General features: G+C 38.0%; 1 protein-coding gene across 1 annotated transcript; it reads left to right on the top strand.

Moving 5' to 3' along the window:
• The first annotated feature begins 14,215 nt into the window (after positions 1 to 14,215).
• LOC136872291 (FAST kinase domain-containing protein 5, mitochondrial) lies at positions 14,216 to 54,434 on the top strand. The gene is made up of 5 exons (XM_067146114.2): positions 14,216 to 15,742; positions 21,418 to 21,536; positions 29,877 to 30,024; positions 36,423 to 36,649; positions 53,195 to 54,434. Exons 1-5 carry the CDS (start codon positions 14,296 to 14,298, stop codon positions 53,279 to 53,281), a joined length of 2,028 nt encoding a protein of 675 aa, XP_067002215.2. The 5' UTR covers positions 14,216 to 14,295; the 3' UTR covers positions 53,282 to 54,434.
• Positions 54,435 to 72,089: the final 17,655 nt, after the last annotated feature.

A 72,089-nucleotide genomic window follows, 5' to 3' on the forward strand; every position in this document is an offset into this window, starting at 1 on the left:
AAAGTAGTAGCCTGAAAATGTAAAGTAGGGTAAACAAGAAGGTGGATGATATGCTAAATGTAACCCATTTACTCAAAATTCACTAAGATATGAATGTCACTGTATATGTCAAGTTATCAGGTGTTGGTAAAAGAAATTGCATGTTTAGCAGATGGTAAATTATCAAAGAGGTCTCAACTAAATGCATATTTATTAAACTGTATAGGAACCACTTATTGCAGTGTTAATGTTAAATGTGTATTAAAAAATCTATTAAAATGATTCACAATCTCATAGAGTATCGTGAGGTAAGCAGTGAAAGCACACTCTTTGCCTTGCTTCATGCGCTTAAGGGAACAATTCGAAATTTGCACTAAAAGGGCCGGGCTGAGTGGCTCAGACGGTTGAGGCGCTGACCTTCTGGCCCCAACTTGGCAGGTTCGATCCTGACTCAGTCCGGTGGTACTTGAAGGTTCTCAAATACGTCAGCCTTTTGTCGGTATATTTACTGACACATAAAGGAACTCCTGAGGCACTAAATTTCAGCACCTCGACGTCTCCATAAACCCGTGAAAGTAGTTAGTGGGACGTAAAGCAAATTATTATTATTATTATTATTATTATTATTATTATTATTATTATTATTATTATTATTATTATTATTATTATTTATTTGCACTAAAAGGAAGAAGAGTTAGGCCCTTTTCAAAACGTTTCGTTTGGAACTGTGAAAGCAAATTATTTACTGTCAAGAAAGCTTCAAAATTATAACTTAAAAAGAAGGTTTAGTCAGCATTTATTCTGGTTGTAACTACAATGTTACTTCCCTTCAAGTCCTAGAAAGTAAAATGAAAATTAGGATTAAGTGTGTTGCGGTGGTTGTGGTCGTGGTATGGAAAAGTGAGATTTGGCTGTAGCCAATTAGAAACGTCTGATTCCATCAGGACAGATGCTATTCAACACGGAGACTGCCTAACTCTGCATGTCAGCCACGTGAAACTACACAATAATTCTCTTCCAATAACTTCGAAACCACAACTAACAGTAACTAATAGTAACTCACTTCACCGTCAAGACCGTCTCTTTATATATATGCTGGCCAGTCTTCCATAAAGATACGATACAAATAAACTACCTTCTTGAATATTCTAGTTTGCGTAATCCATAGGTCATAATATACCGTACAGAATATTCTCAATTGCTATACCTATCTGGAAGTTACAGTGTGTTTCACAATGACGGATTACAATTTACATAGTTTGCAGATTTTTTCAGTGTCAAAGTCATGTTTTGTCACAGTGAATGGAATGCAAGTAAGTAAATATGATTTCAATATGTATAATTATTGCTGACTGTTAGTAGATGTATTAATATAACACGTGTGTCTATATTTGTTTAATTATATTCCGCGTGTTATAAAATTGCCCACGAGAGAATAACTACATAACGAATATCAATGAATAAATATGTCTCTTTTCAAGAAGGAACTCAAAGTGATTACGAGCGTGTTTTTGAAATTTTCCGATAGGGAATAATAGCTTTTTAGCTCTCAAGGACTAGCAAGGAGAAATAAGGTAAGATGTCAGCGAATAATGAAGCTAATAATAAAGATATCAAAGTCCAAGAAATGGAACGATGTGATTTATGCAGCAAAACAGTAGCAGATAATGACAAAGCTAAAGAATGTGATGCTTGTAATAAATGGCATCACTTTGAATGCAGTGGTCTCACGAAAGGAGAATTTGACTGCGTTAATAGGAAAAATAGTAGACTCACGTGGTTGTGCACCGAATGTAAGACTAGGATTCTGAAAAAAGCCAAGGCCCTACTTCGACACCTTGGACGGAATGATAAGTAAGATGCAGTAAGATAAGTAAGATACATTGGAAACCAAAATACAATATAGATTCAAAATGGAAATAAAAACTCTACAAAATGAATTAGAGATACGCACCCAATCGACAAATGTGACCCTAAGACTCCAACTCCGCCGACACCTAGGCAGCAAACACCTACAGGAAATATGGATAATCAACTTGCGACTCAGAGTCATCAAGAGATGGAGGAAGAGTATCAGGGAACAGGAGGTAATGTGATCATGGTAAAAGAACGGACTGATTCAAGAAATTATGAGAAAATTTCTACGAAAAGAATTGCTGAACATGGTAGGAAGGTACAGGACATATATCAACAAGATGAAAATAATCAGTTTCCATGGACAAATATGAGATCAACAAGAAAACGTAGGTCAGACATTAGAAGAACTAGGGAAGATCAGAATGGCAATCCTAAGGCTGCGCGAAAAATCGAGTGGCTAAATATATAGTACGCGAACCTTTTCTTGAGCCCTGAACTCCATAGTGCATAATGGGAACTAGGGCTCAAGAAGAAGTTCGCGTACTATAGGTAGAATACATCCCACAATGCATAAAGAAAATTGAGTAGATTATATGAAGTGTAATGGAATAAAGGAAATCATGGAATGCAATCAACTGGAATCCTGGAAGGCTATAGCAAATCTTTCAGAATTGGAGTTCCATTTGACAGTCTCAAACTCGTAAATAACCCTGATTTCTAGCCAAAGGTAGTATTAGTTAGACAATACAATTTTCGAGGCTCAAGGTACAATGGGGGTCATCCAAGAAAACAACCACAGGGTCTCCTACAATGGTAACGTGCGACAATATGGAAGAAATGACATCAATACTGCTCTGGAATATTGAAGGCCTAAAAACGCTAACTCAATAATGCCGATCTACATATTAACCCAAGACATCATAATATTAACAGAAAAGTTTCTTACAGAGAATATTAATACTTTTGGTTATTACAGCATACATACCCTAGCTCAACAAAATCTCCGTGGAAGACCGAGTAGGGGAATAACATGGCATGTCCAAAGCAAAACTGGCCTTCGTGAACATCATTTATAAATCGGACAATGTGATAGTTATTAAAGTTAAATATGTGACAATTATTGGTGCCTACTTCAAATCAAATCAAATCAAAATCTCTTTATTTGCAAATGAGGTGCCTACCTCGGTGGCAAATGGTACACTAAAATACATTATTGTCAAGCACTAAATATTAAATTAACAAGAGAACAAAATTTTCCTATAATACAATATTATACAATTTACGCTAACAAATTTTTCTATTAAACACACTGCTCATCCTTAGTAAATTTATATTGTTTACAAAATTCTACTAATAATATTTCCTGTACTACTTACAAATATAGTCAACTGATATACAGTATGTGGAATTACTTCAAATGATACTGTACAACTGGTATAAGATTAAAATTTACATTGCATTTATTTACTTTTTTTCTTTTTTCCTTTACCCATTCTGGAACCTAAGTAGCATAACGACCTGCTGCGTCTTAACCAGAGCCCCTTTTGCCACCACTTTTCAGAGTTTCTGAAGGTCCTTCACAGCTACCGTAGCGGTCCCAGGGCCCTCGAAGTCCCCACTGTACTTCACCCCTACAGGTAGTCCCCTACTTTGGCTGTCCAAACTCCTTAGACTAGGGGATGGAATTAATTTATTCACACACATTTTATTTACATTAACCTGCACTGGTCGAATGCCCTCTAACATTACATTTATTTTCTCTGTTGCTGTTTATTCTTTTCTTGAATATCTGTACAGATTTTGGGAAAGGATCAAACACTACCCCTGGTAAACTGTTCCACTCCTTTACACCCTTCCCAATGAATGAAAATTTACCCCAATCGCTTCTACTAAAATTTCTTCTAATTTTACATTTGTGGTTAGTCCTGCCGATATAATTATTTACCAACTGAAGCCTCTTACGGATATCTCCCCATGCTGCTTCTCCTGTATAGGCTCTATATAACCCTATACGTCTAGTTTTCTCCCTTCTCTTACTTAAAGTTTCCCACCCAAGTTCCTTTAACATTTCTGATACACTACTCTTTCTCCTGAAATCCCCTGTTACAAATCTTGCTGCTTTCCTCTGCACACTATCTATTTCTTTTATTAGGTATTCTTGGTGAGGATCCCAAATACTGTTTGCATATTCCAATAATGGACGAACCATACTTACGTAACTTTTCTCTTTTAATTCTTTGTTGCATCCTTTAAGTAGCCTCATTATGACATGTAACGATCTCTATACTTTCCCAACAATGTCATCCACATGACCCTTCCAGTGCAAATTACTTCCAAATCTTACACCTAAGTATTTGCACTTGCCATCTTTTGGTATAACTACCCCATCCAAAGTATATTCAAATTCAGTTTTAAAACTCCTGTTTGTAAATGTTTTAACAGTTGATTTGCCTCCACTAACCTTCATGTTATTCTCTTCAATCCATTGTTGGATACTCTCAAGGTCTCTTTGTAATTCTGAATGGTATTTATTTCCCTATAAACAATTATGTCATCTGCATACAATCTTATTTTTGATGTTATATTGTTCCCTAAATCATTTGTGTATATTAAGAAAAGTAACGGACCGATTATACTACCCTGTGCAATTCCCTTCCTGCGATACGTTCATTCCTACTTTGACTTTCTGAACACTTGATTTAGAAATGTTTTTACCCAACGTGTAACCCTTACGTCCAATCCTATTCCCTCCAATTTCTTTAATAATATTCCATGTTCCACTCTATCAAAGGTTTTGGAAAGATCTATGGCTATGCAATCTAACTGGCCTCCTGAATCCAATTGATCTGATATGTCCTGCTAAAATCCCACCAGTTGTGCCTCACAAGAAAATTTCTTTCTAAATCCATACTGGCTCCTCATGAACAAATTTTTATCATCACATATCCCTCTGATGTACTTTGATATTAAACTCTCCAGTATTTTACAAACTATACTGGTCAAGCTGATTGGTCTGTAGTTCTGTGGTTTCCTTTTATCACCCTTTCCTTTATAAATTGGTATTATTATAGATTCCTTCCATTCCTTTGGTATTACACTATTATTTATGACATAGTCAAAGAGAAATCTTAAATAAGGCACTATGTACCACCCCATTGTCTTTATCACCTCCCCAGTAATTTGATCACTTCCTGCTGCTTTTCCTTGCTGAAGCAGTTGGATTTCTCTGAAAATATCTTCTTTGTGAATGAGAAGCTTCTTGTTTCCCTCTGTGTCTCTCCTTCTGTATCTTCTGTTTCGGTTTCCAACTCCTGACAATCATCTACTGAATATCTGAATTCCTTACTAAAGAGGTTTGCTTTCTCAGTATCTGTTAAATAGTGTTCACCCCCTTCTCCCTCCATTGTAGGAATTTGGATTCGTTTTCCTTTTTGATTCCTTATATATGAATACAGCTTTTTCCATTTCTCTTTGTGGTCATTACGCTCTTGAAGAATGCCATTCATATAATTCTCTTTTGCTTCCTTTTTCACTCTATTCAGTTCCCTCATTAGCTGTTTTCTAGTTTCTCTACTCTCCCTACCTTCTTTGATTTTCCTGTTTACTATTCTACATTTTCTTTTTAATTTTCTTATTTCCCTTGTATAATAAACAGGGTCTGAGGTCATTTTACCCTTCTTAACAGGTACAAATCTCTTCTCTCCTTCCCAAATGATTCCTTTGAATTTAGCCCAAAGTGTATCCACATTACTCCCTTCACTTATCCAACAACTGAATTGTGATTTAAGGTAAGTCCCAAATTCATCAACTTTAGTTTTTCTGTACAATTTCTTGTCTTGTGTGACCCTCTTATTAAGCCTTTTTGGTACCATTCCTACATCCATTATTACAGCCTTATGGTCACCTATTCCTTCAATTACCTCAGTTTTATCAACAATTTCCCATGGTTTAACCAAGAATACATCTAGTAAGTTATTGAGACGAGTTGGTTCTTGTACTACTTGTGTAAATCCTCCCTCCCAAATTAACTTATTTGCCAGTTTCTGTTCATGGGCTTCACTTGTTGCTCCATTCCATTCAACTTCAGGCAAGTTTAGATCTCCCCCAATTATTACCACATCATTATTATTGTTGTTTTTATGAGTATAATCTATTATTTTCTCAAATATTTCCATGTCCCTTTCCTCTCTTCCTGGCCTGTATGTTCATATAATTCCCACCTCCTTCATATTATCACAAATTAATTTTATCCCTAATATTTCATCCCTTTCATCGGTAAACCATTCATGTGAACAATAAGTTTCCTTCACCAGAATAAACACCCCCTCCCTTTTATCTCCTCGGTCTCTACGATAGAGATACTTCGGACCAGACGTCCAACCAGTAGTCAATATAGACTCACTAAGTGAAGCTATAAACAAAATTAAGAATAACGAGGCAGTGATCTTAGGAGGAGATTTAATTTTAATTTAATCAATTCTAACCAGAGACGTCTACATTTTACAAGCCGGAGTCATGTAAGTTTGGTAACGTCCAGCGGAGGCGAAGGCGAAAGCGCGGATGCTATCTGTGTATGTTGATGTGTAGTGAACTTCGTGTTGTGTTTATTTGTATTTTTCATGGATATGTTCGAGTATATGTAACAAGGTAGGTGACTGAGTGACATACGTAGAACCTATTATCGAAATACGCGAAGGCATGCCCGAATTTGGGTTATTAATAACACGTTTCGTGTATTTGCAGATGCCCACAAAATGTTGTGTTCCTATGTGTCGTAGCAACTATGACATCAAAAAGGATGGTTATGTTACCTCATTTAGTTTTCCTTTGATGAGGAATTAAAACAAAAATGGATTCGTCAAGTTAAGCGGGATAATTGGGTACTTGGGAAGGATTCAGTCGTGTGTATAAAAAATTTCACAGATGATAGTTTTTCAAAAGGGGAAATGTTTTGTGATAGTAAAGGCAATATAACTATACAACCAACTAAACCTAATGAACTTCTTCCTAATGCATGTCCAACTATTTTCCCAAATTTGCCCAAATATTTGTCATCAAAGAGTGTAAAAAGAAAAGATCCTGTAAAGATAGGAGACTGGAAGTTAAGAGTAGGGCAAACAAGAGGAAAACAGATTTGGAGGAATCAAAGCTTCAAGATGACTTAATAGCTGACTTTAATAATTTAAAATCCCTTCTTCATACAAAAACTGACATGTCAGTATGGCAGATCAGTATCTGTAATGAATTTCTTTGCATATACAGATTAAATCTGGATGATTTGCCAAATGTAAGTAATTTACTAAAAATTCACCAGGATATGAATGTGACTGTATATGTTAATAGTTATCAGGTGTCAGTCAAAGAAATTAAATGTTTAGCTGATGGTAAAATCTCTAAGAGTTCTCAGCTAAATGAATATTTATTAAATTATACAGGAGCCACTACTAGTAGTGTTAGTGTTGAATGTATACAAAGTAATGTACTTAAAATGCTTGACAAGCTCATAGAGTTTTGTGAGGTTAGCAGTGAAAGAACAGACTTCTCCTCTAACATTGTTTTCTTAAGGGAACAATTCGAACTTTGTACTAAAAGGAAAAAGAGTTACTCAAAAAGTACATTGATTCTTGTCTTTATGTTGAACTGTCAATCTCATGCTGCTTATTGTTCTTTGCGTGAGAGTGGTACACTGATACTACCACATCCTAAGTACCTTGAAAAATAAGCAGCAAATTTACAAGTGTCACCTAATTCGGAAAAGGAAAACAGAAACTTTCTTTACCGAGTGACAAGGAATTTATCAGACATTGAAAAATATGTAGTTTTAAGTCTTGATGAAATTTATGTGAATCCCTCTCTTGAGTACAAGAACGGAGTACTCATTGGTCAAGCCAAGAATAGCCCTTTACAAGAAGCAAGGACAATACAAGCTTTCATGGTGCATTCTGCATTTGGATCCTTTAAGGAAGTCATCTATCTCACCCCAGTGAAAGCACAGTCCTGAGATATTTTATTTAACCTGACAATGAATGCTTCCAACGGCCTTAGCCGTGTTGAAACACCGGATCCCATGAGATCTCCGAAGTTAAACAACATTGAGCGTGGTCAGGAGTAGGATGGGTTGCCACGCGCTGTTGGTGGGGGTAAGGGAATGGAGGAGCGGAAAGGAACTGGCTACCCGACCGCACGTAAACTCCGGCTCAGGAACACCTCTGCGGAGGTTCGGACCTGCCTTCGGGTAGAATAACCCTTACCTTACTAATGAATGCTCTGACACTTGTTCAGAATACAGGACTAATTGTTATGTGCATAATATGTGACAACAATAGGATAAATACGAATATCTTTAGCAGTATGTGTTAATTGTTAGGAAGTGAAAGTCCATATTGTGTACCAAATCCCCAACCCAAGAATTTACAGATATTTCTCATGTTTGATCCTGTACAAATATTTAAGAACATCAGGAATAACTGGCTGAATCAGAAAGACAGAGACAAAACTTTTATTTTCTCTGATTTTGAAGTTGATCAGATTATCCGTAAGGCATGCTTTAATTATTTAAGGAACCTTTATGTGTACCACAGTCATGCATCCAACTTGATTGCTACAGCTTTTAAACTTAATTATAAAATGGTGTATCCCAACAATCTTGATAGGCAGAAAGTGTTACTTGTTGGTAATCTGTTCCATGACACCACTATAGCTGCTTTAAAAACCAGTCAACTAGATTCTAATGCCACAGCAAATTTTTTAGAAATTATTAGTAAGTGGTGGTGTATTGTAAACGTCAAAAGTGTAACTAAAGGAATTTGCAAGAGGGACCACCATCAAATGCCTTTTACTGAACTAGATGATGACCGCATTCAATTTCTTCAACATTTCTGTGAGTGGGTAAGCAGTTGGGATGATTTAAATTTGGTTCATGATTACTTAACAACTGACACTTCAAGAGCTTTGGTACATACCACAACTGTCCTGTTAAAAATTATCCAATTTTCATTTGAAACTGTGAAACCAAATTATTTACTGTTAGGGAAGTTTCAGAGTGACAATCTGGAAAGAAGGTTTGGTCAGTACAGACAGCTTAGTGGTTGTAACTACAATGTTACTGCACTTTAAGTTATAGAAAGTGAGAAGAAAATTAGGATTAAGAGTGTTCTGGGCTTGCACTCATCTAGGTATGGAAAAGTGCAGTTTGACTGTAGCGAGTTAGAAATGTCTGATTCCACCAAGACAGATGATATAAGGCTCAATATGGTAGTGATAAAAAAGTTCGACTCACTTTTATCATGTGACATTTTTGATGGGCATTTTGAGATGTCAGGTGTAATATACATTTCTGGGTATGCAGTATGGGCAATATCCAAAAGGATAAGCTATGACACATGTTTAGTTCTCCTGCAGTGCAATGAAACAGATGACCCCTATTTTGAAAAACTTCAGAGAGGTGGGTTAGTGGTGCCATCAGATTGTGTTGTGTGTGTCTGTGTAACAGTGAGAGGAATGTTTACCTTGTTGGTGTCTGAAGACTACAAGGAAGACTACCTGGATTGTGGAAATCACAAAGAAGTTCTCTTCTATCTATCCAGAGCTGCTTTAGGGAGAGATGAAAATCAACAGTTCTGGTTTGAACAGGCTAACTGTGGGCATGTCAATAATAGTCTAATAGACTGTTTATTGTCCACATTTTGCAACATCATGTTGAATAATTATAGAAAGCAGATTAAGAACAAGAGTTATGCCAGCAGTGATGATAAAATCAGTAAACGAAGGAAGCTGTCAACACTCCATAAATATTGAGCTTGTGAGTACTGTTCTTTAAAGGGTTTTGTTTTTATGCATGTAAAATGTGTATTTCTAACTTTATTGAGTGCATTTCTTGATGTGTGTGTTTCTTAGTATCATTTTTCACAGTGTGTATATTTTTCATAACCATCATGTTGGTCTAATTGCGCTGAATATCATTGAAGTCAATTCAAAATCGGACACGCCCCCTTTTCTCTCGGCCTCCGCTTGACCGATAGATACAGCGTTGCCAAGCGTTCCTTCCGGATTTAACTGTAGATGGCTCTGATTCTAACACAAATCCAACATACTTCTGTCACAATGGCAGCAGTACAATAGATCTGTTATTTCATAATAACCTAATTAAAGTTCACTCGTGGAAAATAGAGGACATATGCTTAATAAGGAAACACCTTCCAGTAACAGCTATATTTAAAACAATACCCGGATACAAACCTATAAAACAGAAACACCCGGCAAATTTCTCACGGAAAATTGTAATAGAGAAGCTACCAACTTTGGAAGAACAAAAGACACTTATGCAGAACATACTTCAGAAACCGTTAGATGAAGCAACCAAAGGCATAGAAGAAAAACTCAAACAAGCTGTTATACCAATCAGGAAAAGCACCAGGAGAGCTCAAAAGTGGTTTGACCAAGAGTGCTACAAGCTGAGGGAGACAGTCCTTGAATGCCTACATAAAGCAAGAGAGAAAAGTAACCCGATTGACCTGAATCTATATACAGTAGAAAGGAGAAAGAACAAACAGCTTTGAAAGAGAAGAAAAAGGCATTCATTGATAGGGAAACAATGATAATTGCTGAAACAGCTCGCAAAACCCATTCCATTCACAAACTGCTAGAAGACCTCATTTCCCAAATGATATCCCAAGGAAAACTCGGACAGATAATTTTTCACGCATCTTGAACAGAGAAAACCGACCGGTGGCTACGGAGATGAAAAAAATACGGATAAACACGTGGAGTTTCAATATTTCACGGAAGAGGAAATAAAAGCAACCATAACACTATTGGCAAATCAAAAGGCAGCGGGTCCAAATGGTATTCTAAACGAACATATAAAATTGTATGGAAGCGTTTTTAGGAATATAGGGGACTATATTCAACGCCTGCATGGAGAAAGGAAAAGTTCCCTATGAATGGAGAGAATCCAGTATTAAAATCCTACAAAGGTAAAGGGAGATACGGGATCTGCAGATTGCCACACAGGCATAGCGCTAGAGAATAACCTGTTAAAACTGTTTATCAGTTTGCTGAAAAAGAGGTTGGAGGAAGAAATCAATGACAAGATTCCTGATCAACAATTTGGTTTCCGGAAAGGAATATCAGCACTCCACGGTGTAGCAAATTTGTTGGATAATATAGATGAAACTCTACGACACCCTAAACAGAAATTCTATGCTGTCTTTGTTGACTATAACAAAGTTAAAAAATAGGGAAATTCTAATACAAAACTAGAGCCGTTGATAGGAAAAAATAAAAATTAGTGACTATTATAAATTATATTCTGACCTCAAACAGAATTTTAATAGATGATGGGACAACTAGGTCAAAAAGCATCACTCAGACAAATGGATTCCTGCAAGGAGACCCATTAAGCCCACTACTCTTTAATGTAATCACTTCAGATATTGTCACTATAATAATACCTAGAAACTTCCCAGTAGTACTATACATGTATGCTGTTGACATGGTCTTAGGACCTAGTAATAAAGAAGAATTACAGATAGTAATAGACAAACTGGAGGAATGTGCAAAGGAAAATGATTTTAATATTAACCTTAACAAGACGGTACAGATGGTCTTTAGAAAGGGTGGAAGATTAGCCTAATCAGTTAACATACTTCTCAGAAATAAGAAATTGGAAATCATTTCAAATATTTAGGAATACATCTACAAACTACCAGGACGTCACTTAGAAGACATATAAAGGAAAGGGCAATAGCAGCTATTCGTAGTATTCAAGATATCACCAATCTAGAGTTACTGGACATTAAAACAGCGTTATTCTTATTTCACACAAAAATAGCACCGATCGTAACATACGGCATGCACTTAATTTGGACACTCCTTACATCCAGATACCTCGAAACATTAGATCGTGTAAAAGCCAGTTTCTTGAAAAGGACACTAGCCGTCTCAAAGTTTACTCCTACAAGATTAGTTTACGGACTTACAAAGGAAACTTTCTTCATCGAGGATCTTAAATTAAGATTGCATCTACCAACAACCAAAGCTTCAGATAAACACCTGGATGATAGGAAGGAGAAAAGGGCAAATATCTGGGAGGAATTTTATTGTACCGACGCAATGATAAATAAGGAATGGACTCAAACGAACTACACTCTTAGGCACACAGTGACTCGGTTAGCTGTGCATGGATTTCATCATCGTACATGTAAAATAAAGTCTTTTCATTCACCGGATGAACACTGCTTTTGTGAACTTTGTGGTAAACAATGTGGGAGATATCACCTATAAGACTGCTTGAAGAGAACAATATCTATAGTGAGATATAGTGAAGAAAATTAATCTGCATATGTATTTATTGGCCATTGGCCGCGAGAAATCTATTATTATTATTGGGCTCAATGTGGAAGTAATAAGTTAGACTCACTTTTATCATGTGAATTTTTTGGTGGGCATTTTGATATGTCAGGGGTAATATGCTGTACATTTCTGGGTATACACTTAGGACAATATCCAGAAGGAAAAGCTGTGACACTTGTTTAGGTCTCCTGCAGAGTAATGAAACAGGTGGTCCCTATTTTGAAAAACTTTAGAGGTGTGGGTTAGTGGTGCCATCACATTGTGTTGTGTGTGTCTGCAGAACAGTGGTGTACGAAGACTACCTGGATTGAAAACAGTTGCGTATGCTGAGGGCTACCAAGGCTATCAGTGAAGCCCAAACCTCAAATGCGAGCGATGGAAATCTAAAGCACATTATATTGTAAGCATCTGACACATTGTTCCATTTGCAAAACTTGAAAGCAATGAGGAAACACGTCGCAGTATTTCTGAGAACAAGGCTTCGGAGACTGATATTGCAGCCCAGACTCTCGTCCCTTCCCATCGACTCGCCTCACGCGGCTTGCTGCTGTCTGCCTACAGCACGGGGACCGGCGGAGGATACCTGTGCTAGGCTTCGGTCCGTCAGATCGCCACTGCTATCACCATGCGTTACTCATCGTATATACTTCCTCACCCCATCCTTCTGCCTTAAATATAAAGATAACGGAGTGCTGGTATTTCACTCCCGTTTACTTCTACATCCTTGTAGGAAGACACTGCAGGGCTGCTGTTATAGGAGTAATATAGTTTCTTTTTATTGGTAGATCTGCTAAAATGAAATGCAATCTTTCATGTTTAGTGTTCTCTTTTGTTGGTTGGAATCGAACCCGTGATCATGGGTCGGACACCACCACTGATCTTCCGAGGAAGATAATTAACCATTGAACGATGGGTACGACTGCTGTAAAATTCAACATTGTTATTTAACGATTATGTTAATAATAATAATAATAATAATAATAATAATAATAATAATAATAATAATAATAATAATAATAATAATAATGGTGCATGGCATCTACATAGGCTTGGTGGTGACCTAATAAGGATAAAATGAATGGCGAAGACGTCATAAACACCCAGTTCCCAAGTCAGGGGAATTAACACTATGAGCGGGTTGATTCTGAAAATTGAACCGGGGCCGTCGGACCAAAGACAAGCATTCTATCCATTTAGCCTCAAAGCTGGACTTCAATTTGCTAAACCTTAGGCTACCAACTCGATTGATCAGGTGTCGAGTATTGACGGTGGAAGAGGCCAGGGCAGTAGCTTGTGAAGCAGCCTTGACAACACAGCGGGCAACTCCGTTGGCTGTTGGCTGTTGGCTGTAGTTCAAAATGGTTAAGGCTTGATGTTCCCTAAACCAACTATCGAAAAGGGGTAGCCTAAGTCTAGTGGTAGCCCACGGCTTGATACCAGCATACGCCACTGATTGAAAATTATAAAGAATTTCTGTTCTCTCTATCCTGAGCTGCTTTAGGAAGAGATGACAATCAACTGTTCTGGTTTGAACACCGTCATTGTGGGTGTGACATTAATGGTGCGATAGATTGTTTATTTTCTACATTTTCCAATGTCGTGTTAACACGAGTTATGTCAGCAGTGAGGATAAAAACACTAAGCGGAAGAAGCTGTCAACGCTCCACAATAATTGAGCTTGTGAGTACTGTTCTTCAAGTGTTTAGTTTTTATTCATGTAAAATGTGTATTTCTAACTTAAGTGAATGCATTTACTGATGTGTGTGTTTCTTTGTACCATTTTACGAAGAGTGTGCATTTATCACAATCATCGTTTTGGTCGAAAGGTAGTGAATATGGGTGAGTTCATTCAAAAGCGGCCACTCCCCCCTTTTTTCCCTTGGCCCCGCTTGACAGATAGATACAGCGTTGCCAAGCGTACCTTCTTGCTTTAACTGTAGATGGCTCTGAGAACATAAGACGTGGTTTGGCAGGTTGGCAACCCACATTTCTGTTTTTGTTATGATCAAAGAGGATAGAACTCGCACGTGTTGTGCTGTGCCGGTGCTGGAGGTTAAAGGCAGTAGCGCTTGGCTCAATTTATATGACATTTTATGTTGTTTAAAGATGTTGAGATACCATATATTTACGAAAAGTTTCATTGCGCTAAAAAATTTCCAATTTCCTGTGCAAGTAGTGGCTTGTCAGAGGCTTTGTAATGTTTCTTGGCTAAGGAATATTTTCGTTATACGCACACCTCCTGCAGTATCACAAAACTGTTTAACTGGCAAATGGAAGGATTTACCTGGTTCGAGATCCTTATATTTTAATGCAAGATGTTTGTCTAGTGCTAATGCGTTGCGTGAATCAGAAAATACGTATGCTCATAAAGTATTGGAGGAAATCCCGAAGTACAGTGAAACCCTTATGGACCCAAAATTAGGAATCGAACCAATAGACGATAAAGAATTTCGAAGACTGACCAGTGTGGAGTGGAATGATGAAAGTGCTGAAAGTGTGTGCAAAGCATTTGAGAGTATATCATATTATTGCTCACATAAATCATATTCATTATCCGATGCAATATTTACTAATATATGCCATTCGTTGACTCTGAATTGTAAAGATATGACAGACTGTGAACTCATTAGAACTCTTGCATGTCTTTCGAAATGGCCTCAGACTGACTTTTTTAATTCAGTGAACTTTTCCACTTTATGGAGTACTCTTGATAAAGAATGTGTGCAGCGTTACAAGCAGTGGGATCGCAATAAATTATTGTTAGTAGCTGATCATTGGTACATGCTTCATTTATCAAGATTTTGTGAATATATGTGGTTTAGTAATTGGAAATTAGGACGCAAGCCCAGTTCGCTTAGCCCTGCACAACTTGTCCAAACTATGTTTTACATGAATGCTTGCCGCAAAATTCATCCCAATATATCCATGTATGAATTTGAATATAGTTTTGAACAGTGTATTGACAAGTTAACTCTGGAGGAAATTAGCATTATGTCAATGGGATTTTTTAAAACTCAAACAAAAATTAAAAGTTCAAATCTTCTTTACAAAATACTTGAAAGGACAATGAGCGAAGTAGATTCCATCAAGGATATTACATTAAGTGCTATTCTTAAAATTGTTCGTTATTCCATTACTCCTTCATTGGCCGACATGTTGTATCAACTTTTGAACAAATTGGTTTTGCGTGTAAATGACCTCTCCCTGCTCTCTTGTATTCACACTGCTTTGGCTGGTTCAAATGTTCTTATCTTTCATGAAGACATTTTGAAGTCTGTATCACAACGATTTAGTCGGGCAATTAAGGATGCTCGTGTCAAGGATTTGGAGAGATTAGCATTTGTGTTAACATTGTACAACTACGACCCACATACAGATCCATGCATCTTCAGTCAGATTGCAAACGAGCTTTCCAGCCCTAATCGTAAAGAAGAATTTGCATCCTTTCCTAAATGCGTTCCACGTTGTTTGCATTACTTGACAATTAAGGACATTTTTTTAGATGATCTTATTAGTCAAGTTCTAGATCCAGAGTTCATCGCAGTGGTGTATGGTGAGTTTACTTTAGTTAAGTGATTCTGGTAGAAAATAGAAGGTGGTGCTTCTGTATCTGGCAGGCATACTTAGGATAGAGAGAAGGCACATAAAAATGTTGTGCAGTGATACCTTAAATAGTAGAAAAGAGAGATCTTTTATGCTTGCCAAGGACCTACCAACTTGTCCCTAGCACTATTTTATCTTCTGTAGAGGAGAAAAAAGAAGATTGGTAAATCAGGTGATTGCGACCATTTGCTGTATTCCTATTGGCTGGCCAAAGTTCATATTGTTTCTGACAGAGCTCGCGTTGTGTCCAGGCACAGGGGTGCCACATTTGGTAAAAGTAAGAGAACTGGAAATATGGAAATTGTCATGGCAAGTGCTCTATCCACAACGTGATTGCTTTTTGTCATTTTATGTGCGGGATCTGAGTGCTAATTAGTAGTGGTATAAATTAAGTGATTTATTCCTTGTGGAGAATGTGAAAGGATCCCAATGATCTTGTCATTAGTCGGACCTGAGCAGTCCAGATGATTGATCTTTTCACTAACCTGACCTAACGAATCCAGACCAATGGTGGTGTTGTGAGATGCTAGAGGCTTGTGAACCGCTTTGCAGCTCTAACCTGGGTACTTATGCCCTCACACCCTCCATGCTTGCATGCCCGCGTTGGCAAGCATTGTGAGCGTTTTGTAGCATCATCCAAACCACACCATGTTAGATCTGTAACCTAACTTTCGCCTGCCAGGTACGGAATTTTTCCAGATAGAAGATTTATGCTTGTTTATTAATAGTCTAGTATATTGTCATAAAGATAGAAATAATAATTATTTTGTTAGCACGTCATAAACAAAACAGAAATTGGATAATGAATTCAGTAGGCTGACTACAACTATTGAACATTTGGGAATGTTTTTCACACATAGTCTGTTATGCCTTTTAGCATTCAGTCCTCAAGACAGTGAATTGGCTAATCACCTCCACAATCCTCTATTTGCAAGTAGTTCTGTGGCTTTGCTTCTTACCGTTAAATCATTAAAAAACCAAATCTGACCATCATTGCATTAGTCTCCCTCATCTTCTGTTTCTCTTCATGGCCAAATTCATATCATATGCACAAGTTCCTTTTTTTTTTTTTGTTCATTTGTAATTTATTCTTAATTTCCTCTCTCTGTGTACCCTTCTGCCATTGTTCTCACTTGTTTGCACCAGTAATCATTCTTGATAGCATACCTGTTGCCCCAAACTTAAGACTGAGATATTCTTGAGTCCACTCAACTTTTACTCCCATACTGAGTATTAAAAGTCTCATCCAAGAACTCGCTTCTTTCGTAACAAAATGCTGTTGATCGTGTCTAGGAGTTCACTGGATTAGTTTTGCTACTCCCTGAGGTGATATGATTTATTATGCTACAGGGTGTCTCACAAATTTCGAGAATAAAATTTAATCCTTTTTAAATGATCCAAAATTTCCTTGAAGTAGGCCAAATATATGTACTCTTGCAGCACATGTCACAGTTTACCTAGCCTTTTCTTAAATGTTTTCACAGAATTTTGGAGTTTATATTGAACATTTCCCTGGATGAACCCAACTGAAACAGATGATGGTAGCTTAATACAAACAGAGGAATGGATCAGGGATGAAATGAAGAAGTACTTCAGCATGCTGTTAAATGGAGATGGGGGCAACACCACCACCATTTACTGTAGTTTAGATGAAGCCAAAAACAACAAATACCCATTAACATGGCTTGAGGTAGAAACAGCACTAAAGAGCATGCACAATGGGAAGTCCCCAGGCTTTGATAATCTCAGCTCAGACATGCTAAAGGCAGCTGGAATACCAGGCTTGAATTGGCTATATAGAGTGCCATCAGTGATTTAGGAAAGAAACAAAATCCCAGAAGATTGGAGTCATCATCCCACTGTTCAGAAAGGGCAACTGACGGAAATGTGGAAATTACAGAGGCATCACGCTGTTGTCACACTCACTGAAGCTGCTGGAAAAGATCATGGAAATGAGACTTAGGAAGATAGTGGAACCTTTGCTTGAGGAAGAACAACACAGGTTCAGGAAAGGTTGAGTCGAAGTACTGTGGATCTTATCTTTGCAGTAAAAATGCTGACAGAAAAGTACTGGGAATACGAGAGAAATTTTGTGATTGCATTTGTGGACATTGAAAAAACATATGATAGTGTTCCTCGAAACAAGATATGGGAATGTCTGGAAGACCTAAAGGTGCCAAAGTACTTAATTGACAAAGTCAAGTTGCTATACCAGAAGTGCTACAGCTGTGTCCAGATAGGCAACGGACGATCAGAATGGTTTGAAACAAAGAGAGGTGTCCAACAAGGAAGTGCTCTGTCACCACTCCTGTTCATAATAGTAATGGACAAAGTCATCAAATCTATCAAGAAAATGGACATTGTACCTAACGCCCTGGTATTTGCTGATGATGTGCTTTTATGGGGAGAGACAGATGCTGTAGTTCAGAAGAAACTTAATGAATGGAACAACACATTCAAAAATTTTGGACTGAAGATGAACAAAACAAAGACAGTGGAAGTGACCATCAACAGGGAAGGAACAATCTCAAATATATTTCTAGAAGGAGCAAAAACCGAATCAGCTTCCCACTTCAAGTACCTCGGAAGCACAATCTCGAAAGACAATACTGTTAGGCAGGAAATACTCAGTAGGACACAGAAAGCATCAAACTTCTACAGTCAAGTCAGAAATCTTCTCTGGGATTGCAAAATACCACAAAATGCGAAAACAATCATGTACCACACTTACTTCATACCAATCCTCACGTATGGTTTAGAGACATGTACCCTACTAAACAAAGACTTTAGTAGAATCCAAGCAACTGAAATGAGATTCATTAGAACCATGAACCAAACTACCAGAAAGGACAAGATCTGAAATGAAGTGAATAGGAAAGTAGCTGGTATTGAGGTTCCTATTACCATTGTCATAAAGAAATGCAGATTTCAGTGGTATGGGCAATTAATGAGAATGAACAGGGAAAGACCTGTCAGAAAATATTTTGACCTTAATCTCGTAGGAAGAAGACCACAGGGAAGACCAAGAAAACGTTGGATAGAGATTGTAAGATCAGATGTGGAGGAGAGAGGACACAAATGGGAGGATGTACAGGAAAAGAAGATGTATGAAGACAGAAGGAGATGGCGAGCGCTTGTACACCACACCCAGGAAACTGGAGTTGGAAAATGATGATAATGATGACGACGACGACGATGAAACCCAACTGAGTTGCTCACATCTGTTTTAATACCTTTCTGTAAATGGTCCACATTTCTGTGAGCAATACTGGTGAAAGATAAGAGCCTTGTCTAACTCATATAATTACTTTGAATCAAGAGTTCATTCTACCATCAATTCTAAGTGTGGCCTAATTGTCAACATTAATGCCTGGTACAACTGAAGAGGCGACTGATCGATCCACTGTTCTAGATTTCCTCAAGTAGATGGATGTGAACATCAAGAAGCTTTCCATTGTCAAATAAATTCTTACCTACACCTATTACAGATGAAATTTATGGTGGAATCTCCCAATCCATTGAGATTAACTCTGGCATTCATCAAAGCGATGAGCTTTCACCCATTCTTTTCAACAGCACCGTTGAAAAGGTCATCCATGATTGGAGAAACATGCCACTTAATAAATGGTATTAGACTGGGCACTGGATTAAAAACCGCATATGATGACTGTCTTGCTTTTTGCAGACAATTTCAATATTTTCCGTCTTAAGGTTGAAATATTACAAGTAGCTGAAACCGTAGGTCTACACATTTCCTTTGAAATAAAAGTGAAGTAGTGATGTTTGATTGCCAGTATACCAGTGTATTTCTCAATATCAGATATGGAAAATTTAAATTTCTTTTAATGTGCCAGAGAAAGACGCCCTGGAATATCGGGTCAAACATATGGAAACAGCTTTTCATTTCTGTTCACATCAATCTCATGGCAGACCAGATACCACCACTACACGATAGTATGTCGTGAAGCCCTATATGCCAAGAAATTGACCCTCACTCTCCATGGTAAGGTAGAGAGAATACTGATAAAGTAGAGGAAATCTCCAGATCCTTTGAGATTAAGTCTTGAATTCATCAAGTTGAAGGGCTGTCACCCATTCTTTTCAAAAGCATTCTTGAAAAAGTCATCCAAGAGCAGAGAAACAGGCTATCCAATATTAGATTCGGTGCTGGATTGAAAGCAGCGAAGATGGACTTCCTTGCTTTTGCACATGACTTCAAAATTCTGCGGGCGAATATCGCCTGAGGTCAAATATAGAGTTGTACTCTGAATTTGAAGATCTCTCACTTTCTTTGAGGAAATACCCATCTCATCTGGCTCAAATGCTTTTTACGAGATTAATGCATAATTCTTGATCTTTGCATGGTTTAGAAATGTACCACTCCATGGGAAACTGCAGTGAAGGAGGATATCACCAGAAAGAAGAAAGAAGCAAGTTCAGGGCCCGGGTATACCCGAGATGAAGTATCTTCTGGAAAGAGAGGAAAAAAGAAATGGCAAAATTGGTCTGAAGAACTACATTCTCCACCAAGATGAAGTAGTACTGGAAATCCAGAAAGGCTGACAAGCATTAAAATAATTATCTTCCTCTCTTTTCTCAGTTTCATATTTTCTTCTTCACTTCTTCTTTTGCAGCTTTGTTTGGAGGCTCAATATGTAGTAGATCAAGGGAGACGTGGTACACTACCCTTGACTCAGTCATAGTTCCTGAACTTCCTGGAGGTTCCTGTCCTGCTAAATGCCCCAGAACTCTGTAACAGCACTTGCCTTAAAGTTCGAGCTCTCCAAAGGTTTGACAGGCTATTGAAGGATGCGTCTCTTTTTATTTCCCACATTCCAGTGATACAAATGAATTGCACTTTCAAATTTAAACATGTATAGTTTACAGCGGGTTTAAGCTTCAGACTGAAAATAAATGGTAACAAGGGCAGATGCTGAAGGTAGACTAATTCTCAAGATGTTTCTCGCACGACCAATTGTAAGTCGTCTTTTGCCGTATCAGTGTTAGCTTTTCCCTTTTTTTTTTCTCCTGCATATCAGGGTAGAACAAAAAAAAAAAAGTGTTGTCCACCAAGAAACAGTGAATGACTTCACTCAAAAACTGCGTACCTCAATTCTGTCACTTATCTTACAGTACGATGTAACTGACCTGTGCCTTGATTATTATCAACTTGTCAACGATGGGTACAACAACTAGTTGTAAGAGAGAAATTAGGTGGAATGGGTATAGCAAACTAATGAACTCTCCTCCACAGCATAGTGGAGATAGTGGGTTCGAACCCAACTGTTGGCAGCCCTGAAGATGGTTTCCCATTTTCACATCAGGCAAATGCTGGGGCTGTGCATTAATTAAGGCCATGGCTGCTTCCTTTCTACTCCTAGCCCTTTTCTATCCCATGATTACCATAAGACCTATCTGCGTCTGTGCAACGTAAAAAAATTGTAAACAAATAATTTAGAAAAACTGAAAGTATAGAAATCCGGTGTTTCATCCCAGTGTGCAAAATAGTCCACCAACTGAGGAGCAAAACAACAATATCTGAATTTTAAATATTTGGAAAATATAACATTTTTAATATCTTGTGTAATATTTCACATATGACTTATTGATATGTTCTTTTCACAGGAAAAAACTCTTTCCACATCAATCGAGAAATATTGTCCTTGGATGCGTTTGTTGAGATTGAACGTCCGCACTACACCGGCAATAGACTACCTCCCAAGACCAGAGGCTTTCTTGCAAAGGTGTTATGAATATAAGAGTTGTTAAATGACCAAAAATGTTTTCCATTAGATAATATACTTGCTGTTTTGAGTGAAAAATCAAACAAGAACTTGGGTTTACGAGGAAGGAGCCCATCTTTCGTCATGTGGGCATCGCACACTCTGTCACTCCTTGCTCAGATAAAGTATGAATATAGTCATAGGAACACAAATAGAAATGCATAGATGAAAAACACATCTGAAGATGGAGTAACGGAAAGGAGCAATCGGGATACTCATGAAAATAGAGATCGCGAAGTGCAAATTCCACATCTTTATATAGATGGGCTCTCTCTTCATTAGTTCCAGTTCTTTTCAGCTTCCACCAAGTCTGCCACAATCTTTTTCTAGACTCTTTCTTGTAACAAATTATTCAGCTTAATTACTGTCCTTGCGATTATTTCGTTGCTGCCTTCCTGTGTTGTTTTCTAGGTTAATTTTTGCATCCTGAATCAGGATCAATTTTAATTTTTTTTGCACTTGTTATGCACATGCACGGATGCACTCGTTACACTGTTAGGAGAAGTGTTGCTTTAACACGTTCCCTGCGGCAGTGAATTATGATGACTTAATTTTACATAGTATCGGCCCACCGGTGACCTGATGCTGCCTTTAGTTATTATCGGGTCACCGGTGATCGGATGAATTTGACTGGTTAGTCCCCACTGTGAAATCCAAAACAATGCTGGAACACTTGTTGTGGTGTTATTGTTGAGGAGACATTCCGATGTATTTACCTCTACAACAATTTTTCGATTCAAGAAGTGCATGACTCAGAAATTACCCCAGAAGTAAATGTTAGTTTCTCGGTCATTGATCTGTTTTTATGAGAATATGATAGGCCTAGACTATGTTAATTATTTTCATATTATGCTTAGTAACAAACTAATATCACAAAAGACGAGGCTGTACGTAGGGTTATCATCAGATACTGGAGAGAAATCACCGTCACTGTCATCACTTTGTTCCAAATAATGAACAATTTTTCCGGGATCCAGTGTCGTCCTAAACCTCTTTTTTTTCCATGCCACCAGTGTGTCAGAATATGAAGGCTCCATGCCTAAACACAAAGGATGTGAACTTGCTTGTAAGTATTATCTACGGAAGATAATAAACATATCAATAACTACTCCAATAAATAAAAATCTGAAAACTTACATTCACTTACCTGAGAACAATGTAGATAGGAATAGGTTACACGAGATGTCAGAAGGGTGGTAATTCTCGTATTAAACAACAATCTGTCATCTAGATAAGAAACACAAAATCAAAAATCACAAAATTATTTAAGAAACACGACTGTCAAACTTCATTTTCGACTAAAAACAATAATGATCATATATTTTATAACCATAATAGTGTTAAACACAATTAGCAGTTTCCCGCTGGCTCCGCCTGCAATGTACAAAGTATGGTGTTGTTCGTTACTATTCTTACGGATGTATTTGAAAAGTTTCGCGTTAATGAAATAAAGCACATGCTCTGCTGTGGTAATAGAATGTAATATTATGTCAACAAAACACTTGAAAATACATCACACAAAGAAATTGAATTAAACGTTTCATGGAACAAACACTACGCACCAAACTGTTAAAAAGTCCTTCAAGATCTTCGTCATGGAGACAAATGTACTCAAAACTTTTCTCAGAATCTACCAATTTATGTAGTTATGACCTCAAAAGAAAGTGTTTGATCCACTGAGTGTTTTTAGACCAATACGAACTGCGTACCTCAATTAGAACGAAAGATATGATTGCTTCAATGAGAAAAAATGTTGAAGAAATGAGACATCAAATTGAATTTGCACTCATAACTTTTCTCAGAATCAACCATTTTGAATAGTTAAGAGCTGAAATGAAAGAGCTTGATCCACTGAGTGTTCTTAGGCCAAAACAAACTCGTACCTCAATTATAACCAAAGATATGATTGCTTCAAAGAGACAAAAAATTGAAAAAATCAAATAATTTGAGGAGGGTGGAAGTGATTTATAGTACCTGATGACAAATCTGTGCATGAATACCTTTCAGTTAAAGAGAAAATGAACGAAATTGACCGGATAGAATGGCCGGACTGACTGACTTTAGTTTTCATAAATTTTTTTAATATATAAATAAAGAGGATTTCTTAGATTCAGGAATCTATAAATTTAAGTGTGATCAATGCTTCGTCACGTATGTGGGGCAAACAGATAGGAGTTTTCAAACCAGATATCTCGAACATGTCAATGGCAACAGGCACAAGAAGTATTTTGCAATGAGTGTCCATATGGGTGATACTGGTCACCAATATACTGACATAAATAAAGACTTGACTATTTTAAGAAAAGTAATCAAAGGGAACCTGATGAGCAATTACAAAAATATTTATATAGGTTTAGACCAGAGTATTAACCCAAACAAAAATTTAAATGACGTACAAGAGAAAAAAAAATGTTATATGAACAAATATCGTCGCTTCTATCATTACGAAAAATTAATAATTTGAAGTCACCTACTCTAATTCAAACTTCCTACCCTCCCGCTCCTACTACAGCACTGCCATCCCCCCCCCTCCCTACCGCCACTAGCCAAGTTCTGCTGGGTGAAAGAAAAAACAACTACAACACGCGCAGTAGCGTGGCGAGAAGCAAGTCAGAGCGAGGCTCAGTCTAAACCAGCTATAGGGAGTTTCATTTATGGTAAGCTTTTTTCCTCATACATTCATGACAGAATCTCTTTTCTTAGATATCCGAGGGCTTTAAACCCTTTAACTTTTATATCTCTTTCTTTTCAGACCTTGTCTTTTTCAAAAAGGAATATTCTTAAGATTTAAGCAACGAATATGGTGGTCATGCAGCGCTGGTCTTTGCCATATGCAGGCGGTCTTATAAGGCTTCAAATTTCTTCTACCAGAATAGCTTAATTTGAAAGAAAATTCTACAAGTTTATGCTTTTAAATGTTCTGATATGGATTTAGTATCAATCCTTTTCCAAGGCCAGAATTTCAATCAACACACTGAAACTACCAGATTCCAACAATGCTTGCAATGTTTTTCAAGTAAGGTCGTTCATATTTAACTTTGCAGAAAGACTGTTTGCAAGAAGTGTTAAACCACCTCAATAAATATGTGTATATTTGTTATCCAATGTTTTCTGAACAGTTCAAAAGGAACTTCCATGTTAAATACGGACAGCAACAATGGACATTGATTCCGTATGAGACGTTATAGCAGGCTTGTTATATTTCAAGTTATATTTCATTTTTTAATATTGAAGACAACACAAGTTTTTGCAAGAAGTGAGGTCAATTTGTGTAAATAATGTATATATATCTATATCTTTTGCATTTCTCGAATAATCCTTAAAAAGGCATTGGGTTCTTCCATTTTTTTCAGTTTCTGAATTTTGAGTTTTGTAATCTACCATGTGATTTTATGGCTGATGAAGTCTCAAATAGAGATGAAACATGTCCATAAATATATTTAATATGTTTTTTAATTGTATTGTATTGTATTGTATTGTATTGTATTGATTGGGTGGACCAACACCTAACATTGTTTCTTAGAGATGTAAAAACCAATGTAGTTGGTCCATTATTGGACATTATAAATTTTCCAGCTAACTCATTCCTCATTGCCAAGGTTTCGCCCCAGTGTGCTAAGTTGGGCTCATCAGTTGGTAAATAGCACACCTACCAAGACACATGGCTAGTACATACCAAAAATTAGGTAATGAGACAGAGTGTTTCATAGTGCATTGGCACTGCCAGTGGCTCCAAGTAGCCTACGCAGTGACCTCCACGTTATGCACTATCCATGCGTCTTGGTAATTGTGCTATTTACTAACATCAGTTTTTGGTAATGAGACAGAGTCTCTTATAGTGCATTAGCACTGCCAGTGGCTCCAAGTAGCCTATGCAGTGATCTCCACGTTATGCGCTAGCCATGCGTCTTGGAAGTTGTGCTATTTACTAACATCAATTTTTGGTAATGAGACAAAAGTTTCTCATAGTGCATTGGCACTGCTAGTGGCTCCAACTAGCCTACGCGGTGACCTCCACGGTATGCACTAGCCATGCATCTTAGTAAGTGTGCTATTTACCAACATCAAATTTTGGTAACGAGACAAAGTCTCTCATTGACGTCAGAAAAGTTGGATGGCGCAGCCATGCGGTAGAATGTTGAAGCTGCAACATAGTGATTGGTGAAGCTTATTTACATGGCGAAGCATTGACGTCGTGATGGAAACAGAAAGAAAATTGTCAAATTTGAGGAGGCACTGCTCTGCATACGGTTGCAAACCGTATAAAACGGATGCGAAATCTCTTCACTACTTTCCTGTACAAAAAGTTCAGAGAAAAAGATGAGTTTCCGAGCTGTCAATTGGAAAACGCGTTACGCGATACATGACAGTGTGCAGTCTGCATTATCGTGAAGACGACTTCCTCCCACAGCGTAGGTACCGGTACTGTTTATTGTACTCATTGATAGTTATTGACCCTAATTTGTATTCACAAAGATTTAGCTACATCAAAAATACTGATAAACTTGTAGCCTAATACTTCTGTGACGCACATAGAATGTAATCCGCTCTTTATAAACTTCTTCATATGTGTAACAGCAAACAGTAAATTAACTATCTACACGTGAATAATATCTTTAATTGGTAGTAATTAAGCACTGCATTTAAATTGCTTATAAAATACTTCTATCAATGAAAGAAAATATGTAGTATTTTGCCATTATAAATTAGCCTTTCTTGCTGTTTGTTTACGTCATACCGACACAGACAGGTCTTATGGCGACGATGGGACAGGAAAGGTCTAGGAATGGGAAGGAAGCGGCCGTGGCCTTAATTAAGGTACAGTCCCAGCATTTGCCTGGTGTGAAAATGTGAAACCACGGAAAACCATCTTCAGGGCTGCCAACAGTGGGGTTCGAACCCACTATCTCCCGGATGCGATCTCACAGCTGCACGCTCCTAACCGCACGGCCAACTCGCCCGGTCATCATAAATTAGAAGCCATAACCTAATTATTTGGTAGAATTGGACAAACCAAGTATTCTTCAACGCCAAACAGCTGTGACTGTAGAGGTTATAGTACTCTAAAAATTATAATTTTCAAACTTTGCTCTGCATAGTCTGTAGGTAGTTATAATTTTTATATTTATTATGGTCGGTTCTAAGTTCTAACTTTTGTGCTGATGGTAAAAATGGAAGAACATTAAGAGTATGTGGACTGTTCCAATACAAGCCTGTATAAAGCCTAGGATTTATTTGCTTTACAACATTTACTTAGTAGAATTATTATTTCATTTCTTCCCCAAGATTATAGTTTACAAAACGGGTAACTCCCCCGTCACCTGGCTAAGGCTTTGGCATGGACCAAATCAACAAGAAATTACTCCATAACCTCTAATAGTGGAAAATTACAGTAGCTTAACTGTTAAGGTGAATTAGCGTAACAACGGTAACATTTCTCTGAAAACCCGCTTTACATGTACAGTTGCACTTCACATTTTCATCCCCTTTGTTCAAGACAACATTAACTTTGTGGGGTTTTGAATCGATGTGGGATGATTGTAAATATAACGCTACAACACCAGCTTCATCTTCTTTTTCAAATTTTTTACCTACACATATCAAGTAATTACGCTTGAATATTTCTTCCCCTTCCAATAATGGACGCGTGAAATTCCGACAACTCTCAACAGTTGCGCATACGACATCAAAGACATTTTGAACACTTAATAAATCCTACAGACGCACACCCGATCACTGTCGTGTTTACTTCCCGTCACTATCTCGCCGCCATATTGAAAACAGCTGACCGTAAGCTCCTCCCCCATTTCGGACGTCAATAGTGCAGCCAGTGGCTCCAAGTAGCCTACTTAGTGGCCTCAACAGTATGCACTAGCCATGCGTCTTGGTAAGTGTGCTATTTACCAACATCAATTTTTGGTAACTAGACAAAGTCTCTCATAGTGCATTGGCACTGCCAGTGCTCCAACTAGCCTACGCGGTGACATCCACAGTATGCACTAGCCATGCATCTTGGTAAGTGTGCTATTTATCAACATCAATTTTTGGTAATGAGACAAAGTCTCTCGTAGTGCATTGGCACTGCCAGTGGCTCCAACTAGCCTACGTGGTGACCTCCACGGTATGCACTAACCATGTGTCTTGTAGGTGCGCTATTTACCAACTGAGGAGCCCAGCTTAGCACACTGGGGCAAAACGCTGGCAACCAAGAACGAGTTAGCTGGAAAATTTATAATGTCCAATAACAGACCAACTATATTGGTATTATAAATTTACTCTTTTGGAACAAATATTTCAGGTTCCCTATGGGAATCAACATCTATATCAGAAACGTAAAGGTTGAGTTTACCAACTTAACTACGGTAATAATAGTTCTTGGAGATTTTGATTCAGAGCTATTCAATAAAACTTCCAGCAAAGAAACAATTACATTACAATTAAATAGAAGTGTGGCGTTATTATACAATAAAAAAGACATTTAGTATTTTACTGCACACTAGATAGAACTGCACAGACACATTGACTTGGTGAAATTACCAGACTGACGAATGTGCGCAGCAAGCAGGTGAATCATACCTCATTGTCCATGAATGTGGCAAAAATACACCCCTGCTTCCCTTCCTTACAGCACATGCTAGAAGTGCGATTACTATCTGATGGCACAAACCTGCACGAAGCCCCGAGTTTGGAGGGGAAAGCAGGGGAAGAATGATAGTGGAGGGGTAACTACTGCTGAGCTATTTGGAGTGAAATAAAGCCTTGTCACCCTGACGTAATCACCAGGAGACGTGAACACTTCGAAGTGTATGTTCCTCCCCTCTCATTCACTGCGGCACATGGACTCACCTGGATACGAAACTCATTTAGTAACTACAGTAAGGTCAAAGGATTTTTCCCACCGTCCAATGCTTATTTTATTTTTATAGCTAGTTTTTATGCATATACAAACATGCATCAGCTAAACATTACAAGAACACGTTTCATTCCATTTTGGAACATTTTTAGCTTGAAAAACTTATATTAAGTACAATATTTTTTTTTTTCTATTTTCTTTACGTTGCGCCGACACAGATATGTCTTATGGCGACGATGGGATAGGAAAGGCTTAGGAATTGGAAGGAAGCGGCCATGGCCTTAATTAAGGTACAGCCCCGGCATTTGCCTGGTGTGAAAATGGGAAACCTCGGAAAACCATCTTCAGGGCTGCCGACAGTGGGGCTCGTACCCACTATCTCCCGATTACTGGATACTGGCCGCACTTAAGCAACTGCAACTATCGAGCTCGGTAGTACAAATATTGGCACATATAAAATAATGAGAACACTAAAGGTGGTAATGAAGTAAAAATGCTCTTCTGTAGAGAATTATAACACTGAACACCTCGTGGCTTGTGTCAATAAAATAGGTTTGCTATGGCATTAGTCTTTAAGGGGGAAGAGGTTCTTTCTTCTAAATATAAAGGTGTGATTGATATGATGCTGGCCCTGCAGTGTAGGGGTAGCGTGCCTCTCTCTTACCCGGAGGCCCCAGGTTTGATTCCCGGCCAGGATAGGGATTTTTACCTGGATCTGAGGGCTGGTTCGAGGTCTGCTCAGCCTACGTGATTACAACTGAGCTGCTAACTGACTGTGAGATAGTGGCCCCGGTCTAATGAGCCAAGAATAACGGCCGAGAGGATTCTTCGTGCTGACCACATGACACCTCATAATCTGCTGGCCTTCAGGCTAAGCAGCGGTCGCTTCGTAGGCTATGGCCCTTCGGGGCTGTTGCCCCATGGGGGGTTGGATGAAATTACACTGTGTAAATTCCATTAACTTGTAATATATCCTGAGACTTGAATTTTAAACTATAACAACTGGGAGAATCTCCTTAAGATCAGAACCTTAGTTGATTATAATTCCTGGTTAAAAATATAGAGATGTCGGTGGGAGTCTCCCGGCCAGCCCCGTTATATTCCTTCTTCCCTTATGCCATCAGCTGACTGACAGTCCCAGCTGAGAGCTGGTCCGTCATTCATGTCTACTGGTGGGAATCTTTGCTTTTTGTGAAGACCTTGCTCCACTTCTGCAGGAGTGAACCACGACTATTCTAATACATCTTAGTAAGTTGTTTTCCTAAAGTTTGTTTTGCTTCACCCAGCATAAACCCAGGAGAATATCATGTCTATATATTTGAATTTTAAAAATATTATTCGTGAGCCATAAAAGATGATATGATTATTATTTTAAGATGCCTAACAGCTAGGTCATGGGCTCTGGTAAACAAAACTTCTCATCAATTTTTTATTTATCTTTCCTGCAGAGGTACAATGCTCCTCTTCCAAAAGAGAAGAAGAACATGACTGCGACCATGAGGATGTTCATGGAGGTGATGGAGTTGGTTAGCAACATGCTGGGAGGAGAGAAGTATTGCTATGTAGGCCACATTCTCCCCCACTTCGAGCGTTCAGGTCAGTGCATTGGAAGTAGGTCTTGTTAAAAATTATAAGAAAATGTTTTGGCAACTTCTGAAACCAGTAAACTGAATACAGTGAATCTCGATGCGATACTGCCCAAACAGGAGGGGGAAAAAATTGTTCTAGAGGGAGTTATCGTTATGAAAGGGCATTTAGGATAACATGTCCTCATGTCAATTGGTGAACACAATGACATTTGAAAATTGAATTACATTTACTACCTATCTCATCATTAAGTCGAAGAGCGGGGCTAGGAGCTCCATCCGCATTTCAAACTTAGCGCCAGGGTGGGCGATACGGCTCCAGATGCACGACCGTCTTTATTTTTTTCTTATCTTCATTATTAGACGCGAGCCTTGAAACTTTTCTCACATGCTTTGGTAGGTGCTGCCATCTCTACAAATTTTAACTATGCAGTAAGAACAGTATTATGACAGGAATATTCCTTGCTATTTGGTTCGTATTTGTTCAATGCAAAAACCGCTTAACCCTAGAACTGCAGACCGTCTTTCAGGAAGATGGTGCACTGTTTCATTAAGTGCGATTGTCTTTCTGACAGACGGTGTCGTTCTTCTGCCATAGATTTATAACTGGACACCAGATTGCACTAACATATATACCAGCTAAATACTGATACTTACATCTTCATTTTTGAAAGTCTTTGAAGAACAAGCAATGGTATGGAGAAGTTTATTTAGCTGTAGAAGTGAAAGTACTTTCATATGTTCTTAGAATCAAGATGGCAGCGCACTTTGTTGACAAATCTAAAATCGAGCGCTTCATTTTCGAAGATCTTAGTGCTTGTACTTATGGTGACAGCGATTATTGTGTTAATTCTGACGAGGAAATTATTCCTGAAAGTAGCGAAAGTGACAGCAAAGTACAAGGTGCCTCGGAAGTAATGGAAAATTCCGATAACCGGAATGATGTTCAAGTCGGTGCAGGTTATACAGTGTTATTATTGGCAGTATGTGAATATTTGAGGAAACCGGTGAAGGGATAAGTGTGAACTGTTGATATTTGTGTAGATTGTTATAAATACTTTGATCACAAACTCACAAAAAAAGGAAAATGCCCTAAGAAAACAAGCTGTAGGTTGGAAGTTTGTGAAAAGAACTCAAAATCAGTTTCGAGAAAAAAATTGCGTTTTACTTAGCTTTTGAAATGAAAAGTGAAGAATTGTCGAGGAAAATGTAAGAACATGCCCATGTGTTTCAGAATATTATGTTTCAGCTATAAATGATCTATCAGAAATTCTTTTCTTATAGCAAATAATTTCAACAATTCCCTTTGTTCAAAAAAATTATAATTGTGTTTTTTGATAGTTTAGAAATCGTGACAATTTTTAAAATTATTTCCAACATCTTCATGTAGTGAGTCTTTCAGCTTTCTATTGATGTATAATATTGATTTATTGGGATTAATATGAGTTTACAGACATGATTTTATTTTCAAAGTGTATATTGAGGAAAATAACTGCAGCATATGACAGATAAACCTGCAGCAGTTCCAGGGTTAAACGCTGCATCACATTCAGCTCATACATTCGTCAGTAGTTGCATGGCTTGTTCCTTCGCTGTACTAATGTTGCGAGAAATAGAAGCTTCGATGTGTTTCTTTTGTGTTTTTTAAATTTTTATTTTGTTTTATATTGTATTACAGTATGTTTAAAAGAGCGAGAGATATTCCAAGTAACTGTACTATTGGTGATATGCTTGAACATAGCGAAGATGATAGCTGTAGTGACTTCAGTTCAAAAAGTGACAGTGAATCTCCATTAAGAGTAAATACTCAAGGGACTAGCTTTTCTAGTAGAATTCCAATATGGTGAATCAATACAGAGTTTAAGTGAAAGCAGTGAAACTGAAACTGCGAATGATGGTAATCCTGCTGCTGTACAGGGTGAATGGGATGTGTGAGGTTGTAGGTGAGGAAGATTTCTGACAAATTACAGTGCTGGAATTCAGGGTGAACTTTTAGATAAGAAAGAGCCAGAAGAAACTTTTGAAATGGAATTTAAAAAATTTTCCAAAAAAGTGGAGGGGGCTACCTCCTAGTCGCCTCCCCCTCTATTATCACTGCAACTGCATGTGGATATATAATTAAAAATCTCCAACTGAAATTAGTGACTCAGCATTTCCAGAATAAGAGAAGAAAGTAGATATTCGGAGATTACATTTTTCTCTGGACATTATCTTACTCTTCAATAGTGTAATAATATTTTTATAGTGCTGGATTCACAAGATCTTCAAGCTTTCCAGAAACCAAGCTGGATTTGTGAAGAATTGTGACACAACTGAGCAATCCAAACTGCACGGCTCTTGGTTAAGAAACATCATGAGAAGAACAAGGTGATCCATTTCGCCTTTGAGGACTTTGATAAGGTCTTTGATTGCGTATCACATTTACCTTAATATGTGAGAGCATGGCATACCAGAATACCTTGTCAACTGAGTGCAGTTGCTTTATGTAGCCATAAGGAGCTACGTTCAGGCCACCACAGGAGCATCCAGTGAATTTCCCATCACCGGTGGTCTACACCAAGGTTCAGCGCTGTCGCTGCTCCTGTTCATTCTAGTGATGGACACTGTAACAGCAGACCTGCACCATCCTTTATCATGGACGCTTCTCTACACTGACAATGTCATGTTGGCCTCTAGAGATCCAGGCTGATCTGCCAGAGCAGACCCAAGAAACATGCAATCGGTTGGCGCAGTATGGCCTGCACCTTAACAAAAGGAAGAAGAAGAAGACTGAATCTATGAAATAAGATCCACAAGCAATCAGAACCATTCATGTAGACTATGAGGACCTGCCACGAGTGACAAGATTAAAATATCTTCACTCCGCAATTGCTGACGGTAGCCAGCTTGTTGAAGAAATCAGTGCAAGGATAACAGCAGCATGGATGAAAATGCGAACAACAGCTGGCATCACCTGCGACCGGAGGATGAAAGATATTCTCAAATCAAAAGTCTATCATACTGTCATCCGACCTGTTGCACTGTATGGTTGCGAATTTTGGCCGACTATGACTGAGGTGGACACCTGGTGTCACTGAACTGGATCTCATCTCCAACAAAACCATCAGGCAAGGATTTGGCATTGCACTGATTCAAGACAAAATGCACGAGAGCCATCTATGATGATTTAGATATGTACTGAGGACAGGGGCCGGTACTGTTGCAAAGACAGGTTACACATGTGAAATCATCAGTAGGAGACCAAAAAGATGACCTAAACAGTGGTGGGCCGATACTCTTCACAGAGATCTGGAGGGCATCAGTCTCCACCCTGGTGTGGCTCAGGTAAATACTAACCGGAGACAACAAATCCCTTTAGCAAACCCTGACACCAGGAGGGACAAACGCTGAAGAGAAAGAAGAGCAGTGGTAGTAACTTAAGCAACAGTCACAACTGCAGACTTTCTGACTCCCATTCACCACGTTTACCAGCTAGAACCGATGAGCCGTTACATGTAGAACAGTCCAACTAATCGCCCTGTATTACCCCTATAATTTTGCTGATTTTATAATAGTTTAGGTAGTATATTCACTTGCTTGCTAGCAAAACTAGATATAACCTATAATGGTCTAGAAATAAGATTTTTAATAGTGAAAAAAAAAAAAAAGGTACCAAAATTGGTAGAGTGGTTCCCGAGATTGCTCCTCACATACAAACAAACTCAGCATCTCTCTTTATAATATTAGTATGGATTTCAAATTCAAATATTACAGAATAATTATGATTTTTTGGGGGGGGGGGCACTTTAATCAGTCATATACATTAAAGTCTAATAGTATTAAATAGAGACAGCTTTTCAGCTTCTTCTTCTGCTCCTAAAACTTCTTCATCCTGTTGGACCTGGCTGCCCTTTGGTTGTCAGTAATGGTGTACTTCCTTTGTTCAAATGTTATGAGTGTGAATCGCAAGTGTTTATTCCTTAGAATTCTCTTCTCTGCTTTCAGTTTGGAGCATTGATAAGTTTAATTCTTCTAAATCATTTATGATCTATGTGAATCAAGTGTTTTTTGTTTTTCCAAATGTAACTAAATATCTGCTTCACTAGTTGGGTTTCTGGCAGTCTGAATATATGACCAAAAAAAAGCAAGTCTCCTTTTCCGCATTGTATCTATTATTGATTCACTTTCACTATATACCACTACATTAGGTAATAATCTCCATTGGCCATCAACTTGGTGTTTCTTACTGATGATTGTCCTGATGATTCTTCTATCTACTTTCTGCAATTTATCGGTTGTTGATTTAGTGTTCAACTTGAAGAGTGTTTCACTGGCATAAGTTGCTTCGGGTTTTACAACTGTATTGTAATGTCGAAATTTAACATTCATGGAGAGAGATTTTTTTTTATATAAGTCGGCCAGGTGATTCGCTATGCTGTTTTCAGTTTAGATGTTCTGCTGTCGATCGATGTTTTCTCTTTTGTGTTCCAGGTTATAATTTCTCCAAGATGTTTGAACTTATTCACAATCTTAATTTGTTTGCCATTGTCGAGGTGAATGGCTGGTGTTTCATTTCTGAAGGTCGGCATCATTTCAGTCCTTTCAAACAAGATTTGCAGTCCGATTTTTGCAGCAATTTTCTCAAGTTCTTCAATTAGAAATTTAGCTTCTTCCACACTACTTGCTAGTAATGCAAGGTCTCTGCGAATGCTAGGAAATTTTTAATATTTCTGCCTATCTTGATATTTGAATGACATTTCTTTACCCATTCTCGCATGACTTTCTGCTGGGCACAGTTAAATAATAATGATAAGAGTCCATCTCCCTGTCGAAGTCCAGTGTGGATTTCAAATGGCTTAGACAGTTGACCTCTAAAGTTGACTTTTGACTTAGTACATATTCTTAAGAATGATTCCAGTAAGATCGATGAGTTTTTGGTGTAAACCAAATTCCTTAAGGACTTTCAGTAGTGACTCATGATGAATACTGTCATAAGCTTTTTCAAAATCAACAAAAGTGATTAATCTTTTGTTCCGAACTCTATGGCGTTTCATGATCCACTTAAGACTGATGATTTGATCAGGACAGCTTTGCCCTGGTCGAAATCCTCCCTGATATTCTCCCAGTTCCTGGTCAAGTTGTTCCTGAATTCTTGCAATTTTAGATAAAATCTTATAAGTAACATCAAGCAGTGATATACCCCAATAATTACTGGGATAGGCTGGGAAACTAGGGACTGATTGAGCTGAAATTTGGTGAGAATATAGCTTGAAATCCTGAGTCACGCAAGGGATAGTTTTCATTTTGATAAATTTCACCATCAAGAAGTTAATATAAAGAACCACCTAATCGATACTTTATTTTTTGCCTTAGGCAAAATTGAATATATATTAACACTTACAGAAATGTTTCATCTTAGTTTTCTCTTTATACAGCTGAAGATGACCACTAAGTGGTCGAAACATGTTCTGTAAGTGTTAATATATATTCAGTTTTGCCTGAGGCAAGAAATAAAGTATCGATTAGGTGGTTCTTTATATTAACTTCTTGATTATACTCATCGATACGGTCATGAAATGGACGACTTGTAACTTTCACCATTTCAGACTTGTTTATTTTGTTTCTTTTTACAAGGGGTAGATCCCAAATTTGGGCAATTTTTGTCCTACATCAACTAAAATAACACGTTAACAGTTGGCCCTATCAAAAAATGAAGTGCACGTTTTGCCTTGAAATTAATTTTTCTACAAGAAATGCCATATGCATTTTTTTAATAACTCTTACAGTTTCCAAGACAGCAATATAAGTTTCAAAGGTCCTTCAAAATCAGATTGTCCCCTACTTAATCAAGTATTCCATAGCAATACTTCAGCATCATTAATGTATTATACATAGCGCTTAAAAAGCCTGTGTTTTGAGGTAATCTTGTGCCATTTAGCATACCTAAAATGTTTGGTTAGGTAATTAAATAAATACAAATTTAAAGCCCTTTTTGTTTTTTGCTCACCGGGCGAGTTAGCCGTGCGCGTAGAGGCGCGCGGCTGAGAGCTTGCATCCGGGAGATAGTAGGTTCGAATCCCACTATCGGCAGCCCTGAAGATGGTTTTCCGTGGTTTCCCATTTTCACACCAGGCAAATGCTGGGGCTGTACCTTAATTAAGGCCACAGCCGCTTCTTTCCAACTCCTAGGCCTTTCCCATCCCATCGTCGCCATAAGACCTATCTGTGTCGGTGCGACGTAAAGCCCATAGCAAAAAAAAAAAAATAAAAAAAAATAAATTGTTTTTGCTCTGAAATTCTCAGTGAAATTCTCAATTACCAAATCCTAAATCACATCTAGACATTCTGTCTCTAGTGGGAGTGTTCAGTAAGAATTGTACATTAAGGAAAGCCAGGAAAAATAAATTCATTTTGTTTTTGCCTTTTCAGATATTGCCTTCTTTGTGTCGCGTGGGAGGGCTGTGGAGATCCCTATGTCGCTTCGCGAGAGTGAGCTGTCTGCTGTGAAATATGCCCCTTCACTTCCAGAGACTGGCTCTTGGTGTTGCATAGTGGTGGGAGGATGGAACTCGTATATTTCAAATACCAGGAAGATGCTTGGCACCACTGAATGCAAGATTCACCAGCTGAAAACTATTGGATATTCCCCTATATATGTAAGTATTGATTCTTCTGTAGAGCCGGCCCCGTGGTGTAGGGGTAGCATGCCTGCCTCTCAACCGGAGGCCCCGGGTTTGATTCCCGGTCAGGTCAGGGATGTTTACCTGGACCTGAGGGCTGGTTTGAGGTCCACTCAGCCTACATGATTAGAATTGAGGAGCTATCTGACGGTAAGATAGCGGTCCCGGTCTAGAAAGCCAAGAATAATGGCCGAGAGGATTCGTCGTGCTGACCGCACGACACCTAGTAATCTGCAGGCCTTCGGACTGAGCAGCGGTCACTTGGTAGGCCAAGGCCCTTCAAGGGCTGTAGTGCGGGATTTGGGTTTGATTCTTCTGTAGTAGACCTAGTATTTCATCTCCTGAAGATCTAATTCACACATAGTTAGTTGTAGGTTATTTTATCTTTGTGTTGCCTGTAAGTGAGGACCAAGAGTAAATACAGTAAAACCTCATTAAGACATTTCTGCAGGAGGCAAGGAAAGAGAAAACATACTATTGAATATACAAATAAAAACAATTGAATAGGGTTATGGGAACACTTGATTTTTTCAACATGAGTGCATTTTATGTCTTGTATGTGTGGGTACAGTGAAAGCTATACAGTATAACCCTGATTTTGCATGACCTTAATTTAATGTAAACCCGCATTTAACGGAAGAAATTTTCAGTCCCGAAAATTATTCCATAAGAGCAATGCTATTTTGTATTCGATTTAACTTAATTCACAATAGGGCCAAACCTGCATTTAGCGTTAAGAAAATGTTAAAAATCTCAAATATTTACTTCTATTCGTTTTGGTTATGGGACATTAAGAACCTAAGAATGATACAAGGCAGAAGAGGAAATTAAGAGCTTGGGCACTTAGGGCTAAAGTGAGATGTCGGACTCAGATGCACATCTGACCGCGGCCGCTGTACCAGAAGAGAACCCCCCCCCCCCCCGTTTTAATGACAATGTTATTATAACCTTCGAAAATTCCTATGTTCATCTGTGCAATATCCTTTGGTTACAATGAGAACCCTTTTACTGATTCATCCATTATTACGGGCAAATTCAGGTGCATTAATTTGTTTTACAAGATATTAGAATCATTCTGTATTGACGGTTTTCACTTTACAAAGGAGAAAAATTAAATTTATCCTCCTAATTCAATACAAAACATGATTCTATCATTAGATGGAGCAATAAAATTCAAACATGTTTTGACTCGTTTGAGCCATCTTCAGTGAAATAAGGGCAGAGAGGGTTAAAGTAGTCTACATAATACAAGCTAAAAATGTGCTAAAAACTTAATACAGGAACAAATGAAAAGCAAAGGAGACATGACAGAAATAAAAACAATAACAATATTTACTCACCAGAAGGAGTAGTAAATAAATCGTTGAGACAAATTCAGTTTGAGTCCAATTCAGATTGAGTCCAAAAAGTGTGCTAGCCTAAAAAGAAAAGACAACAAATGATACAGACGGAAACGAACAATAAGTGCTTGTAGTGAGGTTGCGGATCTCTTAGTCTAAACATTTTTTAGTTTGATAACAATTCAAAAAACAGGACAGAAACACTGTGTTGAAAATTCAGGCTGACATTCTGCTTTTGTAGAAACACCATCACCACGAGTGGCTAAGAGGGGAGCGAAAAAACTTGAGAAACCAAGTTTGAGAGGAGACAATGTGCCAGGTGAAGAAATAGAAAACAAATATGTCAGCCTCGTGTTGGTAGATTTACAGGCATGTAAAATATTGTATATTGTTATTGTTTTTATTTCTGTCATGTCTCCTTTGCTTTTCATTTGTTCCTGTATTATGTTTTTAGCACACTTTTAGCTTGTATTATGCAGATTACTTTAATCCCCCCCACCCTTATTTCACTGAAGATGGCTCAAATGAGTCAATACATGTTTGAATTTTATTGCTTCATCTAATGATGGAATTAATTATGTTTTGTATTGAATTAGGAGGATACACTTAATTTTTTCCTTTCTAAAGCATTAATTTGTATCCATTATCAATATTCATGCACTGTATCAAATACAGTATATGACTCTAATCCAGCGTTTATATTGAATGTGATCGATCATCTTCTGTATCGATTCCTCGCTACGCGCGAGCAAGTCGATCTTGAGCGAGTCTAAGGTCTCCTCTTAACTGTGAGTCTCCAACTCGTGTAAACAGACATCGGGATAATACGTTTTCGCAATAAGTGAAATGCCAGAAGTTGTTACCTCCTTTGAAATAAAAGCTGAAGTAAATGATTGCTTAATTTTAATTCTATGTACTGCACCCGCTCAATGCCTGACCAACCAGCATTCATCTCACATGTGTTACAGTTCAAATCTAACCCAAATAATAAACACCAAAAAAAAAAATTAATATGAAGATCCGGAATCTCCAAGTAAATATATGGGTACCATCTAATTAGTACTACAGGGTTGAACGGGGCACTCAAATTATTACCTTTTTAAGGCTCATCATAAAAACAAACAAAAATACATTTAAACAGATCAAGGGGAAAAATTGGAGGCTTCGTCCTAGGAAAGATGATGGATATTTTAAACGGTCACCAAGAGTTTACTTTTCTACAAGAACAAGAACTTGGAACTGTTCCTTGCAAATGCTTAACCTTTTGCTGTTCCCCCTTTAAAGGCGGATGCCCAGCCGTAATTACCGTGTTTTCTGAAAGAGTCCTTCAAATCCAAATAGGCACAGCACCATAAATATCACCTTTAAAATAAAATAACTAGAAGTCATATGAATAAAGATATAAATGTAATTCCTTTTGCATTTCATTCCTAAATGATTTGTGCATATAAATGTGTACTCACCCTAATTTTGAATATCCACATTTCGCTCCTGATAGTATTCCAAAAAGCACCCCGTCCTGCACAGTGGTAGATTGCACTGCTTACATTTGAATGTTGTTTGTTTGCCTCTCCCAAAAGCTGCTCTATTTTTAATTTGTAAACACAAAGCACACACTTTGGCACGACCAGGTGTCTTCACAAGAGAATGAAATAATTTAAGGGATGGACAGCCGATGGGTAAACTTCTTTTCTTGCCTGTACGTTTGCGAGACGTAAAGTTCCTGATGAACTGTTGCACCAAGTTGTGCCGGAAGTTCAGCTGTCTGTTTCCATGCGCTGTGAGAGCTGGTTAGTTACTCATATTTTAAAGAATGAAACCGTTCACAATGCACATATTGATCACAAAATGAAACATAAATTTCCACCATTTTTTAGACGATCACCCAACCACATAGTATTCTCTTTTCTGATCACTGATGTCCATGCCACACATATGTTTTGTGTAATTTATGACGGCAAAAGGACACGCAATTTCTATTTCTTCATTGCCTTTACCGGTTTTTCGTTACAATGTACCATCATTCACAGAATCTGGATTTGTTGACAGCACAAGAACCTTTCGACACAACTCCGCGATTAGACGATATGATATGAATTTGAACAAGAATAATCTCTAACTAAAGACGATGTTTATAAAGCAGGTCTGCTTGGGAAATATACACAGGGAACGCTGTCAACAATGTCCTGACAGCTTGCTGAGTCAAGGGAATACAGTATGGTTTCATAGGACACTTCAGTATTTCTGTCAACACACTTCTAATGAATGTGAGTAGGACAAGTGCTTTGGAGCGTTAAGAATGACAGGCAGGTGACAATATTCAAGAACTCTGGAGCGTTAGGGACGGCAGAGAGTTGAGGAGCATTTTATTTGAATTATCTTTTGGAACACACACACAAATTTGTTGACCCTTATTTTGCCTATTATTTGGCAAATCATTCTTGAAAATTTACATAATAAATTTGAAACTGTAGACCACCCATCCACTTGGGTGATTGAACCATTGATTGCCGAGGGTTGAAACATGACCCTCGTGACAACACCACGACCAATTCTGGTCGAGACCGTTTACCTGTTGGCAAGGTGGGCGCAATCACATGAATTATGTCATTGCCTCCACCTTTATTGAAATGAGACCAACCCGGGATTGTACAATATCGTCCCTGGGTTCCTAACCCTAGATATGCTATCGTTAACGGAAAGAACCGACAAAGGGACTCTAACCTAAACCTCCAGATGTAGGGATTTGCCATCACATTTAACATCACAAACTTAGCTTATTATTTACAACAACTTGACATTATTACGTCATTTCGGCAGCTGACTTCCCTAGTCTCCGTCAACATCATCATCCGAAATAATTCATTTAAAAAAATAATTTCATTATTATTATCATCATCAGTGGAGATCATCATCGTAACACTTAATCATCATCAATTTAATATTTTAATTTCATTTTCACCATTATTATTCTGCTCAGAAATAATATAGTAAATTCTTCTTCTTGTGCTTCTTCAAATTATTATTATTATTATTATTATTATTATTATTATTATTATTATTATTATTATTATTATTATTATTATAAATTAATTTCACATCTTACACAGCAGTTAACTATTATTATTTTTAATGCATAACCCTTTACGGTCCCTGTCTTGTTTGGCACTAAGCAATCAGTTAAGACATTATTTACTTGGAATATTATTATTATTATTATTATTATTATTATTATTATTATTATTATTATTATTATTAATTTGAAATTTTAATTTCCAATCTTTAGAATTTAGTCACATATGTTAAATCCCATATGAACAACCAAGATCCTATTTCACATCGGTCGGGACATAATAATGGTATTCGAACCGCAACCTTACTTCATTTCGTACTGTCATTAATTTATGGGGACACCATGTCCTCCCAAGACAAATCTCAAATCCCATGACACCCCGCGGCTGGGAATCTCCATCCAGTCCCTGCGAGTGCTAAATTATTCTTTCCTTCTCATTTGAAGTCCATTTATTCCACTGGAACTCCTCAAAACATTTTATTTATATATTATTCTTTGGTGTGTGTACTCTTCTGCCACTCATAACACCGGAATCAGCATATAACACCGGCATAGGCCTCGGGATTCATATATTTTATCATCAACATCAGTACAACTCAATTTTATCTAATGCCGGAATTTTGTCCCACTCAACTTCCTAAATCAAAAATGGACTTAACCCACTCTGAGCCTTCAACATAGCGTGACCGTCATATATGAGGGTAATCCCAAAAATAAGGTCTCCTATTTTTTTATAAATACAGAACTCTGCTCGTGTGGCTGTTGGTGAAGAGTGTTTCCCGTGCTCGCATATAAAAATGCGCATGCCGCACTGAGGCACTCTGTCTTGGCTTGGCAGCTGTTGAGAATGGAGTTCCCGTTTGATGTTGCTGCCAAGTGTGAAGTGCGTGCAGTTATTCGGTTTTTGAACGCAAAAGGTACTGAACCGATTGAAATCCATCACCAATTGACGGAAGTGTATGGTGATATAGATGTTGATTTCTATAGGGAACCTGAAATATTTGTCCTGAATGAGTAAATTTATAATACCAATATAAATGGTCCGTTTTTGGACATTATAAATTTTTCAGCTAACTCATTCCTGGTTGCCAGTGTTTCGCCCCCTGTGTGCTAAGTTGGGCTCATCAGTTGGTACATAGAACACCCACCAAGACACATGGCTAGTGCATACCATGGAGGCCACTGTGTAGGCTACTTAGAGCCTCCGGCAGTGCCATTGCAGTATGAGAGACTTTGTCTCATTGCCGTGGATTTCAGGTTCCCTATGGGAATCAACATCGATATCATCTGATGGCCAAGCAGGCATCAATTTTTGGTAATGAGACAAAGTCTCTCATAGTGCATTGGCACTGCCGGTGGCTCCAAGTAGCCTACACAGTGGCCTTCACGGTATGCACTAGCCATGCGTCTTAGTGGGTGTGCTATCTACCAACTGATGAACCCAACTTAGCACACGGGGGCGAAATGCTGGCAACCAGGAATAAGTTAGCTGGAAAATTTATAATGTCCAATAACGGACCATTTATATTGGTATTAGTGTATGATGAGTCGTGCATGGATGTCAAAAATGTTCGTAAATGGTTTAGAGAGTTTGCAGCTGGTCGGACTGAAATTCACGACGAACATAGGAGCGGGAGACCGTTAATTTCCGTCAAGACAGTCGTGAAGTTTGAGCAAATCGTGTGTAAAGATCGGCAGATCACCCTGGATGATCTCTGCACTTTGGTTTCTGAGGTTTCCCGAAACACCACTCACAGAATTTTAACGGAAATGTTGAAATATCGGAAGGTGTGCAGAAGATGGGTGCCACCGACGACGAAATGAAAGATGAGGTTCACAACTTTCTGAATAGCATAGTGGCGAACTGGTATGACATGAGCATAGAAAAACTGTCACAGCATCTACAAAAATGCATTGACCGAAATGGTGATTATGTAGAAAAATAGCTAAATGTTCAAGCTGTAAAATGATGTAAACCATTGTAAAAATAAACAGGTCTGTGTATTTAAAAAAAATAGGAGATCTTATTTTTGGGATTACCAAGTGCCTCTAACGCTTCTAAACAAATGATTATGATTATTATGGTGTCGAAAAATGTTAAATCAACAATTAATATAAAAATCAAATTTACTGCTCGAATTAAAGGCTTCCACGTGCCACATGTTATCTCCACATTTAACTTGCAGTCATTCTATAAATTCAGGCCTGTGCCTTATTCACAAAGTATTATTAAACACTCATTTAGACATAATCCATCCATTTATCACTCCGACACTTCTAGCGATTATTATACTTGCTGTCTACTGGCGAAACTTCACGGCACACATGGTCGTTGATATTTACACACCAAACAATCGGACTTCAATCCAGTCCCACAATATTGAAATTCACTGACAAGCCTGTACCTCTGGATAATCTTACAACATGCCTTAACATCTATAAAATTTATGAGAAACTGACCTAAGTCAGACAAACATCTCTGGAGCAATTCTAATATGAATCTCAATTTATCTTTAAGTGAAACATGCTCCTTTACAATCAGTCATGAACACTTCAAGCACTTGAACAAAACAAAATCAACCCTAATTTACTCTACTAAAATAATCAAGAATATTATGAGTGCTTGATATAATTATTTACATATTAATTTGTCCCTTTGTCTATCTATCTGAATTATACGAGCCGTGAAGCTTGACGTTCAATTTACATATTAAAGGATATGATCTTCTTCCTGCTGGGCTGAGTGGCTCAGACGGTTAAGGCGCTGGCCTTCTAACCCCAACTTGGCAGGTTCGATCCTGGCTCAGTCCGGTGGTATTTGAAGGTGCTCAAATACGACAGCCTCGTGTCGGTAGATTTACTGGCACGTAAAAGAACTCCTGCGGGACTAAATTCCGGCACCTCGGCGTCTCCGAAGACCGTAAAAGTAGTTAGTGGAACGTAAAACAAATAACATTATTATTATTATTATGATCTTCTTCCGTTAATGTTTAGCATATCTACGTAATATAATAGGTATTTGTACTCATCTTAGCCTGTAGTCTGTTAGACCGGACGAAAAACCTCATGGCCTTCCGCGGTTTAGCACTGCATTCTGTTAGCTGTCATGTCAGCTTGAAGAAGTATTCCAATGCACTTTGGAACTTTACACAAATTATGTATTAAAATTTTAACATATGACAATTTTACACTCAAAACTTATTTAAATGAAATAATACACTTCTGGCCTGATGTCTGACCCACCTAATTTACACATACATATCTTCGTTCCTTCGCGAGAATTATGAACTGGTGATATTAACGCAATCACCTTGACAGTCCGTCGCACACTCGGTTTCCGAACTCGGCACTCCCGTAATATTGGCGTCCTTGTCTACTAATGTCCGCAAGAGCAACCAGGTCTTGTTCCAGATTTGCAAGTCTTCGCAAAAATTTATGAATTGCTAAAAATTTGCTGGAAGGCAATTACTGCTAGTGACTCTAAACTTTATGGAGTTGATTGGTTACACTACCCTAAAGACATAGTAACAGCTCGAACAAATGTTACAGAGTGTATTGGTTACACGCACTGACATCGTAGTCGCTCAACCAAAATTTTACGAGTGTGTACATGTACTGACATAGCGTCGACTCTAATAACTTTCACAGAGTGTTTACACGTACTGACGTAGTGACGGTTCTAATAACTTTCATAGAGTGTGTCTTATCAGTTGCCCGAACTGGTATTTATGTGAGTTTCATCCCCCCTCCGAGTTCACGAGAGGTCACGTTAGAGTGAGCAGCTCCAGTTTCCCTATTTTACTATATGCAGACCTCCTGGTGGCTTGAACTCGGGGTCAACTAATGTGATTATATGATTCTTGCCTCTATGTCAAATCTCAACTCATTTCAATCCCTGGTAATTATAGTAATTAAGATTTTTGCTCCTGTATATTTGACGGGCACATTCGCACCATTTTCCATGTTCCTTGCCTTCAACCAATCAGCGCATAGCGTCACTAATTTCTAAGAATTATGACAGTAAATCTTCATTAATTAATAACTTTTAATATTGGGTCATGTTTCTAAAATATTCCTGATTACGAATCTGTATTCAGTTTTCCTTTATAAATTTAATCCACGAAGTTACTCTTTATATTGCTTCCCATAATCTGATGTTGGCTTGACTGCTTCTCCCTGGCAAATTTTACTATTGATCCATGGCTAAGTGGGAGTTTGACATCTCATGGTATTCCTTTAAGTAACAACTGCAAGCTTCGACATTGGCTTGGCGTAGAATTTCCCATGGCGTCATTTCTTCCAAGAATCTTGCGCACCGCATTTTCCTTGTTCTTAGTATCGCCTGGCCCTCAGGCTTTGGATTTTCCGTTGACTCGGAAATAATCATCCCGGTCTCTTTCCAACTTGGCAATGGTTCTTGGAATACTAATTTTTCTGGCCATTGTGTTTCATAATCTCTAGTGGGGACAGAAGTCTGTGTAGGTTTCACAATACATTCCAAACTGGTCGGTAGGCCTACAATATATAATGTTTGATATTCTGGCACAGTGAATACGAAATATATTCCTTTAATAAATAATTCTAACTGAATGACGCAGCTGACACTCCACCAGGCTACAGTACTGAAATAAAATAAGAATGTGATACTTCTCCTTCTCAAGATACAGCATTGTGCATAACTAATTTCAGAGGGCTGAGTGGCTCAGACGGTTGAGGCGCTGGCCTTCTGACCCCAACTTGGCAGGTTCGATTCTGGCTCGGTCCGGGAATATTTGAAGGTGCTCAAATATGTCAGCCTCGTGTCGGTAGATTTACTGGCAGGTAAAAGATCTCCTGCAGGACAAAATTCCGGCACCTCGGCGTCTCTGAAAACCGTAAAAGTAGTTAGCGGGACGTAAAATAAGTAGCATTATTATTAGAGGTTAGGTTATGTACTTTCGCGTCTGGAGTATGTGTGTTCAGTCTATTGGAATTAGAAAATACGTGCTAATGAGTACGCCGCTGCTTGGAAAACTTCTGCGAAAATGTTTAAACAAACCAATTGCTGTTTCATACTGATTTTAATGTGTTCTTGTGCAAGTTTGGTAGGAAATTGTACAAGTATTGGAAGGTGGGAATCTCCTTGTAACATAACCTTAGTTGTGTTGAGGCAATAGGGACAAAATATGAGATTTATAAGCTGAGATTCAGACTGGCGACTGCTAGTTCGAACACGTGCACGCTCCTTGCGTGTGCCTCCCGTACTGCTGCTTAACCTTTCAAGTGGCACATTTCTTTTGAGTAGCTACTAACACAGTGGCACATTTTCCATAATATACTGGGAAGTAACATGTAATGAGATACTCTTTTGTAGTATAGTATTTTTATCAAGTTCAAAAAGTACAGAATATGTATCAAGCTGTCAGAAATGATCATAGTATGAAGGGCAAGGCGTCTGGCTCACTGAGGAAAGCAATGGGAACTTGAGGTGAGATACTTTATTGGTCAGGTATTTTTATCAGGTTTAGAAAAAACAAAGTCTCACTATCAAGCTATTAAAATGATTACAGTGCCAAGGGCTCAGTGAGGAAAGCAACACGAAACAACTTTCGATCCATATGGTTCATTTTTTAGAGAGTCATCAAACTAGGTGTCTTTCCTATATACACCAAGAAATTCCACACGTAGCCACACAGTTCAAATGATTTGATACCGAATCTTGAGTGCTTAGACGGTATGACACAATAAACGTCCCTTCCACAACATCTACAGACTCATCTACAGACACATCACTTTCACGTGTGTACACTCTTCGGAATCTGCTATTCAAGTGGTCCAGAATAGGTTTCAATGGACCGCATGTGGCTTCATCGTAGGCTTCGTTATCAACAAAGTGTAAGAATTTGAGAAGGAGATGAAATTTTCTTTTAGAGAACAGCTCCAAAATTATTGGAGTCTCCAATATCTGCCTACGAGAAAAGTACCTCTTGTTGTCAGGTAACTGATGAATGCCTTGCAAGAGAAAGAATGCAAGTAGTCATAATTTCATCTTTATTCGTATTAGTCCACTGATACACTCTCGAATATAGTTTCAAGGTCAGTGTGCTTTCTAAAAACTGTTGAGCATACCAGTTGGTTTCCCTACTTATTAGTTCCGCTAATTTGGGAGCGATAAACAATTGAAAATATTCTTACGGATGATTTACGTCTTCAATTTATACATTTAGTCCCGGTTGCACCGTAAATGTAAATCTCAGCCGTTCAGATCCTACCTTCGTCCATACACCGAGCTGAATATCACCGCTAGTGCTACCGTCACATTCACCATTGCACACGTTATCTCCTGACATTTCAACATTAATCTCTTTATCAGATGACACATCACTCTCCGAATTGTCACTGTGTAATAAATCAAACAGTTCTTCTTCTCGCAGACGTTTCTGAGCTCCGCTTGCACCTGCTTCATTGCACTATCTACCATTCTCATCAGCCTGGCAGCCGGTACTGGCTGGCTGCCAGCTGAGTGCGGAACGAAACCATTTCACCCGGTCACGTGGTTTTAGCAGAGTGCTGCTGTAGGCAAAGCTCGAAACTAACATACACGCAGAAAAGGAAAGCGATCTCGGATCCTACGACGGAATAAGTCATCATACCCATCGCCCAAAGACATTTACAATGTGATGACGGAATATTCCGTCATGACCACTTAGGAAGCCATGCGGCTATGACGATTTATTCCGTCATTACCGCTTGAAAGGTTAAGTCTCAGAGAGTAAAAAACGCTGCTGGACGGTCTGGGTTTATATGAGAGACTCTGTATATAGAAATTTTAACTTCATCTAATGTAATAATAATAATGTTATTGGCTTTACGTCCCACTAACTACTCTTTTACGGTTTTCGGAGACGCTGAGGTGCCAGAATTTAGTCCCTCAGGAGTTCTTTTATGTGCCACTAATCTACTGACACAAGACTGATGTATTTAAGCATCTTCAAATACCACCGGACTGAACCAGGATCGAGTCTGCCAAGTTGGGGTCAGAAGGCCAGCGCCTCAACCGTCTGAGCCACCCAGCCCGGCAAAAACAAATGTAAAAACAAACGTGTATTTACATAAAAACACCTAGCACTAATGATAACTGATCATTTGGTACCTTGTTCCATTGTTGCATCTCTAATTTGATTTAAAAATTCATGTTTGCGAAGTCTTCTGTGACTGTTGTATGAAACTGAAAAAGTGAAAAAACAGGAGTATATGAATAATGTTATCATGAAGCAGATCCCAGTTCCTCTGCATCTATTTTTTTCCTAACCCCCTTGAGCTCATTTCTGTTTCCCACTTTCAACACTCATTGAGGGTCCGTGTGGACAAATCTTCAATCGTGATGGGGAATCGTAGGATAAGAAGAAAGCCATATAAACACAGGAAAAGTGAAGGGACAAAAAATGCATGTTTTAGTGTTTGTCTCCTCTTTGTGTGCTCTCAATTCCCACACTGACCTGTTTAGGTGTTCCCTTTCATATTCCATTCTTTCTGTATATTGTATGATTTTTCACTTGCTCGTTCCTTTCCATTACTTGTTTGTCCTTTATTCCTTGTCTTTTACCATATACAGTCAGTTTTTATCATCGGTTGGCCGGCAGGCACGCCCGCCTTATCAGCCTCCTGTTGGCTCATCACTCCCCGCTCCACAGCATAGCAACAGGGGCAGCACTTCGCTCACTTTATCGTGCATGACATGAAATAATGAATAAAATTAAGAAAATTAGTAATTAAGAATTAATAAAATAAGGTTGTATCTCATGACAGGAGATGTTGGAAATGTTCTTCTCCTGCATTCACACATTTCTGGCATTGTCTCAGAAAACTCCAATTCACATGCATAAGTTCCGTCTTCTGTAATCGGGTCTATTTCTCTCCGGATATGTTCTTTCAGTTCATCCAACTTGTGAGGGTTTCTTGCATAAATTTAAGCTCTCCCATAAATAAACGTCACAAATAGTTAAATCTGGGGACCGTGATGGCCATAAGTCCATACTGATAACACGATTTCAATTTTTACATTTTCTTAGCCCGCCATGCTGAGCTCTTTGAAACCCTGGCTTCTTGTCCAATTCGTCTTAGGGATTTTTTAGGTGTATAATCTAATCTTTCCGAGATTTCATTAAATTTTTCCTCGTTAAGTACACTTTTTTTAACACTTCGCTTCTTATAGAGTAAGGAACCAGTTCCTCTCAATTTGCTTATGAGTTCCTGCACAGTCTGTCTATGTAGAGGATGTACACCTGGAAATTGTGTTACAAAATCGCCTAACAACTTCCCTGAAAGACTCCATTTTTGCATAATTATCGTACATAAGTACCCTTTCCTCTACAGTTTACACGTGTGGAGGCATTATGAGAATTATACCCCGAAGTAGCATTTCACAACTCGAGAACAGTCGGAGCGACATATCAACAGTTAATTACAACTTCTAAACATGGCAATAGAGTAAATTAATGTATTATTTGGGTCCACCTTTTCAATACAAAATGTAAATAGTTTAAATTACATAAATGATTAGGGATTAGTTTCGACCTAGTACTAGGTCATCGTCAGCCTAAAGCAAAATTAAAACACAAAATATCGAAGAAATTAAACAATGTAAAGACGTACAGTTTCGTAAAAGTACATACCATGTGAGATATTGTGCAGCACTATGTTAAAAAATAACTCTCTGAAAGAGATTCATAATAAGTCCAGTGCATATTAAAAAGATGTTACAGAAAGGAATCCTTGAGTTGCTGGAATATGCTGGCTGTATCCAATTGAAGAACCACTGAGGCGAAGTTACGTCGTTCATTTATGAATAAAGTCCAGTGCGCCGTATAGCATTAAAAAGTCCCGTGCGCACTAAAAAGATGTTAAAGAAATAATTCTTGAGTTGCTGGATAAGGAGATTAGAATATGCTGGCTCCTTTAAGATATTGGTATCCAATTGAAGAACCACTGAGCCGAAGTCACGTTGTTTATTTACGATTAAAGACCAGTGCGCCGTGTAGCATTAAAAAGTTGTTAGGGATGGAAATTTTTCAGTTGTTGGTCAAGGAATTCAACATATGCTGGCTTCTTAAATTTGCTGCTGTATATTCAAAGAACAACTGAGATGAAGTTACGTCATTTTTAAGATATTCATAGACGTAAAAACACATGGATGCTGGAAAGGCTCTTCAGTTTTTTGGAACTTGAAGGAAGGTAATTGTTGCGCGTGGAGGCTTAGGAATCCAGAGATGCGCTATATTATGTTAAAAAATAGAGATCCATAAAAAGGTCCCGTGCGCTGTATAAAAGTAGCAAGTTGTAAAAGTAATACTTAAGTTGTTGGTCATGGAAATCGAAAAAGGTTGGTTTTCAAGCGATGCTGCTGTTCATTCAGAGATCAATTGAAATTACAGTAGCGTAACATTGTCTCCTCAAGATGTTTATAAACTTGAAATAAATGTCGATGCGAAGTAAGATGCTAGAAGAAAGCTCTTCTGTTTCTAGAATCTTGAAGGACGATGGATGTTACGCGAGGAGGATTAACATATATGGAGTTAAATAAAGGTGGATAGAAATTCGCAGTTCAATACGGACCATACATTTGACTCTGAAAACATAATTTGAAACCCATGTAGAGAAATAACCTCCTCGCGAAAAATTGACATGTAAATAGCCGTAAGTAGACGCAAGAAGATATGAAATATCCTCTGAAATCAGTGATATACTCTGCCATATCTTGAGGTGTATCACATTCTTACTTAATTTCCGTATATAACATTATAATTAAGATATCGTTTACTTCAGTCTTTATTTTTAACGAGTTAACAACTGCTATCGACCACGTTATTTACGCATTTATTACGAAAACATGTTTTCCTCTTTCATTTCGAATTTTCTTTAGAGAACAGCAGTCAATGGGTATTACTAATAAACTCCAACATCGCCTTTCAATGTCAACGAGAGAGCTCGCAAATGCACAAAGTGAGAAAACTATAGCGTACCGAAGATGATAGATAGCATTTTGTTGCAAAAGTTTTGGTTTTCTTATTCAAACAGCGTCACGTATCCTAACTTAACCGTACTATACGTATGATGAAATCACATTTCAAGCGCCAGTAGGGAAATTATACCTTTCTCGCTATAAATTTTCATAAAACCAGAATATAAACTAACCTCTGAAATCAATTAAGCACTCTGCCATATCTCAAGGTGTATCCCATTCTTAATTGCAGATTTAGCCTCAAAATTAAGCGGTGGTTTAGTCAGCCTTAATTTTAACGAGTTAACAACCGTTATCGGACACGTTATTTACGCATTTATTACGAAAATATGTTCTCTTTAATTTCGAATTTTCTTTACGGAACAACTGTCAACGGATATTACTAATCGACTCCGACATCGCCTTCGAAAGTCGACGAGTGAAATCGCTAGTGCACATAGCGAGGAAACGATGCCGAAGGTAATCGATCGTATGCAATATCATCACTGGGGTGCATAAATATCGGCAATGGAAAAAATCGCACGCGCTTAATCGCTCGTAATAACGGATGCGCCAGTGATAGGCTTCACGCTGTAACCGAAGGACGATACACAGTTTAATATAGGAATTTTGAAGGGACAGAAAAAGGTCATCGCTATAACGGAGTTCTCGTTATATGCCGTACTCGCTATAGCGGACTTCTACTGTATTTTGTATGTAAATTGATGTTTGGTTTTGTTTACATTCTTCTAGATGGGCAGAGCAAAGCATACAAGTGATGATGAGCATGTAGTAATGTTCTGGATGTTCAAAAGTGGGATGTCCATGAATCAAATAGCCAAAGATTTACACATTTCAAGAAAACGAGTCCAGAACGCCATTGCACTGGCAAAACAAACAAAGCTGCAGGTGGAGAACAGGGGGTGACCTCGTGTAACTACTACTCGCGTAGACAGACTCATCACTAGGGAAGTAAAGAAAGACCCATTTTTGTCAACACCACGACTGAAAGCCATTTTGTTTAGCGACAAAAATGATGTTCAACCATCAACCTCAATGATTCAAAGACGACTGAGATCCGCAAAATTGAATGGGCGCATTGCGAGACAGAAGCCACATGTTTCGAAAGCTACTGTTCGGAAAAGGTTGGCCTTCGCCCGGAGAAATGAACAAAAACCTAATATTTGGTGGAGGAACAGCCTTTGGTCCGATGAATCCAAGTATAATAGGTTTGCCTCAGATGGAAAAGTCTGTGTGCGCCGCCCACCAAACCAGGAATTTAATCCCAAGTACACTTTTAAAACTGTGAAATACGGTGGTGGAAGTGTTACGGTATGGGGATGTTTTTCATGGTACGGCATTGGTCCAATACACCATATCAACGGCATAATGAACACAGAAATGTACAAAGATATCTTGGCAAATGTGATGCTGCCTTATGCTGAAGAGGAAATGCTGCTGAAATGGAAATTTCAGCACGATAACGATCCATAGTATACTGCAAGGATCATAAGGCAGTTTTTTCAAGATCACCATATCGAAGTATTAGAGTGGCCACCTCAATCCCCTGATGCATCACCCATTGAGAACTTACGGGAGATCATAGACAAGAGAATTGACCGCTCAAAAGTTACGTCTTTAGATAAACTTTGGGAAGAAATCCAGAGAGCCTGGTATGCGATCAGCAGCGACGAATGCAGGCGTTTTGTCGACTCTATGGGTAAGAGGTGGAGGGCAATCCTCAAAAATAAGGGTTGCCCCACGAAGTACTAATGCACTCCTATGCAAAAACGACTGTTCCTGTAAATTTCATAAGACTGAGATCAAGTACAAAATATTTGTGTCAATTGGCTCTATTTTTTTGACCCTGTGGTCTGGTATTCTTTTGAATATTATTGATTAGTTTGAGTTGTGTTATCTATATAACTGACTGTGGTACAATGTGACTCTGTTGTAATGGTTCCTGTACAACGTAAAATTTTGTTTCCATCATAGTACAGACATGTCTAGTAATAAATTTGTACTTTATTCCAAACCTTTGCCAGGTGGCTCTATTATTTTGACCACCACTGTATGTTCTTGTTTTCAAGAACATCCTCTTACAGAAACTCATTGTATTGTGTTTTCAGGTCCCTTGGTACGAGTGGGTAAGCTTGGCATCAACTGCAAGGGAACGCTATTTGAGAGACAAAATAGAAGCCGCTTGTGCAAGATAGAGAACACCAGGCCCTACTATTACTTGAATTGAAGTGTGAGGTGCTGAATGTTTCTGAGTGATAGGTACACAACACAGCAATTGCGGCTCAGTGGACTCCAGTAGAGTTTATTGAAAATAACAGCATTCTGTAACTTTTCTGTAGCACCATCCATGGCCGATGAAAACAGAATCATCAGTTGCAGCGCTGTTTGTCTCTGGAGGTTGGATGGAACATTTCTCATCTAGTATCTTGTAACTTTCATTCAGCCCTTCAGATATTTTCATTGAGAAAGTGGATCTTCGTAAAGAATCTCACCCCACCACTTCAAATGTAAGAAGAGGATGGGTTCAAAATTAAATTATCTATAATATTTGGTTTACCCAGGAGACACTTCTTTGAGTGGAAATTGCATATCTCAAAAGCGAGTCTTATGAAGGAGTGCTTCAGTTGAGGTTTTAATGATACAACAGTGACATGGTGTACAAACACTGTACAGGTTGGGATCCGCAAAGGACTTATCAATTCCACAGCAATGATTATACATTCTGTGGCTAAACAGATTATACCGAAATTATTGCTCATCTGCTGTCCACATTTCCCTGGCAACAATGTATTTATTTAGTTTGACATAATATTGTAAATCCAGTGCTATGTTGATTTCTGCAATTATTGTTCTCACAACACAGGAGAAGGTGCTTATTTCCAGTCATACATAGTGAGGCATCAGAATAAGCCGAGTTTCCTTTTCTGTAGCACCATCGCTGATGAAAACAGAATCATCAGTTGCAGCGCTGTTTGTCACTACAAGGTTGGAGGGATGGAGCACTTCTCATCTAATATCGTGTAGCTTACATTCAGCGATATAATGAGGCACCAAATAATAGAACAAAGTTCTGTCATATGGGATCAGTTCTATGTCAATGAAAGGGGACAACAGAGCACCCTAGAACCGTCACCACGAACAAGAATCATAGACAACTTCGCCAACAGATGTTATGTGTCTGGTCATGGGATGTTGGGCCCTTATTTCGTTGAGGATGCTGAACAGTATGCAAAAAACAGGGGACCAGTTAGTCTGCAGAGACCGTATTATTACACCATTAGTGAGGGATCTGCACCGTTTTTGTCGGTAGAATAACACCCAAGGTAAAAGGTGACTAAAAGGGGCCCCAGGTGCGTAGGTTGGCGACTATGGGGTCCTTACCTGAGTCTTGGCACTGCTTCCACTTACTCGTGCCAGGCTCGTTGCTTTCATCTATCCTATCCGACCTCCTTTGGTATTAGGTTGCGAGGCCTAGGAAGTCTTTAATTTTCATGCCTTTCATGACCCTTGTCTTTCTTTGGCCGATACCTTCATTTTTCGAAGTGTCACATCCTTTTCATTTTTCTCTCCGATTAATGTTATATGGAGGATGGTTGCCTAATTGTACTTCCTCTTAAAACAATAATCACCACAACTACCTTGCCGCGCTAGAAACTTACCCTCCAACGACAATGGATGAAGCAAGATGGAGCTACGGCCCACACCGCGGGGGAGCCACATACCCTTCTGCAACGACACTTTGGAGATTGTCTAATTTCTCGTTGAACTCCATTCCCGTACCCTTCCTACTTTCCGGATCTCATGGCTTTGAATCCATACTTTTAAAAGAATTGTTTTTTCAAGGCAGATGACCCAGCTACAGATATTCCTGAATTACTAGAGAAGTGATTCTTGTGTTCTTACAGCTACATATTATGCATTAACATGTTCAGCAACCTTCAGAAACGTGAACAATATGTGGCACGTGATGGTACACATTTTGAACACATATTGCAACAAGCAACTAAATAACATTTCAAGTGTGATTGGTTTTGCTGGATATGGTACAAGGAGGCTTAGTTGCCAGAATCCTCTCCAAAACAGTTGCCTCATTTGTGATCAGAATTGTATGTGTTACTAGCAGTTCCTTACCCAACAGCAGCTAGCATTGGAAAGAAGCTTGCTGCAGACTAGAACTAAAGAGATAGCCATGGTATGGTCGCATGAAAGGAATGGATCCACACAGAACTCCTCGAGCATACTTTCACTGCAGTGTTCCTGGGAAGAGACCAAGAGGAAGACCTTCTGATGTTTGGCAGAAGCAGATTTTCAAGGACGTTGAAATTAGAGATGTAAACTGGCAACACATGTCTGAGCAACATCTGTGGATAGAGAGAGCAAACTGAAGGAGGGTCGTACACAACTGCACCCAGCTTATTGGAACGAAGAAATCATGATGATGACTAGCAGTTCCTGCGGCTCCACCTGGACTGAAGTCAGACGTAATTACCGTATATATGCGAATAATCCCTGCACGTCTTCTTCAAAATTTGGAAGCAAAATGTTGGGATGCAGGTATTGGTACAGTGCTTCTGACATACAGAAGTCTGGAAGTTGGCGTTTTTCCACCCTCTCTGTTGGCAACTCTATTGCAGCATACTGTATACATATCGAGTCATTTGTGTGGTGTCAGTTTTTAAGTACTAACATGTTTTTAGGATGGTTAGTGTGAGTTCTCATTGCAAGTTGTTTACAACTGAAGGAAAGCTTCGCGCTATTGGTAATCATGCAGTGAGAAGAAAGTACAATGTGGACAAAAGTTGTGTTAATGTGATTGGAAAAAAGATAAAGCTTCTCTTGAACAGACAAACGGTAACTACTAGGAATTATGCGGACAACAGGCGGAGTTTCCAGAGATCAAAGACAGGATATGTGAACATGTGACCAAAAAGAGACCGTTTGAATATGTGGTCAAGATTGAAATGTTTCAGTTTGAAAGCTATAGTAAGAGAGTTTTAAGGTTATCTGTGGAAGGCTGATACATGTTTTTGAACTAAATAATTTCAGGAAAACTAACATATCGCAATGTCTCCCAGCCAATTACAAATAAAAGAGTGGGAATTTCCACAGATTTGCTATCTTTAGCACCAGAGAAATTTATTTAATAATCTTGCAAATTGGTAATGCAAAGACTAGACGCTGGTATTTGTAAAAACAAAAAACAAATATTAAAGCGACTTTATTGCGGCGAAGTTACGGCTCCCGGCCCTTTCTTACACTTAACCACTTCATGTATATAAATGATAACAATGTACAATGTAAGAATTTCAACAACTTACATTTTAATATATACTAACAGTATAAAAACTGAAATGATGTAATTTAAACATATTAAACCTTGACAGCCTAAATATTTAACAGAGATTTATTTATTTATTTTAATTTTTTATTTATAGAGGTTTTTCTTCTTTTTGTCAGCCCAATAGTGTTTCATCCTTTCTGAATGTAATTTTCTTTCTGCTTCTGCAATCACTCTTCCTATTCTCGGCTTGTTGATTTTTGTCTGTAGTCTAATGTGTTTATCTTTCAATATTTTGAGTGTATTGGTTTTGTATTTTAAATCTTCTATTGTAATATGCAACTCTCTCATGTCTTCTTTAAGTTCTATGATCCATCTAATATTATTCTTACTCTTACTCTTCCATAATTTTTAAACTATTTTTCTACTGATTCTATTTTCTTGTGACCGTATTAGATGGCCTAAGAATGATATTCGTTTCTTTTTTATTGTGCTAGTCACAGTTTCCATTTCTTTATAAACTGTCTCATTGGAAGCTAGTCTCCAGACTCTGTTTATTTGATAATTTTTATTTAAATAGGTCCTCACTATTCTCCTTTCTAACTTGAGTACTCTATCTATTGCAACTGTGTTTGTTGTTTTGAATAATGTTACACTTGCATATGTAATTTGTGGCTGGGTGACTGTTTTGTAGTGTTTCAATTTGGTTGCTATTGAGAGACACTTTTTATTATATGGGTATTCTTGGTAACATGCTGTGCTGTAACCAGTTTATCTATTCTATTTTGCCATGCTGGTTTCTCGTTCAGGTTATATGTGATTATTTCACCTAAATATTTAAATTCTTCTACAATTTTTATTTCTTAATCACCCAGCTTAATTTTGTTTGCAAGCGGAAGTTGAGTTAGCATAATTTCTGTTTTTTTCAAATGAAATTTTCAAACCAATATTTTGAGCTATTTCCTGTAAAGATTTTATTTGTTGTTTTGTTTCTTGAATATCATTGGCCAGAAGAGCTAGATCATCAGCAAATCCTACACAGTTTAAATGTATGTTATCCTTCAGGGTTCCAATTTTTATATTTTTCGAGTTGTCCTTGTACCATTCCCTCATAGCGTACTCTGGTGCACAGTTAAAAAGAAGAGGTAACAATCCGTTACCCTGTCTTAAACCAGTTGTTACCAAGAATGGTTCAGAAAATTCTCCTCTGAACTTAATTTTAGAAATTGTATTAGGTAGAGCAAGTTCAATCAATTTGATTGGCTTTGGGTGAAATCCGAAATGTCTTAAAAATTTTTAATAATGATGGTCTGTGGATGGAGTTGTAAGCTTTCTTGAAATCTATAAATGTTATTGAAAGGGGCTTGTTTTGTTTTCTGTAATATGCCATGACTAACTTCAAAGTTATTATTTGTTCAGAGCAGCTTCTCCAAGGTCTAAAGCCTCCCTAGTATTCACATAAATCTTGATCAAGTTGTTCTTTAATCCGATTATAGAGTATCTTAGAGAAAATCTTATATGTGCAGTCAAGGATGGAAATATCTCAATAGTTGTCTGGATTACTTCTTTCACCTTTCTTATGAATTGGATTAATTATAGCTGTTGTCCATTGTTCTGGGAATTTTCTGATATCCAAATCTTATCATATGGAGGGATGCCTGAGTTGCATTGCCAGCGTATTTCCACCTCTGCAAAAACCTGGTCTTCTCCACACGCTCTTTAGTTCTTCATTTCTTTAAGCACTGTTTCAACTTCTTTTGCTGTAGGTGGGTTTATATTTTCTGGTTTTGTTTTTATCGCGGTGTGTGTATCAATTAATAAGAGCTTTTCAGGTTCATCACTGTTCAAGAGCTTGTTAAATGCTTCCACCCTGATTTCTGCGTTTTCCTTATTGTTATGCGCTATTTTTCCATCTTTATTTTTCAACAATAATGTGGGGGGGTTGTATTTTTGCAATTGTTTACCAAAGGCTTTGTAATAATCTCTAGAATTGGTTTTGTAATAATTTTCCTCAATAGAGTTTATTAAATATTTTTGATATTTTCTCTTAATTCTTCTAATAGTGAGGTTCATGGTGTTTTCTTCTGTTTTGTGTGCTTGAAATTTCAACCAGGCTTGATGTCTTTTTTCATGCATTCTGTCACAATCAGAGGTCCACCAGGCATGTCTTTTCCTTGAATTTAATGGAGCTAGATCTTCTGCATTTTGTTTAAGAATTGGTATTAGGTCATCTAAATTGTCTGTTAGTCTTGTAGTTCCTATTATTTGCCGATACTGGGCATTCTGGATTAAGTGATGAGGGTCGTATGCTCTTTTCTCTCCGACTCTATTTTGGCCTTTTCTTCTTAATGGAGTAAATTTAATCTTGATTTTAATTAAGTAATGATCTGAAGCAGTGTCCACTCCCATTAGAACTGTGACATTGTGGATTTCCTTGTGAAAGAATTTGTCCATACATACATTGTCTAGCTGCCATTCTCCTTTTGTCCAATCAGGATGTTTCCAAGTTTTAAGTTTGTGTGGTTTTCTTTTTAAATATGTAGATTTGGAAATTAGTCCATGGGTTCTGCAAATTTCTATGAGTCTTTGGCCATTTCTATTAGTATATTTATGAGGAGCCCACTTTCCTACTACATCTCGATACTTCTTTTCCTTACCTGGTTGAGCGTTAAAGTCCCTTATAAGGATCTTGATGTTATTTATATTTATTTTAGTCAGTGTCTGATCAAGGAGATCCCAGAAATTGACTTCTTGCAGAGTTTTTGTTAGGAAATTTTTTCATTGGTAAGGGCATGAGCATTTATGATGGTGTAAAGTTTGTTTGTGGTTTGTAAAGTTAGAATTGCAATTCTCGGTGAGATGGCTTTAAAATCAATTACGGAATCTGTTATTTTCAAATTTACTATAAATCCTGTACCAAACTAGGGGCAATGTTTCATGACCCTTTGGCCTGGCTACTCCATTGTACACTCTATAACCTTGAGATTCAAACGGATCTTCTGTTAAATTTCTCATTTCTTGGAGCCCTACCAAAAGAATATTTTACCTATCTAATTCATCTGTGAAGTTCTTGAGCTTTCCGGTTTTCAGTAAGGAGTTCATGTTGTGTGTTGCAATGTAGTTAATATGCTTATGTTTGATTCTGTGTTTGTATGTTTGGTTATATGTATGTATTTTTGAGTGTTCATATTCATTCCTGTCTTTTAGGCAACTATCCACTGAATCCGATGTAGTCTTATCCATCCTTAAGGGGTTGGACGGTGGAATTCTTTTACTAAAATTTTTTCCATATCTGACTATCAAAGGTTATCAACCTTAAGTGGAGCAAGCTCCAATTTACAACTACGGTTGTTAGCCACAGAGGATATTTATTCAGCCGCCACTAACATGTGAAACAGGCGCTGTTGGGGTACCGCCACTAACGTGGAACCATCGTGTCCTTTATTGCCTCAAGATGTTTATTTTCTGACTGTAATTTTATGGCTTTAAGCCAACCCTCCTTTTTTTTCCGGGCTTGGGACCGGCAACAGCAACTAGTGAGCTACTCAATCCACCCAGCAGATACTGCAGGCATAAACAGAGCTATATGAATATGAAAAAACTTTTTTTTTTTCCTTCAAAATTTCCCTTCCTAAAATTAGAGTGCTGGGATTATTCGTGTATATATACATACAGTAAATCTGAATTTTTTTTTCTATCGGCTTTACGTTGCACCGACACACATAGGTCTTATGGCGATGATGGGACAGGAAAGGGCTAGGAGTGGGAAAGAAGTGGCCTTGGCCTTAATTAAGGTACAGCCCCAGCTGAATGCTGTTAGTAACTATTAAACAGACTATTATAAGTTAACTCTGATCAACCTTTCTGTCAAATTCTCTCTCCCCCCCACTTCCTCAGCCTCTCCAGTTCTTATTGTATCACTAACTAAAGTGTAACTAAAGTATAAACTGCAACACACAACAATAAACAACCATATTCACTCTCATTCATGCATCCCATTCACACTTAAGAATGGAAGTGCTTATAAGATGACGCTGACAGAGGATTTTTAAACTCTGTCTTAGATTTAGCTTCCCTGATGTCATTGGGGAGTTCATTCCACCAGCTCGTGGTGGTGATCGTGAACGATCTGTTGTAGGTTGCGGTTCGATATACATGAATTTCTAGTGTACAGACTGACCGGGTATTGAGCAGGTGTAGTGAACTAAGGTAGCAAAATCTGGTGGATAGGTAAGGAGGGGTGTTTTCAGAAAGCACTTGATACACCAAAGTAGTTGCATGGATTCTACGTCTGTCATTCAGTCATAACCAAGATTACTGTCCATAGTATGGCGATACGTGGGCATGTGGATATGTCGAATGCATACCTGATACATGCATTTTTGTGCATGTTTCAGTCTCATGTCTTGCTCATCATTGATATCAATAAATAAAAATTAAAAAAATACGTATCACAGTATTCGAGAATTGGAAACAAAAGTGTCTGAATTAGCTTTATTTTCAGGGACCAAGGAAATATATTTTTAAACTGCTTCAGGGGATGCAGGGCTTTGATATATCTTTTTGTACACATACCCTGCATGTCTTCTTAAAAAAAAAAAAAAAAAAATTGTTGGCAAAATATCGGGATGCTGGCATATACAAGTCTGGAAGTTGGCATTTTTCCACCCTCTCTGTTGGCAGCTCTATTGATGATTACAACACGACAAGTGGTTTAATAATTTATTGTACTGTAGTATTTATAGTTTTCAGTATAAATATTTAACAAAGCTATGTGAATATGGAAAAACATATTTCCCCCACCCCCCTCAAAATTTTCCTTCCTAAAATTAGGGTGCTGGGATTATTCATATATATATACAGTAAATCTGAATGCTGTTAGTAACTAGTGAACAGACCAATATAAGTTAACTCTGATCAACCTTTCTGTCAAACTCTTTCTCTATCTCTTCCCCCCCCTCCCCTCATCAGCCTCTCCATCAGCCCATATCTTATTGTATTCTTGTTTTTATGTTGAATAAATAAGTGGGCCTACCTCAAGTGATCAAGTATATAGAAGACCAGGAAGGAGAAATTCAGGAATGAAAAAGTCTGAGAGGAGGTAGGAATAGAAGATTCCCTACTACAAAGGATTCAGAAAGCAAGACTGAAGTGGTTTGGCCATAAGAACGATGAGTGCAAGCAGGACTGCAAGAAGAGAATATGAAAGAGTAAAAGGAAAAAAAAAAAAGACCAAGACCAGTGATTAGACCCAGAGGAAAATGGGCAGATCTGGTGAAGAAAGATGTCGAGGAGAAAGGAATAGCTTTGGGGAAGATTATGAGAGAACAGTGGTTCATGGACAGACAGAGATGGAGGGGGCTCGTACACCACACCCGGGCAACTGGAGATGGTCAGCGATGATGATGATGATGATGATGATGATGATGAAGTGATCAATGGCCATCTGTTTGTGATATAGTGCGAGTGATCAAGACGAGTTACAGCATCATCATTTGAAATTGCTTATAAGATTCTGAACATGTTCCAAATTCTTATCTCATAGTTAATAACGGGTGATTAGAATTGCTTCCTTCATGTCTGACCACAATGGGACAGTTGTTACCAGTTTCTTCAAGATTCCTGCTACAGCTATGGCAAGCAGGGCCAAATTTAACTATTACTCCTCTGGGCGTAAGTAATTTTGCCCCCCCCCCCCAGATAAGACAAAATTGCAATTGCTATTATTTTTATACATTGAATTAATACAGTAGAATGCCTCCAAGGTAAAATATCAGACATCAAATAATAATAACAATAATAATAATTCCAACTGAGAGCGCAGACAGCTGTCAGCTCTATACATTTCACCACCCTGTCTTTTAAACAATGGCACACAATCTCAATGAGAATGGAAATTCTCATGTTCTGTTAACCGCTGATTTCCGAGCTTCGAATCACTGAAGCCAGTTATTGCAATTTTGGATGTCTCCATTTTAAAGCTTTCTTTCGAACAGCACTTTTGTCAAATCGCAAATTGTCTGAATATATTTGCATAGAATTACAGAAATTGTCCTGATTCTGTTTCACTCCACTTAGCATAGTAACATTATTCATAAGCCAAAAATAAGGGTAATAATTTGGTTTAAAAATACCTTCTCTTGGTACTAGATCGTTTTTACAATTTCCACATACAGTTCAAACAGCAGACCAATGGAAACACAATTAAAAGTGGGCATGAACTCATCAAGGTATTCTGTGCGGGTACCATCATTTTTATTTTTGTCGATTGGATGAGAGAAAGTTGTTTTTGAGTTATAGTTTGGATCCTGTAGAAAAAGAAAAAAAATCTAATTTGAGTGTTTGAGACACAATTCACCTTCTCTTCTGGTAATGTGATAACTTGCACCATGTACCATAATCGTTTTTCACCATCCATGTTGTGTACATAACATGAAAAACACTTAATAAAACCCTCACGAAATGAATAAAAATGGCTTTCACTTTCACGGACTTCTTATTATTATGGGAAATTAGCGGCCTTCTCGATTCACTCAACACTACAATATAAAAATAATATAGAAGCCTCCACCTTATCAATACAATGTTTATTTACAAGATGCAGTAAATTCAGTACCAGTTTCGACCCCTATGGGGTCATCCTCGGCTGTTATACATTAAAACGGTTTCAAAATGGTATATTGGTTGACATCGACATAGTTTTAATCCCAAGATGCACGGCATTACTTAATACTCCAGTGTACAATAGGCAATATCTTAACTTAGCAATGGTGCACGCAGTTTCTCACATTAATTTAGTACATCAAGACAACTGTAATATATTATACTAGCATTAATCAAGAAAACATCGGAATGAACAAAACTATCACAAGTTTATACATTAGAATACAAACACTGTGTACTTACCATATTACAAGAATAATGCAGCAACAACAAACCAGTACAAACTAGAGTTCAATGTGGACCCATTTTATCTATCATTTCATCCACTTTTAAACGGCCTGTTATAGCGGGTCAAATTTTATGTGTATATATTCGTTTTTAATGACAATGTATGTTCCAATAATATCTATGTAAATATATAATTATTCCACATATACCGTTGTAAACTTTATTTGATGTTTACTAGACTCAGGCTACAATGAGATGACGCTTTACATAATAAGCAACTTTCTAGTCAATGAGAAAAGATCCATTATACTACTTTTATATTTACTTTTTCATGATCTGTCAAATTGGGTCAATGATATGAAGACATTAATCCTTATGTGATGTTTTTGAAACCGTTTTAATGTATAACAGCTGAGGATGACCCCATAGGGGTCGAAACCAGTACTGAATTTACTGCATCTTGTAAATAAACATTGTATTGATAAGGTGGAGGCTTCTATATTATTTTTATATTGTAGTAGCAATCAATACGGAAATGAAGCTCATAGATTATGATCACTCAACACCACGCGGTTATCTCTAGGTCGCGTTGATTTACCACCCGTTTGACTAAGTTGAAGTCTAAAGTCATTTTGATATCCATACACAGAACCGAGCAGCCGTGTTTCAACATTGTGATGGTATTTATAATATTATTAGCGACAGCTTTCACATATGATATAGATGTTGATTCCCATAGGGAGCCTGAAATATTTGTCCTGAATGAGCAAATTAATAATACCAGTATAGTTGGTCCGTTATTGGACATTATAAATTTTCCAACTAACTCCTTCCTGGTTGCCAGCGTTTCGCCCCAGTGTGCTAAGTTGGTAAATAGCACTCCTACCAAAACTCATGGCTAGTGCATACCGTGGAGGCCACTGCGTAGGCTACTTGGAGCCACCGGCCAATGCACTATGAGTTAGTTGGAAAATTTATAATGTCCAATAACGGACCAACTATATTGGTGTTAGCTTTCACATTAGCGGAACAAAAATTCCGTTATTCATGATGGGAGCTTTCGCTTTTGAATACTACGAAAGTGTGCACATTCTAAAATCTTGTTTTAAAAGTATAGACCTTTCATAAGTAAGATGCAACTGGGAATTTGACCAAGGTGGTGTGCTTGCTTGGTCTTAGTTCATGATAATTGAAGAGCCCGATGCAAATACCAGACAACTCCACTTTTTGGTATGTTTAAAAATTTAGAATACATTTAGTTTTGGACCCGTACTTGAGCCAGCGAGTGTTATGAAAACATGAAAGTTTTACATTTGAACTAATTTCTAGACAACATGTGTTACAACAGTGTTCAACATATAATTTTAAAGAGGACAGACCAGTGTTACTTGCAACAGGAGGCGACTGAACTCTGTATTATGTTATCTAATAAAGCAATAGTGCCGCCATCTTAAGGTTATAAAATCACCATGCCATATGCCAACAATTATTAGTCTAGCTCTGGTCTCCAGTAGGGTACCACATCATATGAGGCGTCTTGATTTATCTCAGGGAGTTCAGTGCATACATGGGGGGAAAAAAAATCATCAAATAGTGAACATTAAAGAAAATTGCTGTGCAAAGTAGTACAGATAGTTTTTGTCTTTCGCAGAAAACTGCAATGTGTGGACAGCAAATGGCTTCAGAATTATTTTTTAAAAAGTATTCAAGAGAATGGAGCGGCTTATCAGAATTCCAAAAAAGTCTGAGGTTACCAGTGCCAAGCACCAAAAGTCTTGCCAAGAACGTCTTGAAGTCGAGGGGGCCGAGAGTCACGAGGCAAGTTCCACACTACTGGAGCTTCATCTGAGTCCATCTACTGCCCCGGTGGTGGAAAATAATTTGGAACTTATGGTCTTGAAGACGTATGAATTATTGCAAGCAATAAACCGTATGGTAGTTCCGTATTAACTTACAAATCGTAAATACTAACTTAAGAGAATTTGTATTATCGGTCTATTTTTCAGTACAATTCAAACCTTACACAACTGAATATTAAATTCAGAAATTTTAACTTGCTGTTTTTTTATTACCAAAGGTAACAAAATAACTTCTAAACACATCCCAACATTGAGCTGCAAGGGCATTTAAAGAATCTACCTTTGGTAATAAAAAACACAAAGATGACTGGGACTTAAAAAGATTTTATCTCTTCGATTGGAAGTTATCAGTGTTTTTTTTTTTTTTTCAAATACACTTCTGAACATAAGCTAAAAAGAGACTTAAAAGACTTTTTTTTTAAAATCTTACTGGAAGAAGAGAAATTTTTTAAAACAATATTTTAGCTAAGGACAGGTTATTAATCTCCCTCACTACTACCATCCTCCCCCAATAGACAAAAATTTTTAAGTTTCCCATGAGAAGTTATGAAGGCTAATACAAGAACCTATATCGTGCATACTTTTACTTATTTACACCTAAGTTTTTGTGAATATAGCTCATAATGACTGCAAAGCGGTCAAAACATGTACTATTAACGATTTTATAAAATAACCAAAGGCAAATCAAGGTATCGATTATGTGGCTAAATATTTCTTTGATTGTTAGATTGACATTTTTTGTCAAAAGCTCTGTTCTAGTCACACTAAATTGCATTTTTATGATGTCTACCTGAGGGTGTGAAATTATCACAATATTGTGATTCATGTTTGTGGGTTACTGTAGTCACGTCCTAGTTCGTGAACCATGGGCAACGGCTGAGTGGCCTAGTAAGTGGTCCTGAGAGTTGGGATACCAGTTGCTATGGAATGGGAGTGGGCATCTCGGACATATTCTGAGTCCTGGCCCTCCTTGTGCTCAGGCGGCTAGGACTATACAATCCACCGGTGGTCCATAACCCGTTAGAGGAGAGATCCTCACTTGGACTATGTGCAAGTAGGGTAGCATCCTGCTTCATGAATCGACCGAGCTCAGAACATTTTAAGCAAGCCTCGGACCTATGGGAGTAACGGAGTCCCACTCCCATTTGACAGGCGAGGGACTCCTTGGAAACAATTTGGCGAACGAAATGGAATTCGATGGGGAGCTATCAATATTAATGGGGCTTATGGAAGAAAGAAAGTAGAACTGACTGAATCAGCAAAGAGGATGCATCTGGATGTGCTAGGAGTAAGTGATATTCGGGTAAGGGGAGATAACGAGGAAGAGATAGGAGATTATTAAGTGTACTTGACGGGTGTTAGAAAGGGAAGGGCAGAGTCTGGGGTAGGGCTCTTTATCAGGAATACCATTGCACGGAACATAGTTTCTGTTAGGCACGTAAACGAGCGAATGATGTGGGTAGATTTGTCAGTTGGAGGAATTAGGACTAGAATTGTGTCCGTGTATTCACCATGTGAGGGTGCAGATGAGGATGAAGTTGACAAGTTTTATGAAGCATTGAGTGACATCGTGGTCAGGGTCAACAGCAAGGATAGAATAGTGATAATGGGTGATTTCAATGCGAGAGTTGGAAATAGAACTGAAGGATACGAAAGGGTGATTGGTAAATGTGGGGAAGATATGGAAGCTAATGGGAATGGGAAGCGTTTGCTGGACTTCTGTGTTAGTATGGGTTTAGCTGTTACGAATACATTCTTCAAGCATAAGGCTATTCACCGCTACACATGGGAGCCAGATCCATAATAGACTATATCTTAACAGACTTCGAATTCAGGAAATCTGTTAGGAATGTACGAGTTTTCTGCGGATTTTTCGATGATACAGACCACTATCTGATCTGTAGTGAACTAAGTATCTCTAGGCCTAAGGTAGAGAAAGTGAAATCTGTCTGCATACGAATAAGGGTAGAAAATCTCCAGGACGAGGAAATTAGACGGAAGTACATGGATATGATTAGTGAGAAGTTTCGAACAGTAGACAGTAAGCAGGTTCAGGATATAGAAAGTGAATGGGTGGCATACAGGGATGCTGTAGTAGAAACAGCAAGGGAATGCCTAGGAACAACTGTGTGTAAAGATGGGAAAAGGCGAACATCTTGGTGGAATTATGAAGTGAGAGCAGCTTGTAAACGTAAAAAGAAGGCTTATCAGAAATGGCTCCAAACAAGGGCCGAGGCAAACAGGGAGTTGTATGTAAATGAAAGAAACAGAGCGAAACAAATAGTTGTTGAATCCAAAAAGAAGTCGTGGGAAGATTTTGGTAACAACCTGGAAAGGCTAGGTCAAGCAGCAGGGAAACCTTTCTGGACAGTAATAAAGAATCTTAGGAAGGGAGAGAAAAAGGAAATGAACAGTGTTTTGAGTAATTCAGGTGAACTCATAATAGATCCCAGGGAATCACTGGAGAGGTGGAGGGAATATTTTGAACATCTTTTCAATGTAAAAGGAAATCATCCTGGTGTTGTGAACAGCCAAGCTCATGGGGAGGAGGAAAATGATGTTGGTGAAATTATGCTGAGGAAGTGGAAAGGATGGTAAATAAACTCCATTGTCATAAGGCAGCAGGAATAGATGAAATTAGACCTGAAATGGTGAAGTATAGTGGGAAGACAGGGATGAAATGGCTTCATAGAATAGTAAAATTAGCATGGAGTGTTGGTAAGGTACCTTCAGATTGGGCAAAAGCAGTAATTGCACCTATCTATAAGCAAGGGAACAGGAAGGATTGCAACAACTATCGAGGTATCTCACTGATTAGTATACCAGGCAAAGTATTCACTGGCATCTTGGAAGGGAGGGTGCAATCAGTTGTTGAGAGGAAGTTGGATGAAAACCAGTGTGGTTTCAGACCACAGAGAGGCTGTCAGGATCAGATTTTCAGTATGCGCCAGGTAATTGAAAAATGCTACGAGAGGAATAGGCAGTTGTGTTTATGTTTCGTAGATCTAGAGAAAGCATATGACAAGGTACCGAGGGAAAAGATGTTCGCCATACTGGGGGACTATGGAATTAAAGGCAGATTATTAAAAGCAATCAAAGGCATTTATGTTGACAATTGGGCTTCAGTGAGAATTGATGGTAGAATGAGTTCTTGGTTCAGGGTACTTACAGGGGTTAGACAAGGCTGTAATCTTTCACCTTTGCTGTTTGTAGTTTACATGGATCATCTGCTGAGAGGTATAAAATGGCAGGGAGGGATTCAGTTAGGTGGAAATGTAGTAAGCAGTCTGGCCTATGCTGACGACTTGGTCTTAATGGCAGATTGTGCCAAAAGCCTACAGTCTAATATCGTGGAACTTGAAAATAGGTGCAATGAGTATGGTATGAAAATTAGCCTCTCGAAGACTAAATTGATGTCAGTAGGTAAGAAATTCAACAGAATTGAATGTCAGATTGGTGATACAAAGCTAGAACAGGTCGATAATTTCAAGTATTTAGGTTGTGTGTTCTCCCAGGATGGTAATATAGTAGGTGAGATTGAATCAAGGTATCGTAAAGCTAATGCAGTGAGCTCACAGCTGTGATCAACAGTATTCTGTAAGAAGGAAGTCAGCTCCCAGACGAAACTATCTTTACATCAGTCTGTTTTCAGACCAACTTTGCTTTACGGGAGCGAAAGCTGGGTGGACTCAGGATATCTTATTCATGTTAGAAGTAACAGACATGAAAGTAGCAAGAATGATTGCTGGTACAAACAGGTGGGAACAATGGCAGGAGGGTACTCGGAATGAGGAGATAAAGGCTAATTTAGGAATGAACTTGATGGATGAAGCTGTACGCATAAACTGGCTTCAGTGGTGGGGTCATGTGAGGCGAATGGAGGAGGATGGGTTACCTAGGAGCATAATGGACTCTGCTATGGAGGGTAAGAGAAGTAGAGGTAGACCAAGACGATGATGGTTAGACTCGGTTTCTAACAATTTAAAGATAAGAGGTATAGAACTAAATGAGACCAGAACACTAGTTGCAAATCGAGGATTGTGGCGTCGCTTAGTAAATTCACAGAGGCTTGCAGACTGAACGCTGAAAGGCATAACATTCTATAATGATAATGTATGTATGTTTGTATGTCTCATTATGATGTGTCCATGCATTTACTTATTTCTGCTGTGGGTCTTAAAAGACCTATTGAATGGAATAAATGATGATGACCAGATTCCCTCAACTACTGAGGTTGCAGTCATGAACAGACTATACTAAAACCCTTAAATTGGCACATACAGATATTAAAAAGTGGGAGGGTTAAATTTCACAATAACATACTAAACATTAAAAGTCATTCAAAATGAGAAGCTAAATTAAAACTGTTTTAGCAGGCCAAGTTCATGATGGAGGGACTGAGCTATATAAGTGATTAATCAGTAAGGCAGTGGAATCTTTCAGCAAGTAATCGAGATCTCTCTAATTAGTTACACTGACTTTTCATTTTTTCTGAGACCACATAAGCTCATTTCTGCTTCCAGCTTCATCTGGAGAGCACACTTCAAGAATTCTTGATGGAACATACTGACAGATCTTCAGCCTTGATGTGAAAAGTGTAGGATTAGAACACCACCAGACAAACACAGGAACAGGGAGAGATAAAAATGAATACAGGTGGTAAAAAACTAGTAATACTGGATAAACATGAAAGGAGAAAATCTCTGTTAATTAAAAGTCCTGCAATAATCGGACTTTATTTCGAATTAAAAGCCAACATGTAATTCACGTCGCAAAATATTCTAACACCAGTCACTGTATGCAATCACCTTGATTTCACAGTTTAAACTTGGAAAAAATGGAAAAAAAATCTATTTCCAAAATGTATCCAACAAGGTGCATTTTACAGTTCTCAAATACTCCACTTGGACAACTCACTGACAAACATAAACTCATGCAACGAAAGAAAAAAACGCACGATTCGAAGAAGAGGACAAATTATGCTGGCTCCCCTGTGCAAATGCTTTATTTTTTGCATTTTTGCATTTTTTAGATGCCTTCTACTTGCACAGAAAGTGCCCGATTCTGTTAAAATATTGTGGCTTATCGAACTTTCCTATGACAAGGGGAGGAAGTCTCACTTCCGTGTGCATTCAAACACAGTACACTAACCACCACCCTTGTGCAATTTCCCGGCTGGCACTTCTCTCCTTTAAAACCTAAGTCCATTGAGGCTCAGCATTAAAAAATACAGTTTCATCGGCATTGACAATATTGAACTAAGAAACAATGTTAGGTTTTGATCCACCCAATCAATACACATCAAATGTTTCTTAGTTTTAACTGTATTAATACGGATCTACACGATGAAGTTCGTAAATTGTACTATTGACAATATTGTTCGGTGCGTACGAATTGATTATATGAGCCACGTTTTTTCGCCAACTGCTGCTACTTGATATTGTAGCTTTCCTTAAAACGCTGAATACAAAGCATTACGATTTCACTCAAACTTAGCAAATATGAAGCACACTGTAGACAAACCAAAGTTAGTGAAAGTGCGGAAAGCTACCCCTACACGTTCTATCATGACACGGATAAATTTTGAATTTAAATCTATATATATAAAATAACTTTTCCGGACTGACTGATTCATCATCGCCGAGCCAAAACTACTGGACATTAAAAAATGAAATTTTGGGGATACATTCATATTAACGTGTAGGTGCTCGCTAAGGGAGGATTTTTGGATATTCCATCGCTAAGTGGGTGAAAAGGGGGATGAATTTTTAAAATGAGGATATCTATATCTCAAAAACTTAAAAGTTTACAGACGTAAAAATTGGTATTTGGAATCTTTTATTTTTATTTATTTAGTCTAATCCAGGACACCCTAGATTTGCCATAAGACACAGAATAATACACAATAACAATTTTGAGGGAAGATAAAGAAGATTAATGTTTAAAAAAATGATAGGTTACAATTAACCATGTTAAATGGCATGAACTCAATATAAATGGTGAAGAATCGAAATGGAGTATTTGATGAGTGAGATGACTACTGTATCTCATCTTGTAGACACATTTTTTTCCCCGGAAAATTCCATTAATGGGGATGAAAAAAGGGTGAAAAGTGGTTGAACACCTTCTATGAGGAGACTTATATCTCAAAAACTGAAGATGTTACAGACATGAAAATTGATTTTTGGAATCTCCTTTGAAAATAAAGAAAAACATATTTTTATGTTTTTGGATAATCCGATGAATAGGGGGTGAACAGGAGTGGCAAACGGGGTGAATTTTTAAAAACACTATATCTGCAAATTATCTCAGACATGTAACATATTACAGATTTGAAAACTGGTATTTGGAATTCCCTGTAAAAGTAAAGAAACATAATTTTTTTTTCAGAAAATCCACTTAAAGGAAACTGAAAAAATGGGGTGAATCTTTAAAATTAGCATATCTACAGTATATCTCAAAAACTTAACATATTGCAGACGCGAAAATTGGTATTTGGAATCTCCTTTAAAAATAAGAAAACACGTATTCTTTGGTTTTTGGAAAAAAAAACTTGGGGGGTGGGGGTGAAGGAATTGAAAAATTAGTTGAATTATTTGTATGAATATATATATATATACAAAAAAAAAATTAAAGATGTTACAAACGTGAAAACTGGTATTTGGAATCTCCTTTAAAAATAAAGAATCAATTTGGTAGGGGGAGATGAAAACGGAGATGAATTCGTTTTACAAGGATACATTAAGGATTATTATTATTATTATTATTATTATTATTATTATTATTATTAATGCCATTGCTATTAGTATTATTTGTTTTATTTGTATTCGAAATTATAAGTTATGTAAATGTATGCTCATCTAGTGGTTAAGTGTAAGAGAGGGCCTCGAGCCCTAACTTCGCCACCAATAAAGGCATTATCTATCTATCTATCTATATCTCGAAAACTGAAGATGTTACAGTCGTGATAATTGG

This window comes from Anabrus simplex, chromosome 1 (assembly GCF_040414725.1).
Source record: "Anabrus simplex isolate iqAnaSimp1 chromosome 1, ASM4041472v1, whole genome shotgun sequence".
NCBI lineage: Eukaryota > Metazoa > Arthropoda > Insecta > Orthoptera > Tettigoniidae > Anabrus > Anabrus simplex.

Coding starts and splice junctions, on each gene's coding strand:
- LOC136872291 (XM_067146114.2), top strand. CDS start 14,296: ATGTTGAGATACCATATATTTACGAAAAGTTTCATTGCGCTAAAAAAT. Junction 21,537..29,876: donor CCAGAGGCTTTCTTGCAAAG/GTGTTATGAATA, acceptor TCTTTCCTGCAG/AGGTACAATGCTCCTCTTCC. Junction 30,025..36,422: donor CCCCCACTTCGAGCGTTCAG/GTCAGTGCATTG, acceptor TTGCCTTTTCAG/ATATTGCCTTCTTTGTGTCG.